The sequence below is a fragment of the Rhipicephalus microplus genome, unplaced genomic scaffold (genome assembly GCF_043290135.1).
Source record: "Rhipicephalus microplus isolate Deutch F79 unplaced genomic scaffold, USDA_Rmic scaffold_14, whole genome shotgun sequence".
In the NCBI taxonomy this organism is placed as follows: domain Eukaryota; kingdom Metazoa; phylum Arthropoda; class Arachnida; order Ixodida; family Ixodidae; genus Rhipicephalus; species Rhipicephalus microplus.
The window spans coordinates 40,164,414-40,236,502 of record NW_027464587.1 but is presented as its reverse complement, the minus strand read 5'-3'; positions in this window follow the sequence as shown (position 1 = coordinate 40,236,502).

The window sequence follows — 72,089 nt, the reverse complement described above, 5'->3', positions numbered from 1 at the left end:
CAACTTGAAACACCACAACTATATACTCCACAACTACAAACTCCACAACTAGAAACTTCAGTACTTGAAACACTACAACTAGATACTCCAAAACTACGAATTCCACAACAATAAACTCCAACACTAGAAACTCCGCAACTAGAAACTCCACAACTAGAAACTCCTCAACTAGAAACTCCACAACTTGAAACACCACAACTAGATTCTCTAGAAACTCCACAACTAGAAACTCCACAACTTGAAACTCCGCAACTACAAATTCCACAACTAGAAACTCCACAACTTGAAACACCACAACTAGATACTCCACAACTAGAAACTCCACAACTAGAAGCTCCACAACTAGAAATTCCGCAACTAGAAACTCCACAACTAGAGACTCCATAACTCTAAACTTCACAACTAGAAACTCCACAACCAGAAACTCCACAAATAGAAACTCCGCAACTAGAAATCCCACAACTAGAGACTCCACAACTAGAGACTTCACAATTAGAAACTCCGCAACTAGAAACTCCACAACTAGAATCTCCACAGCTAGAAACTCCACAACTTGAAACACCACAACTAGATACTCCACAACTACAAATTCCACAACAAGAAACTCCACAACTTGAAACCCAACAAATAGATACTCCACAACTATGGACTCCACAACTAGATACTCCAACACTAGAAACTCCACAACCAGAAACTCCGCAACTAAAAACTCCGCAACTAGAAACTCCACAGCTAAAAAAATCCACAGCTATAAGTTCCACAACTAGAAACTCCACAACTACTGACTCCGCAAACTGTAAACTCCACAACTAGACAATCTGCAACTAGGAACTCTACAACTTCAAAATCCACAACTAAAAACTCCACAACTTGAAACTCCACAACTAGATACTCCACAACTTGAAACTCCGCAACTAGAAACACCGCCACTACAATCTCCACAACTGGAAAACTGCAACTAGAAACTCTGCAACTAGAAACTCCGAGACTAGAAACTCCACAGCTAGAAACTCCACAACTACAAACTCCACAACTAGAGACTCCACAACTAGAAACTTCACAACTACGAACTCCACAACTACGAACCCCACAACTACAAACTCCACAACTTAAAATCAACAACTAGAAACTCCACAACTTTAGACTTCACAACTACAAACTCCACAACTAGAGACTCCACAACTAGGAACTCAACAACTAGAGACTCCACAACCAGAAACTCCACAGCTAGAAACTCCACAACTTGAGACATCGCATTTAGAGACTCGGCAACTAGAAACTCAACAACTAGAAACTCCACAACTAGAAACTCCACAACTAGAAAACCCACAACTTGAAACACCACAACTAGATACTCCACAACTACAAATTTCACAACTAGAAACTCCACAACTAAAAACTCCGCAACTATAAACTCCGAAAATAGAAACTCCACAGCTAGAAAGTCCGCAACTAGAAACTCCGCCACTGCAATCTTCACAACTGGAAAACTCTGCAACTAGAAACTCTGCAACTATAAACTCCGCAACTACAAACTCCACAACTAGAGACTCCACAACTAGAAACTCCACAACTATGAACTCCACAACTACGAACCCCATAACTACAAGCTCCACAACTAGAAACTCCACAACTAGAAACTCCACAATTTTAGACTTCGCAACTAGAAATCCACAACTAGAGACTCCACAACTAGGAACTCCACAACTAAAGTCTCCACAACCAGAAACTCCGCAACTAGAAACTCCACAACTAGAAACTTCACAGCTAGAAACTCCAAAACTTGAATTACCACAATTGATACCACACAAATACAAATTCCACAACTAGAAACTTCACAACTTGAAACTCCATAACTAGAAACTCCACTACTAGAAAACTCCACAACTAGAATCTCCACAGCTAGAAACTTCACTACTTGAAACACTACAACTACATACTCCAAAACTACGAATTCCACAACAATAAACTCCAACACTAGAAACTCCGCAACTAGAAACTCCACAACTAATACTCCTCAACTAGAAACTCCACAACTTGAAACACCACAACTAGATACTCCAGAAACTTCACAACTAGAAACTCCACAACTTGAAACTAGAAACTCTGCAACTACAAATTCCACAACTAGAAACTCCACAACTTGAAACCCAACAAATAGATACTCGACAACTACGGACTCCAAAACTAGAAACTCAAACACTAGAAACTCCACAACCAGAAATTCCGACCTAAAAACTCCGCAACTAGAAACTCCACAACTACAAACTCCACAACTAGAGACTCCACAACAAGAAACTCCACAACTAGAAACTCCACAACTTGAAACTGCACAACTAATAAACTCCACATTTAGAAAATCTGCAACTAGAAACTCCGCAGTTAGAAACTTCACTACTTGAAACACCACAACTAGATACTCCACAACTACAAATTCCACAACTAGAAACTCCACAGCTAGAAAGTCCGCAACTAGAATTTCTGCATTTAGAAACTCCACAACTAGAAACTGCACAGCTAGAAAATCTACCACTAGAAACTCCACAACTACAGACTCCACAACTACAGACTCCACAACTAGAAACTCCACAACAAGAAACTCCACAACCAGAAACTCCGCAACTAGAAACTCCGCAATTAGAAATCCCACAACTAGAGACTCCACAACTAGAGACTTCACAACTAGAAACTCCGCAACTAGAAACTCCACAACTAGAAACTCCACAACTAGAAACTCCACAACTTGCAACCCCGCAACTGGATACTCCACAACTACAAATTTCACAACTAGAAACTCCACAACTATAAACTCCGCAACTCTAAACTCCGCAACTAGAAACTCCACAGCTAGAAAGTCCGCAACTAGAAACTCTGCAACTAGAAACTCCGCAACTAGAAACTCCACAGCTAGAAAATCCTCCACTGGAAACTCCACAACTAGCAACGCCACAACTACAGACTCCGCAACTAGAAACTCCCAACTAGACACTCCGCAACTAGGAACTCTACAACTTCAAAATCCACAACTAGAAACTCCCCAACTTGAAACTCCGCAACTAGATACTCCACAACTACAAACTCCACAACTAGAAACTCCGCAACTAGAAACTCCGCCACTAGAAACTCCACAACTAATAAACTCCGCAACTAGAAAATCTGCAACTAGAAACTCCGCAACTAGAAACTCCACAGCTAGAAACTTCACTACTTGAAACACCACAACCAGATACTCCACAACTACGAATTCCACAACTAGAAACTCCACAGCTAGGAAGTCCGCAACTAGAAACTCTGCAAGTAGAAACTCCACAACTAGAAACTGCACACCTAGAAAATCCACCACTAAAAACTCCACAACTAGCTATTCCACAACTAAAGACTCCGGAACTAGAAAACTCCTCAACTAGAAACTCCCAACTAGACTTTCCGCAACAAGAAACTCCGCAACTAGAAACTCCACAACTTGAGACTTCGAAACTACAAACTCCACAACTAGAAACTCCACAACTAGAAACTCCACAACTAGAAACTCCGCAACAAGAAACTCCACAGCTAAAAAGTCCGCAACTAGAAACTCTGCAACTAGAAACTCCGCAACTAGAAATTCCACAGCTAGAAAATCCACCACTAGAAACTCCACAACTAGCAACTCCCAACTAGACACTCCGCAACTAGGAACTCTACAACTTCAAAATCCACAACTAGAAACTCCACAACTTGAAACTTCACAACTAGATACTCCACAACTACAAACTGCACAACTACAAACTCCACAACTTGAAACTCCGCAACTAGAAACTCCATAACTAGAAACTCCACTAATAGAAAACTCCGCAACTAGAAACTCTGCAACTAGAAACTCCGCAACTAGAAACTCCACAACTTGAGATTTTGCTACTAGAAACTCGGCGACTAGAAACTCAACCACTAGAAACTCCACAACTAGAAACTTCTCAACTAAAAACTCCAAAACTTGAAACACCACAACTAGATACTCCAAAACTACAAACTCCACAACTAGAAACTCCATAATTAGAAACTCCACAACTAGAAACTTCACAACTTGAAACTCCATAACTAGAAACTCCACTACTAGAAAACTCCACAACTAGAAACTCTGCAACTAGAAACTCCGCAACTAGAAACTCCACAGCTAGAAACTTCACTACTTGAAACACTACAACTAGATACTCCAAAACTACGAATTCCACAACAATAAACTCCAACACTAGAAACTCCGCAACTAGAAACTCCCAACTTGACACTTCGCAACTAGGAACTCTACAACTTCAAAATCCACAACTATAAACTCCACAACTTGAAACTCCACAACTAGATACTCCATAACTACAAACTCCACAACTACAAACTCCACAACTTGAAACTCCGCAACTAGAAACTCCATAACTAGAAACTCCACTACTAGAAAACTCCGCAACTAGAAACTCTGCAACTAGAAACTCCGCAACTAGAAACTCCACAGCTAGAAACTTCACTACTTGAAACACCACAGCTAGAAACTCCACAACTTGAGATTTTGCTACTAGAAACTCGGCAACTAGAAACTCAACCACTAGAAACTCCACAACTAGAAACTTCTCAACTAAAAACTCCACAACTTGAAACACCACAACTATATACTCCACAACTACAAACTCCACAACTAGAAACTTCAGTGCTTGAAACACTACAACTAGATACTCAAAAAATACGAATTCCACAACAATAAACTCCAACACTAGAAACTCCGCTACTAGAAACTCCACAACTAGAAACTCCTCAACTAGAAACTCCACAACTTGAAACACCACAACTAGATTCTCTAGAAACTCCACAACTAGAAACTCCACAACTTGAAACTCCGCAACTACAAATTCCACAACTAGAAACTCCACAACTTGAAACACCACAACTAGATACTCCACAACTAGAAACTCCACAACTAGAAGCTCCACAACTAGAAATTCCGCAACTAGAAACTCCACAACTAGAGACTCCATAACTCTAAACTTCACAACTAGAAACTCCACAACCAGAAACTCCACAAATAGAAACTCCGCAACTAGAAATCCCACAACTAGAGACTCCACAACTAGAGACTTCACAACTAGAAACTCCGCAACTAGAAACTCCACAACTAGAATCTCCACAGCTAGAAACTCCACAACTTGAAACACCACAACTAGATACTCCACAACTATGGACTCCACAACTAGATACTCCAACACTAGAAACTCCACAACCAGAAACTCCGCAACTAAAAACTCTGCAACTAGAAACTCCACAGCTAAAAAAATCCACAGCTATAAGTTCCACAACTAGAAACTCCACAACTACTGACTCCGCAAACTGTAAACTCCACAACTAGACAATCTGCAACTAGGAACTCTACAACTTCAAAATCCACAACTAAAAACTCCACAACTTGAAACTCCACAACTAGATACTCCACAACTTGAAACTCCGCAACTAGAAACACCGCCACTACAATCTCCACAACTGGAAAACTGCAACTAGAAACTCTGCAACTAGAAACTCCGAGACTAGAAACTCCACAGCTAGAAACTCCACAACTACAAACTCCACAACTAGAGACTCCACAACTAGAAACTTCACAACTACGAACTCCACAACTACGAACCCCACAACTACAAACTCCACAACTTAAAATCAACAACTAGAAACTCCACAACTTTAGACTTCACAACTACAAACTCCACAACTAGAGACTCCACAACTAGGAACTCAACAACTAGAGACTCCACAACCAGAAACTCCACAGCTAGAAACTCCACAACTTGAGACATCGCATTTAGAGACTCGGCAACTAGAAACTCAACAACTAGAAACTCCACAACTAGAAACTCCACAACTAGAAAACCCACAACTTGAAACACCACAACTAGATACTCCACAACTACAAATTTCACAACTAGAAACTCCACAACTAAAAACTCCGCAACTATAAACTCCGAAAATAGAAACTCCACAGCTAGAAAGTCCGCAACTAGAAACTCCGCCACTGCAATCTTCACAACTGGAAAACTCTGCAACTAGAAACTCTGCAACTATAAACTCCGCAACTACAAACTCCACAACTAGAGACTCCACAACTAGAAACTCCACAACTATGAACTCCACAACTACGAACCCCATAACTACAAGCTCCACAACTAGAAACTCCACAACTAGAAACTCCACAATTTTAGACTTCGCAACTAGAAATCCACAACTAGAGACTCCACAACTAGGAACTCCACAACTAAAGACTCCACAACCAGAAACTCCGCAACTAGAAACTCCACAACTAGAAACTTCACAGCTAGAAACTCCAAAACTTGAATTACCACAATTGATACCACACAAATACAAATTCTACAACTAGAAACTTCACAACTTGAAACTCCATAACTAGAAACTCCACTACTAGAAAACTCCACAACTAGAATCTCCACAGCTAGAAACTTCACTACTTGAAACACTACAACTACATACTCCAAAACTACGAATTCCACAACAATAAACTCCAACACTAGAAACTCCGCAACTAGAAACTCCACAACTAATACTCCTCAACTAGAAACTCCACAACTTGAAACACCACAACTAGATACTCCAGAAACTTCACAACTAGAAACTCCACAACTTGAAACTAGAAACTCTGCAACTACAAATTCCACAACTAGAAACTCCACAACTTGAAACCCAACAAATAGATACTCGACAACTACGGACTCCAAAACTAGAAACTCAAACACTAGAAACTCCACAACCAGAAATTCCGACCTAAAAACTCCGCAACTAGAAACTCCACAACTACAAACTCCACAACTAGAGACTCCACAACAAGAAACTCCACAACTAGAAACTCCACAACTTGAAACTGCACAACTAATAAACTCCGCATTTAGAAAATCTGCAACTAGAAACTCCGCAGTTAGAAACTTCACTACTTGAAACACCACAACTAGATACTCCACAACTACAAATTCCACAACTAGAAACTCCACAGCTAGAAAGTCCGCAACTAGAATTTCTGCATTTAGAAACTCCACAACTAGAAACTGCACAGCTAGAAAATCTACCACTAGAAACTCCACAACTACAGACTCCACAACTACAGACTCCACAACTAGAAACTCCACAACAAGAAACCCCACAACCAGAAACTCCGCAACTAGAAACTCCGCAATTAGAAATCCCACAACTAGAGACTCCACAACTAGAGACTTCACAACTAGAAACTCCGCAACTAGAAACTCCACAACTAGAAACTCCACAACTAGAAACTCCACAACTTGCAACCCCGCAACTGGATACTCCACAACTACAAATTTCACAACTAGAAACTCCACAACTATAAACTCCGCAACTCTAAACTCCGCAACTAGAAACTCCACAGCTAGAAAGTCCGCAACTAGAAACTCTGCAACTAGAAACTCCGCAACTAGAAACTCCACAGCTAGAAAATCCTCCACTGGAAACTACACAACTAGCAACGCCACAACTACAGACTCCGCAACTAGAAAACTCCGCAACTAGAAACTCCCAACTAGACACTCCGCAACTAGGAACTCTACAACTTCAAAATCCACAACTAGAAACTCCCCAACTTGAAACTCCGCAACTAGATACTCCACAACTACAAACTCTACAACTAGAAACTCCGCAACTAGAAACTCCGCCACTAGAAACTCCACAACTATTAAACTCCGCAACTAGAAAATCTGCAACTAGAAACTCCGCAACTAGAAACTCCACAGCTAGAAACTTCACTACTTGAAACACCACAACCAGATACTCCACAACTACGAATTCCACAACTAGAAACTCCACAGCTAGGAAGTCCGCAACTAGAAACTCTGCAAGTAGAAACTCCACAACTAGAAACTGCACACCTAGAAAATCCACCACTAAAAACTCCACAACTAGCTATTCCACAACTAAAGACTCCGGAACTAGAAAACTCCTCAACTAGAAACTCCCAACTAGACTTTCCGCAACAAGAAACTCCGCAACTAGAAACTCCACAACTTGAGACTTCGAAACTACAAACTCCACAACTAGAAACTCCACAACTAGAAACTCCACAACTAGAAACTCCGCAACAAGAAACTCCGCAGCTAAAAAGTCCGCAACTAGAAACTCTGCAACTAGAAACTCCGCAACTAGAAATTCCACAGCTAGAAAATCCACCACTAGAAACTCCACAACTAGCAACTCCCAACTAGACACTCCGCAACTAGGAACTCTACAACTTCAAAATCCACAACTAGAAACTCCACAACTTGAAACTTCACAACTAGAAACTCCATAACTAGAAACTCCACTAATAGAAAACTCCGCAACTAGAAACTCTGCAACTAGAAACTCCGCAACTAGAAACTCCACAACTTGAGATTTTGCTACTAGAAACTCGGCGACTAGAAACTCAACCACTAGAAACTCCACAACTAGAAACTTCTCAACTAAAAACTCCAAAACTTGAAACACCACAACTAGATACTCCAAAACTACAAACTCCACAACTAGAAACTCCACAATTAGAAACTCCACAACTAGAAACTTCACAACTTGAAACTCCATAACTAGAAACTCCACTACTAGAAAACCCCACAACTAGAAACTCTGCTACTAGAAACTCCGCAACTAGAAACTCCACAGCTAGAAACTTCACTACTTGAAACACTACAACTAGATACTCCAAAACTACGAATTCCACAACAATAAACTCCAACACTAGAAACTCCGCAACTAGAAACTCCCAACTTGACACTTCGCAACTAGGAACTCTACAACTTCAAAATCCACAACTATAAACTCCACAACTTGAAACTCCACAACTAGATACTCCATAACTACAAACTCCACAACTACAAACTCCACAACTTGAAACTCCGCAACTAGAAACTCCATAACTAGAAACTCCACTACTAGAAAACTCCGCAACTAGAAACTCTGCAACTAGAAACTCCGCAACTAGAAACTCCACAGCTAGAAACTTCACTACTTGATATACCACAGCTAGAAACTCCACAACTTGAGATTTCGCTACTAGAAACTCGGCAACTAGAAACTCAACCACTAGAAACTCCACAACTAGAAACTTCTCAACTAAAAACTCCACAACTTGAAACACCACAACTATATACTCCACAACTACAAACTCCACAACTAGAAACTTCAGTACTTGAAACACTACAACTAGATACTCCAAAACTACGAATTCCACAACAATAAACTCCAACACTAGAAACTCCGCAACTAGAAACTCCACAACTAGAAACTCCTCAACTAGAAACTCCACAACTTGAAACACCACAACTAGATTCTCTAGAAACTCCACAACTAGAAACTCCACAACTTGAAACTCCGCAACTACAAATTCCACAACTAGAAACTCCACAACTTGAAACACCACAACTAGATACTCCACAACTAGAAACTCCACAACTAGAAGCTCCACAACTAGAAATTCCGCAACTAGAAACTCCACAACTAGAGACTCCATAACTCTAAACTTCACAACTAGAAACTCCACAACCAGAAACTCCACAAATAGAAACTCCGCAACTAGAAATCCCACAACTAGAGACTCCACAACTAGAGACTTCACAACTAGAAACTCCGCAACTAGAAACTCCACAACTAGAATCTCCACAGCTAGAAACTCCACAACTTGAAACACCACAACTAGATGCTCCACAACTACAAATTCCACAACAAAAAACTCCACAACTTGAAAGCCAACAAATAGATACTCCACAACTATGGACTCCACAACTAGATACTCCAACACTAGAAACTCCACAACCAGAAACTCCGCAACTAAAAACTCCGCAACTAGAAACTCCACAGCTAAAAAAATCCACAGCTATAAGTTCCACAACTAGAAACTCCACAACTACTGACTCCGCAAACTGTAAACTCCACAACTAGACAATCTGCAACTAGGAACTCTACAACTTCAAAATCCACAACTAAAAACTCCACAACTTGAAACTCCACAACTAGAAACTCCGCACCTAGAAACTCTACAGCTAGAAACTCCACAACTTGAGACTTTACAACTAGAAACTCGGCAACTAGAAACCCAACAACTAGAAACTCCACAACTAGAAACTCCACACCTAGAAAATCCACCACTAAAAACTCCACAACTAGCTATTCCACAACTAAAGACTCCGGAACTAGAAAACTCCGCAACTAGAAACTCCCAACTAGACTTTCCGCAACAAGAAACTCCGCAACTAGAAACTCCACAACTTGAGACTTCGAAACTACAAACTCCACAACTAGAAACTCCACAACTAGAAACTCCACAACTAGAAACTCCACAACTAGAAACTCCGCAACAAGAAACTCCACAGCTAAAAAGTCCGCAACTAGAAACTCTGCAACTAGAAACTCCGCAACTAGAAATTCCACAGCTAGAAAATCCACCACTAGAAACTCCACAACTAGCAACTCCCAACTAGACACTCCGCAACTAGGAACTCTACAACTTCAAAATCCACAACTAGAAACTCCACAACTTGAAACTTCACAACTAGCTACTCCACAACTACAAACTCCACAACTACAAACTCCACAACTTGAAACTCCGCAACTAGAAACTCCATAACTAGAAACTCCACTACTAGAAAACTCCGCAACTAGAAACTCTGCAACTAGAAACTCCGCAACTAGAAACTCCACAACTTGAGATTTTGCTACTAGAAACTCGGCGACTAGAAACTCAACCACTAGAAACTCCACAACTAGAAACTTCTCAACTAAAAACTCCAAAACTTGAAACACCACAACTAGATACTCCAAAACTACAAACTCCACAACTAGAAACTCCACAATTAGAAACTCCACAACTAGAAACTTCACAACTTGAAACTCCATAACAAGAAACTCCACTACTAGAAAACTCCACAACTAGAAACTCTGCAACTAGAAACTCCGCAACTAGAAACTCCACAGCTAGAAACTTCACTACTTGAAACACTACAACTAGATACTCCAAAACTACGAATTCCACAACAATAAACTCCAACACTAGAAACTCCGCAACTAGAAACTCCCAACTTGACACTTCGCAACTAGGAACTCTACAACTTCAAAATCCACAACTATAAACTGCACAACTTGAAACTCCACAACTAGATACTCCATAACTACAAACTCCACAACTACAAACTCCACAACTTGAAACTCCGCAACTAGAAACTCCATAACTAGAAACTCCACTACTAGAAAACTCCGCAACTAGAAACTCTGCAACTAGAAACTCCGCAACTAGAAACTCCACAGCTAGAAACTTCACTACTTGAAACACCACAGCTAGAAACTCCACAACTATATACTCCACAACTACAAATTCCACAACTAGAAACTTCAGTACTTGAAACACTACAACTAGATACTCCAAAACTACGAATTCCACAACAATAAACTCCAACACTAGAAACTCCGCAACTAGAAACTCCACAACTAGAAACTCCTCAACTAGAAACTCCACAACTTGAAACACCACAACTAGATTCTCTAGAAACTCCACAACTAGAAACTCCACAACTTGAAACTCCGCAACTACAAATTCCACAACTAGAAACTCCACAACTTGAAACACCACAACTAGATACTCCACAACTAGAAACTCCACAACTAGAAGCTCCACAACTAGAAATTCTGCAACTAGAAACTCCACAACTAGAGACTCCATAACTCTAAACTTTACAACTAGAAACTCCACAACCAGAAACTCCACAAATAGAAACTCCGCAACTAGAAATCCCACAACTAGAGACTCCACAACTAGAGACTTCACAACTAGAAACTCCGCAACTAGAAACTCCACAACTAGAATCTCCACAGCTAGAAACTCCACAACTTGAAACACCACAACTAGATACTCCACAACTACAAATTCCACAACAAGAAACTCCACAACTTGAAACCCAACAAATAGATACTCCACAACTATGGACTCCACAACTAGATACTCCAACACTAGAAACTCCACAACCAGAAACTCCGCAACTAAAAACTCCGCGACTAGAAACTCCACAGCTAAAAAAATCCACAGCTATAAGTTCCACAACTAGAAACTCCACAACTACTGACTCCGCAAACTGTAAACTCCACAACTAGACAATCTGCAACTAGGAACTCTACAACTTCAAAATCCACAACTAAAAACTCCACAACTTGAAACTCCACAACTAGATACTCCACAACTTGAAACTCCGCAACTAGAAACACCGCCACTACAATCTCCACAACTGGAAAACTGCAACTAGAAACTCTGCAACTAGAAACTCCGAGACTAGAAACTCCACAGCTAGAAACTCCACAACTACAAACTCCACAACTAGAGACTCCACAACTAGAAACTTCACAACTACGAACTCCACAACTACGAACCCCACAACTACAAACTCCACAACTTGAAACTAAACAACTAGAAACTCCACAACTTTAGACTTCACAACTACAAACTCCACAACAAGAGACTCCACAACTAGGAACTCAACAACTAGAGACTCCACAACCAGAAACTCCACAGCTAGAAACTCCACAACTTGAGACTTCGCATTTAGAGACTCGGCAACTAGAAACTCAACAACTAGAAACTCCACAACTAGAAACTCCACAACTAGAAAACCCACAACTTGAAACACCACAACTAGATACTCCACAACTACAAATTTCACAACTAGAAACTCCACAACTAAAAACTCCGCAACTATAAACTCCGAAAATAGAAACTCCACAGCTAGAAAGTCCGCAACTAGAAACTCCGCCACTGCAATCTTCACAACTGGAAAACTCTGCAACTAGAAATTCTGCAATTATAAACTCCGCAACTACAAACTCCACAACTAGAGACTCCACAACTAGAAACTCCACAACTATGAACTCCACAACTACGAACTCCATAACTACAAGCTCCACAACTAGAAACTCCACAATTTTAGACTTCGCAACTAGAAATCCACAACTAGAGACTCCACAACTAGGAACTCCACAACTAAAGACTCCACAACTAGACACTCCGCAACTAGAAACTCCGCAACTATAAACTCCACAGCTAGAAACTCCACAACTTGAGACTTTGCAACTAGAAACTCGGCAACTAGAAACCGAACAACTAGAAACTCCACAACTAGAAGCTCCACAACTTGAAACACAACAAATAGATACTCCACAACTACGAATTCTACAACTAAAAACTCCACAATTAGAAACTCCGCAACTAGAAACTCCGCACCTAGAAACTCTACAGCTAGAAACTCCACAACTTGAGACTTTACAACTAGAAACTCGGCAACTAGAAACCCAACAACTAGAAACTCCACAACTAGAACCTCCACAACTTGAAACTCCACAACTTGAAACACAACTAATAGATACTCCACAACTACAAATTCCACAACTAGAAACTCCACAACTAGAAACTCCATCACTAGAAACTCCACAACCAGAAACTCGGCAAGAAGAAATTCCACAACTAGAAACTCCACAACTTGAAACTTCGCAACTAAAAACTCCACAACTAGAAACTCCACAGCTAGAAAATCCACCACTGGAAACTCCACAACTAGCAACTCCACAACTACAGACTCCGCCACTAGAAAACTCCACAACTAGAAACACTTAACCAGACACACTGCAACTAGGAACTCTACAACTTCAAAATCCACAATAGAACTCCACAACTTGAAACTCCACAACTAGATACTCCACAACTAGAAACTCCATCACTAGAAACTCCACAACTACAGACTCCACAACTAGAAAACTCCACAACTAGAAACTCCACAACTACAGACTCCACAACTAGAAAACTCCACAACTAGAAACTCCACAACTTGAAACTCCGCAACTAGAAACTCCGCCACTACAATCTTCACAACTGGAAAACTCCGCAACTAGAAACTCTGCAACTAGAAACTCCGCAACTAGAAACTCCAGAGCTAGAAGCTCCACAACTACAAACTCCACAACTAGAAACTCCACAACTACGAGTACCACAACTACGAACCCCACAACTACAAACTCAACAACTAGAAATTCCACAACTAGAAACTCAACAACTTTAGACTTCGCAACTAGAAACTCCTCAACTAGAGACTCCACAACTACGAACTCCGCAACTAGAAACTCCGCAAATAGAAACTCCACAACTTGAAACTTCGCAACTAAAAACTCCACAACTAGAAACTCCACAACTAGAGACTCCACAACTAGAAACTCCACAGCTAGAAAATCCACCACTGTAAACTCCACAACTAGCAACTCCACAACTACAGACTCCGCCACTAGAAAACTCCACAACTAGAAACACTTAACCAGACACACTGCAACTAGGAACTCTACAACTTCAAAATCCACAATAGAACTCCACAACTTGAAACTCCACAACTAGATACTCCACAACTAGAAACTCCATCACTAGAAACTCCACAACTACAGACTCCACAACTAGAAAACTCCACAACTAGAAACTCCACAACTACAGACTCCACAACTAGAAAACTCCACAACTAGAAACTCCACAACTTGAAACTCCGCAACTACAAACTCCGCCACTACAATCTCCACAACTGGAAAACTCTGCAACTAGAAACTCTGCAACTAGAAACTCCGCAACTAGAAACTCCAGAGCTAGAAGCTCCACAACTACAAACTCCACAACTAGAAACTCCACAACTACGAGTACCACAACTACGAACCCCACAACTACAAACTCAACAACTAGAAATTCCACAACTAGAAACTCAACAACTTTAGACTTCGCAACTAGAAACTCCTCAACTAGAGACTCCACAACTACGAACTCCGCAACTAGAAACTCCACAGCTAGAAACTCCACAGCTAGAAACTCCACAACTACAAACTCCACAACTAGAGACTCCACAACTAGAAAGTCCGCAACTAGAAACTGTGCAACTAGAAACTCCGCAACTAGAAACTCCACAGCTAGAAAATTCACCACTAGAAACTCCACAACTAGCAACTCCACAACTACAGACTCCGCAATAAGAAAACTCTGCAACTAGAAACTCCCAACTTGACACTCCGCAACTAGGAACTCTACAACTTCAAAATCCACAACTAGAAACTCCACAACTTGAAACTCCACAACTAGATACTCCACAACTACAAACTCAACAACTACATACTCCACAACTTGAAACTCCGCAACTAGAAACTCCATAACCAGAAACTCCACTACTAGAAAACTCCGCAACTAGAAACTCTGCAACTAGAAACTCCGCAACTAGAAACTCCACAGCTAGAAACTTCACTACTTGAAACACCACAACTAGATACTTCAAAACTACGAATTCCACAACTAGAAACTCCGCAACTAGAAACTCCACAGCTAGAAACTCCACAGCTAGAAACTCCACAACTAGAAACTCCACAACTTTAGACTTCGCAACTAGAAACTCCACAACTAAAGACTCCACAACTATAGACTCCACAACCAGTAACTCCACAGCTAGAAACTCCACAACTTGAGACTTCGCATTTAGAGACTCGGCAACTAGAAACTCAACAACTAGAAACTCCACAACTAGAAACTCTACAACTTGAAACTCCACAACTAGAAACTCCACAACTTGAAACACCACAACTAGATACTCCACAACTACAAATTTCACTACTAGAAACTCCACAACTAAAACTCCGCAACTATAAACTCCGCCACTAGAATCTCCACAGCTAGAAAGTCCGCAACTAAATACACTGCAACTAGAAACTCCGCAACTAGACACCCATCAACTAGGAACTCTACAACTTCAAAATCCACTACTAGAAACTCCCCAACTTGAAACTCCACAACAAGATACTCTACAACTACAAACTCCGCAACTAGAAACTCCGCAACTAGAAACTCCACAGCTAGAAACTTCACTACTTGAAACACCACAACTAGATACTCCACAACTACGAATTCCACAACTAGAAACTCCACAGCTAGAAAGTCCACAACTAGAAACTCTGCAACAAGAAACTCCACAACTAGAAACTGCACAGATAGAAAATCCACCACTAGAAACTCCACAACTAGCAACTCCACAACTACAGACTCCGCAACTAGAAAACTGCGCAACTAGAAACTCCTACTTAGACTTTCCGCCACAAGAAACTACGCAACTAGAAACTCAACAACTTGAGACACTTCGCAACTAGAAACTCCACAACTAGAAACTCCACAACTAGAAACTCCACAACTAGAAACTCCAAAACTAGAAACTCCACAACAAGAAACTCCGCAACAAAAACTCCACAGCTAGAAAGTCCGCAACTAGAAACTCAGAAACTAGAAACTCCGCAACTAGAAACTCCACAGCTAGAACATCCACCACTAGAAACTCTACAACTAGCAACTCCACAACTACATACTCCGCAACTAGAAAACTCTGCAACTAGAAACTCCCAACCAGACACTCTGCAACTAGAAACTCTACAACTCCAAAATCCACAACTAGAAACTCCACAACTTGAAACTCCACAACTAGATACTCCACAACTAGAAACTCAACAACTAAAAACTCCATCACTAGAAACTCCACAACAAGAAACTTGGCAAGAAGAAACTCCGCAACTAGAAACTCCACAACTTGAAACTTCGCAACTAGAAACTCCACAACTAGAAACTCCACAACTTGAGACTTTGCAACTAGAAACTCGGCAACTAGAAACTGAACAACTAGAAACTCCACAACTAGAAACTCCACAACTTGAAACACAACAAATAGATACTCCACAACTACGAATTCCACAACTAGAAACTCCACAATTAGAAACTCCGCAACTAGAAACTCCGCACCTAGAAACTCTACAGCTAGAAACTCCACAACTTGAGACTTTACAACTAGAAACTCGGCAACTAGAAACCCAACAACTAGAAACTCCACAACTAGAAACTCCACACCTAGAAAATCCACCACTAAAAACTCCACAACTAGCTATTCCACAACTAAAGACTCCGGAACTAGAAAACTCCGCAACTAGAAACTCCCAACTAGACTTTCCGCAACAAGAAACTCCGCAACTAGAAACTCCACAACTTGAGACTTCGAAACTACAAACTCCACAACTAGAAACTCCACAACTAGAAACTCCACAACTAGAAACTCCACAACTAGAAACTCCGCAACAAGAAACTCCACAGCTAAAAAGTCCGCAACTAGAAACTCTGCAACTAGAAACTCCGCAACTAGAAATTCCACAGCTAGAAATTCCACAACTTGAAACTTCACAACTAGATACTCCACAACTACAAACTCCACAACTACAAACTCCACAACTTGAAACTCCGCAACTAGAAACTCCATAACTAGAAACTCCACTACTAGAAAACTCCGCAAATAGAAACTCTGCAACTAGAAACTCCGCAACTACAAACTCCACAACTTGAGATTTTGCTACTAGAAACTCGGCGACTAGAAACTCAACCACTAGAAACTCCACAACTAGAAACTTCTCAACTAAAAACTCCAAAACTTGAAACACCACAACTAGATACTCCAAAACTACAAACTCCACAACTAGAAACTCCACAATTAGAAACTCCACAACTAGAAACTTCACAACTTGAAACTCCATAACTAGAAACTCCACTACTAGAAAACTCCACAACTAGAAACTCTGCAACTAGAAACTCCGCAACTAGAAACTCCACAGCTAGAAACTTCACTACTTGAAACACTACAACTAGATACTCCAAAACTACGAATTCCACAACAATAAACTCCAACACTAGAAACTCCGCAACTAGAAACTCCCAACTTGACACTTCGCAACTAGGAACTCTACAACTTCAAAATCCACAACTATAAACTCCACAACTTGAAACTCCACAACTAGATACTCCATAACTACAAACTCCACAACTACAAACTCCACAACTTGAAACTCCGCAACTAGAAACTCCATAACTAGAAACTCCACTACTAGAAAACTCCGCAACTAGAAACTCTGCAACTAGAAACTCCGCAACTAGAAACTCCACAGCTAGAAACTTCACTACTTGAAACACCACAGCTAGAAACTCCACAACTTGAGATTTTGCTACTAGAAACTCGGCAACTAGAAACTCAACCACTAGAAACTCCACAACTAGAAACTTCTCAACTAAAAACTCCACAACTTGAAACACCACAACTATATACTCCACAACTACAAACTCCACAACTAGAAACTTCAGTGCTTGAAACACTACAACTAGATACTCAAAAAATACGAATTCCACAACAATAAACTCCAACACTAGAAACTCCGCTACTAGAAACTCCACAACTAGAAACTCCTCAACTAGAAACTCCACAACTTCAAACACCACAACTAGATTCTCTAGAAACTCCACAACTAGAAACTCCACAACTTGAAACTCCGCAACTACAAATTCCACAACTAGAAACTCCACAACTTGAAACACCACAACTAGATACTCCACAACTAGAAACTCCACAACTAGAAGCTCCACAACTAGAAATTCCGCAACTAGAAACTCCACAACTAGAGACTCCATAACTCTAAACTTCACAACTAGAAACTCCACAACCAGAAACTCCACAAATAGGAACTCCGCAACTAGAAATCCCACAACTAGAGACTACACAACTAGAGACTTCACAACTAGAAACTCCGCAACTAGAAACTCCACAACTAGAATCTCCACAGCTAGAAACTCCACAACTTGAAACACCACAACTAGATACTCCACAACTATGGACTCCACAACTAGATACTCCAACACTAGAAACTCCACAACCAGAAACTCCGCAACTAAAAACTCCGCAACTAGAAACTCCACAGCTAAAAAAATCCACAGCTATAAGTTCCACAACTAGAAACTCCACAACTACTGACTCCGCAAACTGTAAACTCCACAACTAGACAATCTGCAACTAGGAACTCTACAACTTCAAAATCCACAACTAAAAACTCCACAACTTGAAACTCCACAACTAGATACTCCACAACTTGAAACTCCGCAACTAGAAACACCGCCACTACAATCTCCACAACTGGAAAACTGCAACTAGAAACTCTGCAACTAGAAACTCCGAGACTAGAAACTCCACAGCTAGAAACTCCACAACTACAAACTCCACAACTAGAGACTCCACAACTAGAAACTTCACAACTACGAACTCCACAACTACGAACCCCACAACTACAAACTCCACAACTTGAAACTAAACAACTAGAAACTCCACAACTTTAGACTTCACAACTACAAACTCCACAACTAGAGACTCCACAACTAGGAACTCAACAACTAGAGACTCCACAACCAGAAACTCCACAGCTAGAAACTCCACAACTTGAGACTTCGCATTTAGAGACTCGGCAACTAGAAACTCAACAACTAGAAACTCCACAACTAGAAACTCCACAACTAGAAAACCCACAACTTGAAACACCACAACTAGATACTCCACAACTACAAATTTCACAACTAGAAACTCCACAACTAAAAACGCCGCAACTATAAACTCCGAAAATAGAAACTCCACAGCTAGAAAGTCCGCAACTAGAAACTCCGCCACTGCAATCTTCACAACTGGAAAACTCTGCAACTAGAAACTCTGCAACTATAAACTCCGCAACTACAAACTCCACAACTAGAGACTCCACAACTAGAAACTCCACAACTATGAACTCCACAACTACGAACCCCATAACTACAAGCTCCACAACTAGAAACTCCACAACTAGAAACTCCACAATTTTAGACTTCGCAACTAGAAATCCACAACTAGAGACTCCACAACTAGGAACTCCACAACTAAAGACTCCACAACCAGAAACTCCGCAACTAGAAACTCCACAACTAGAAACTTCACAGCTAGAAACTCCAAAACTTGAATTACCACAATTGATACCACACAAATACAAATTCCACAACTAGAAACTTCACAACTTGAAACTCCATAACTAGAAACTCCACTACTAGAAAACTCCACAACTAGAATCTCCACAGCTAGAAACTTCACTACTTGAAACACTACAACTACATACTCCAAAACTACGAATTCCACAACAATAAACTCCAACACTAGAAACTCCGCAACTAGAAACTCCACAACTAATACTCCTCAACTAGAAACTCCACAACTTGAAACACCACAACTAGATACTCCAGAAACTTCACAACTAGAAACTCCACAACTTGAAACTAGAAACTCTGCAACTACAAATTCCACAACTAGAAACTCCACAACTTGAAACCCAACAAATAGATACTCGACAACTACGGACTCCAAAACTAGAAACTCAAACACTAGAAACTCCACAACCAGAAATTCCGACCTAAAAACTCCGCAACTAGAAACTCCACAACTACAAACTCCACAACTAGAGACTCCACAACAAGAAACTCCACAACTAGAAACTCCACAACTTGAAACTGCACAACTAATAAACTCCGCATTTAGAAAATCTGCAACTAGAAACTCCACAGTTAGAAACTTCACTACTTGAAACACCACAACTAGATACTCCACAACTACAAATTCCACAACTAGAAACTCCACAGCTAGAAAGTCCGCAACTAGAATTTCTGCATTTAGAAACTCCACAACTAGAAACTGCACAGCTAGAAAATCTACCACTAGAAACTCCACAACTACAGACTCCACAACTACAGACTCCACAACTAGAAACTCCACAACAAGAAACTCCACAACCAGAAACTCCGCAACTAGAAACTCCGCAATTAGAAGTCCCACAACTAGAGACTCCACAACTAGAGACTTCACAACTAGAAACTCCGCAACTAGAAACTCCACAACCAGAAACTCCACAACTAGAAACTCCACAACTTGCAACCCCGCAACTGGATACTCCACAACTACAAATTTCACAACTAGAAACTTCACAACTATAAACTCCGCAACTCTAAACTCCGCAACTAGAAACTCCACAGCTAGAAAGTCCGCAACTAGAAACTCTGCAACTAGAAACTCCGCAACTAGAAACTCCACAGCTAGAAAATCCTCCACTGGAAACTCCACAACTAGCAACGCCACAACTACAGACTCCGCAACTAGAAAACTCCGCAACTAGAAACTCCCAACTAGACACTCCGCAACTAGGAACTCTACAACTTCAAAATCCACAACTAGAAACTCCCCAACTTGAAACTCCGCAACTAGATACTCCACAACTACAAACTCCACAACTAGAAACTCCGCAACTAGAAACTCCGCCACTAGAAACTCCACAACTATTAAACTCCGCAACTAGAAAATCTGCAACTAGAAACTCCGCAACTAGAAACTCCACAGCTAGAAACTTCACTACTTGAAACACCACAACCAGATACTCCACAACTACGAATTCCACAGCTAGGAAGTCCGCAACTAGAAACTCTGCAAGTAGAAACTCCACAACTAGAATTTGCACACCTAGAAAATCCACCACTAAAAACTCCACAACTAGCTATTCCACAACTAAAGACTCCGGAACTAGAAAACTCCGCAACTAGAAACTCCCAACTAGACTTTCCGCAACAAGAAACTCCGCAACTAGAAACTCCACAACTTGAGACTTCGAAACTACAAACTCCACAACTAGAAACTCCACAACTAGAAACTCCACAACTAGAAACTCCGCAACTAGAAACTCCACAGCTAAAAAGTCCGCAACTAGAAACTCTGCAACTAGAAACTCCGCAACTAGAAATTCCACAGCTAGAAAATCCACCACTAGAAACTCCACAACTAGCAACTCCCAACTAGACACTCCGCAACTAGGAACTCTACAACTTCAAAATCCACAACTAGAAACTCCACAACTTGAAACTCCACAACTAGATACTCCACAACTACAAACTCCACAACTACAAACTCCACAACTTGAAACTCCGCATCTAGAAACTCCATAACTAGAAACTCCACTACTAGAAAACTCCGCAACTAGAAACTCTGCAACTAGAAACTCCGCAACTAGAAACTCCACAACTTGGATTTTGCTACTAGAAACTCGGCGACTAGAAACTCAACCACTAGAAACTCCACAATTAGAAACTCCACAACTAGAAAACCCACAACTTGAAACACCACAACTAGATACTCCACAACTACAAATTTCACAACTAGAAACTCCACAACTAAAAACTCCGCAACTATAAACTCCGAAAATAGAAACTCCACAGCTAGAAAGTCCGCAACTAGAAACTCCGCCACTGCAATCTTCACAACTGGAAAACTCTGCAACTAGAAACTCTGCAACTATAAACTCCGCAACTACAAACTCCACAACTAGAGACTCCACAACTAGAAACTCCACAACTATGAACTCCACAACTACGAACCCCATAACTACAAGCTCCACAACTAGAAACTCCACAACTAGAAACTCCACAATTTTAGACTTCGCAACTAGAGATCCACAACTAGAGACTCCACAACTAGGAACTCCACAACTAAAGACTCCACAACCAGAAACTCCGCAACTAGAAACTCCACAACTGGAAACTTCACAGCTAGAAACTCCAAACCTTGAATTACCACAATTGATACCACACAACTACAAATTCCACAACTAGAAACTTCACAACTTGAAACTCCATAACTAGAAACTCCACTACTAGAAAACTCCACAACTAGAATCTCCACAGCTAGAAACTTCACTACTTGAAACACTACAACTACATACTCCAAAACTACGAATTCCACAACAAAAACTCCAACACTAGAAACTCCGCAACTAGAAACTCCACAACTAATACTCCTCAACTAGAAACTCCACAACTTGAAACACCACAACTAGATACTCCAGAAACTTCACAACTAGAAACTCCACAACTTGAAACTAGAAACTCTGCAACTACAAATTCCAGAACTAGAAACTCCACAACTTGAAACCCAACAAATAGATACTCGACAACTACGGACTCCAAAACTAGAAACTCCAACACTAGACACTCCACAACCAGAAATTCCGACCTAAAAACTCCGCAACCAGAAACTCCACAACTACAAACTCCACAACTAGAGACTCCACAACAAGAAACTCCACAACTAGAAACTCCGCAACCAGAAACTGCACAACTAATAAACTCCGCATTTAGAAAATCTGCAACTAGAAACTCCACAGTTAGAAACTTCACTACTTGAAACACCACAACTAGATACTCCACAACTACAAATTCCACAACTAGAAACTCCACAGCTAGAAAGTCCGCAACTAGAATTTCTGCATTTAGAAACTCCACAACTAGAAACTGCACAGCTAGAAAATCTACCACTAGAAACTCCGCAACTAGAAACTCCGCAATTAGAAATCCCACAACTAGAGACTCCACAACTAGAGACTTCACAACTAGAAACTCCGCAACTAGAAACTCCACAACTAGAAACTCCACAACTAGAAACTCCACAACTTGCAACCCCGCAACTGGATACTCCACAACTACAAATTTCACAACTAGAAACTCCACAACCATAAACTCCGCAACTCTAAACTCCGCAACTAGAAACTCCACAGCTAGAAAGTCCGCAACTAGAAACTCTGCAACTAGAAACTCCGCAACTAGAAACTACACAGCTAGAAAATCCACCACTGGAAACTCCACAACTAGCAACGCCACAACTACAGACTCCGCAACTAGAAAACTCCGCAACTAGAAACTCCCAACTAGACACTCCGCAACTAGGAACTCTACAACTTCAAAATCCACAACAAGAAACTCCCCAACTTGAAACTCCGCAACTAGATACTCCACAACTACAAACTCCACAACTAGAAACTCCGCAACTAGAAACTCCGCCACTAGAAACTCCACAACTATTAAACTCCGCAACTAGAAAATCTGCAACTAGAAACTCCGCAACTAGAAACTCCACAGCTAGAAACTTCACTACTTGAAACACCACAACCAGATACTCCACAACTACGAATTCCACAGCTAGGAAGTCCGCAACTAGAAACTCTGCAAGTAGAAACTCCACAACTAGAAACTGCACACCTAGAAAATCCACCACTAAAAACTCCACAACTAGCTATTCCACAACTAAAGACTCCGGAACTAGAAAACTCCGCAACTAGAAACTCCCAACTAGACTTTCCGCAACAAGAAACTCCGCAACTAGAAACTCCACAACTTGAGACTTCGAAACTACAAACTCCACAACTAGAAACTCCACAACTAGAAACTCCACAACTAGAAACTCCGCAACTAGAAACTCCACAGCTAAAAAGTCCGCAACTAGAAACTCTGCAACTAGAAACTCCGCAACTAGAAATTCCACAGCTAGAAAATCCACCACTAGAAACTCCACAACTAGCAACTCCCAACTAGACACTCCGCAACTAGGAACTCTACAACTTCAAAATCCACAACTAGAAACTCCACAACTTGAAACTCCACAACTAGATACTCCACAACTACAAACTCCACAACTACAAACTCCACAACTTGAAACTCCGCATCTAGAAACTCCATAACTAGAAACTCCACTACTAGAAAACTCCGCAACTAGAAACTCTGCAACTAGAAACTCCGCAACTAGAAACTCCACAACTTGGATTTTGCTACTAGAAACTCGGCGACTAGAAACTCAACCACTAGAAACTCCACAATTAGAAACTCCACAACTAGAAAACCCACAACTTGAAACACCACAACTAGATACTCCACAACTACAAATTTCACAACTAGAAACTCCACAACTAAAAACTCCGCAACTATAAACTCCGAAAATAGAAACTCCACAGCTAGAAAGTCCGCAACTAGAAACTCCGCCACTGCAATCTTCACAACTGGAAAACTCTGCAACTAGAAACTCTGCAACTATAAACTCCGCAACTACAAACTCCACAACTAGAGACTCCACAACTAGAAACTCCACAACTATGAACTCCACAACTACGAACCCCATAACTACAAGCTCCACAACTAGAAACTCCACAACTAGAAACTCCACAATTTTAGACTTCGCAACTAGAAATCCACAACTAGAGACTCCACAACTAGGAACTCCACAACTAAAGACTCCACAACCAGAAACTCCGCAACTAGAAACTCCACAACTGGAAACTTCACAGCTAGAAACTCCAAACCTTGAATTACCACAATTGATACCACACAACTACAAATTCCACAACTAGAAACTTCACAACTTGAAACTCCATAACTAGAAACTCCACTACTAGAAAACTCCACAACTAGAATCTCCACAGCTAGAAACTTCACTACTTGAAACACTACAACTACATACTCCAAAACTACGAATTCCACAACAAAAACTCCAACACTAGAAACTCCGCAACTAGAAACTCCACAACTAATACTCCTCAACTAGAAACTCCACAACTTGAAACACCACAACTAGATACTCCAGAAACTTCACAACTAGAAACTCCACAACTTGAAACTAGAAACTCTGCAACTACAAATTCCAGAACTAGAAACTCCACAACTTGAAACCCAACAAATAGATACTCGACAACTACGGACTCCAAAACTAGAAACTCCAACACTAGACACTCCACAACCAGAAATTCCGACCTAAAAACTCCGCAACCAGAAACTCCACAACTACAAACTCCACAACTAGAGACTCCACAACAAGAAACTCCACAACTAGAAACTCCGCAACCAGAAACTGCACAACTAATAAACTCCGCATTTAGAAAATCTGCAACTAGAAACTCCACAGTTAGAAACTTCACTACTTGAAACACCACAACTAGATACTCCACAACTACAAATTCCACAACTAGAAACTCCACAGCTAGAAAGTCCGCAACTAGAATTTCTGCATTTAGAAACTCCACAACTAGAAACTGCACAGCTAGAAAATCTACCACTAGAAACTCCGCAACTAGAAACTCCGCAATTAGAAATCCCACAACTAGAGACTCCACAACTAGAGACTTCACAACTAGAAACTCCGCAACTAGAAACTCCACAACTAGAAACTCCACAACTAGAAACTCCACAACTTGCAACCCCGCAACTGGATACTCCACAACTACAAATTTCACAACTAGAAACTCCACAACCATAAACTCCGCAACTCTAAACTCCGCAACTAGAAACTCCACAGCTAGAAAGTCCGCAACTAGAAACTCTGCAACTAGAAACTCCGCAACTAGAAACTACACAGCTAGAAAATCCACCACTGGAAACTCCACAACTAGCAACGCCACAACTACAGACTCCGCAACTAGAAAACTCCGCAACTAGAAACTCCCAACTAGACACTCCGCAACTAGGAACTCTACAACTTCAAAATCCACAACAAGAAACTCCCCAACTTGAAACTCCGCAACTAGATACTCCACAACTACAAACTCCACAACTAGAAACTCCGCAACTAGAAACTCCGCCACTAGAAACTCCACAACTATTAAACTCCGCAACTAGAAAATCTGCAACTAGAAACTCCGCAACTAGAAACTCCACAGCTAGAAACTTCACTACTTGAAACACCACAGCCAGATACTCCACAACTACGAATTCCACAACTAGAAACTCCACAGCTAGGAAGTCCGCAACTAGAAACTCTGCAAGTAGAAACTCCACAACTAGAAACTGCACACCTAGAAAATCCACCACTAAAAACTCCACAACTAGCTATTCCACAACTAAAGACTCCGGAACTAGAAAACTCCGCAACTAGAAACTCCCAACTAGACTTTCCGCAACAAGAAACTCCGCAACTAGAAACTCCACAACTTGAGACTTCGAAACTACAAACTCCACAACTAGAAACTCCACAACTAGAAACTCCACAACTAGAAACTCCGCAACTAGAAACTCCACAGCTAAAAAGTCCGCAACTAGAAACTCTGCAACTAGAAACTCCGCAACTAGAAATTCCACAGCTAGAAAATCCACCACTAGAAACTCCACAACTAGCAACTCCCAACTAGACACTCCGAAACTAGGAACTCTACAACTTCAAAATCCACAACTAGAAACTCCACAACTTGAAACTCCACAACTAGATACTCCACAACTACAAAAACCACAACTACAAACTCCACAACTTGAAACTCCGCATCTAGAAACTCCATAACTAGAAACTCCACTACTAGAAAACTCCGCAACTAGAAACTCTGCAACTAGAAACTCCGCAACTAGAAACTCCACAACTTGAGATTTTGCTACTAGAAACTCGGCGACTAGAAACTCAACCACTAGAAACTCCACAACTAGAAACTTCTCAACTAAAAACTCCAAAACTTGAAACACCACAACTAGATACTCCAAAACTACAAACTCCACAACTAGAAACTCCACAATTAGAAACTCCACAACTAGAAACTTCACAGCTTGAAACTCCATAACTAGAAACTCCACTACTAGAAAACTCCACAACTAGAAACTCTGCAACTAGAAACTCCGCAACTAGAAACTCCACAGCTAGAAACTTCACTACTTGAAACACTACAACTAGATACTCCAAAACTACGAATTCCACAACAATAAACTCCAACCATGAAACTCCGCAACTAGAAACTCCCAACTTGACACTTCGCAACTAGGAACTCTACAACTTCAAAATCCACAACTATAAACTCCACAACTTGAAACTCCACAACTAGATACTCCATAACTACAAACTCCACAACTACAAACTCCACAACTTGAAACTCCGCAACTAGAAACTCCATAACTAGAAACTCCACTACTAGAAAACTCCGCAACTAGAAACTCTGCAACTAGAAACTCCGCAACTAGAAACTCCACAGCTAGAAACTTCACTACTTGAAACACCACAGCTAGAAACTCCACAACTTGAGATTTTGCTACTAGAAACTCGGCAACTAGAAACTCAACCACTAGAAACTCCACAACTAGAAACTTCTCAACTAAAAACTCCACAACTTGAAACACCACAACTATATACTCCGCAACTACAAACTCCACAACTAGAAACTCTGCAACTAGAAACTCCGCAACTAGAAACTCCACAGCTAGAAACTTCAGTACTTGAAACACTACAACTAGATACTCCAAAACTACGAATTCCACAACAATAAACTCCAACACTAGAAACTCCGCAACTAGAAACTCCACAACTAGAAACTCCTCAACTAGAAACTCCACAACTTGAAACACCACAACTAGATTCTCTAGAAACTCCACAACTAGAAACTCCACAACTTGAAACTCCACAACTTCAAATTCCACAACTAGAAACTCCACAACTTGAAACACCACAACTAGATACTCCACAACTAGAAACTCCACAACTAGAAGCTCCACAACTAGAAATTCCGCAACTAGAAACTCGACAACTAGAGACTCCATAACTCTAAACTTCACAACTAGAAACTCCACAACCAGAAACTCCACAAATAGAAACTCCGCAACTAGAAATCCCACAACTAGAGACTCCACGACTAGAGACTTCACAACTAGAAACTCCGCAAATAGAAACTCCACAACTAGAATCTCCACAGCCAGAAACTCCACAACTTGAAACACCACAACTAGATACTCCACAACTACAAATTCCACAACAAGAAACTCCACAACTTGAAACCCAACAAATAGATACTCCACAACTATGGACTCCACAACTAGATACTCCAACACTAGAAACTCCACAACCAGAAACTCCGCAACAAAAAACTCCGCAACTAGAAACTCCACAGCTAAAAAAATCCACAGCTATAAGTTCCACAACTAGAAACTCCACAACTACTGACTCCGCAAACTGTAAACTCCACAACTAGACAATCTGCAACTAGGAACTCTACAACTTCAAAATCCACAACTAAAAACTCCACAACTTGAAACTCCACAACTAGATACTCCACAACTTGAAACTGCGCAACTAGATACACCGCCACTACAATCTCCACAACTGGAAAACTGCAACTAGAAACTCTGCAACTAGAAACTCCGCAACTAGAAACTCCACAGCTAGAAACTCCACAACTACAAACTCCACAACTAGAGACTCCACAACTAGAAACTTCACAACTACGAACTCCACAACTACGAACCCCACAACTACAAACTCCACAACTAGAAACTAAACAACAGGAAACTCCACAACTTTAGACTTCACAACTACAAACTCCACAACTAGAGACTCCACAACTAGGAACTCAACAACTAGAGACTCCACAACCAGAAACTCCACAGCTAGAAACTCCACAAATTGAGACTTCGCATTTAGAGACTCGGCAACTAGAAACTCAACAACTAGAAACTCCAAAACTTGAAACTCCACAACTAGAAAACCCACAACTTGAAACACCACAACTAGATACTCCACAACTACAAATTTCACAACTAGAAACTCCACAACTAAAAACTCCGCAACTATAAACTCCGAAAATAGAAACTCCACAGCTAGAAAGTCCGCAACTAGAAACTCCGCCACTGCAATCTTCACAACTGAAAAACTCTGCAACTAGAAACACTGCAACTATAAACTCCGCAACTACAGACTCCACAACTAGAGACTCCACAACTAGAAACTCCACAACTATGAACTCCACAACTACGAACCCCATAACTACAAGCTCCACAACTAGAAACTCCACAACTAGAAACTCCACAATTTTAGACTTCGCAACTAGAAATCCACAACTAGAGACTCCACAACTAGGAACTCCACAACTAAAGACTCCACAACCAGAAACTCCGCAACTAGAAACTTCACAGCTAGAAACTCCAAAACTTGAATTACCACAATTGATACCACACAACTACAAATTCCACAACTAGAAACTTCACAACTTGAAACTCCATAACTAGAAACTCCACTACTAGAAAACTCCACAACTAGAATCTCCACAGCTAGAAACTTCACTACTTGAAACACTACAACTACATACTCCAAAACTACGAATTCCACAACAATAAACTCCAACACTAGAAACTCCGCAACTAGAAACTTCACAACTAATACTCCTCAACTAGAAACTCCACAACTTGAAACACCACAACTAGATACTCCAGAAACTTCACAACTAGAAACTCCACAACTTCAAACTAGAAACTCCGCAACTACAAATTCCACAACTAGAAACTCCACAACTTGAAACCCAACAAATAGATACTCGACAACTACGGACTCCAAAACTAGAAACTCCAACACTAGAAACTCCACAACCAGAAATTCCGACCTAAAAACTCCGCAACTAGAAACTCCACAACTACAAACTCCACAACTAGAGACTCCACAACAAGAAACTCCACAACTAGAAACTCCACAACTTGAAACTGCACAACTAATAAACTCCGCATTTAGAAAATCTGCAACTAGAAACTCCACAGTTAGAAACTTCACTACTTGAAACACCACAACTAGATACTCCACAACTACAAATTCCACAACTAGAAACTCCACAGCTAGAAAGTCCGCAACTAGAATTTCTGCAACTAGAAACTCCACAACTAGAAACTGCACAGCTAGAAAATCTACCACTAGAAACTCCACAACTACAGGCTCCACAACTACAGACTCCACAACTAGAAACTCCACAACAAGAAACTCCACAACCAGAAACTCCACAACTAGAAACTCCGCAATTAGAAATCCCACAACTAGAGACTCCACAACTAGAGACTTCACAACTAGAAACTCCGAAACTAGAAACTCCACAACTAGAAACTCCACAACTAGAAACTCCACAACTTGCAACCCCGCAACTGGATACTCCACAACTACAAATTTCACAACTAGAAACTCCACAACTATAAACTCCGCAACTCTAAACTCCGCAACTAGAAACTCCACAGCTAGAAAGTCCGCAACTAGAAACTCTGCAACTAGAAACTCCGCAACTAGAAACTCCACAGCTAGAAAATCCACCACTGGAAACTCCACAACTAGCAACGCCACAACTACAGACTGCGCAACTAGAAAACTCCGCAACTAGAAACTCCCAACTAGACACTCCGCAACTAGGAACTCTACAACTTCAAAATCCACAACTAGAAACTCCCCAACTTGAAACTCCGCAACTAGATACTCCACAACTACAAACTCCACAACTAGAAACTCCGCAACTAGAAACTCCGCCACTAGAAACTCCACAACTATTAAACTCCGCAACTAGAAAATCTGCAACTAGAAACTCCGCAACTAGAAACTCCACAGCTAGAAACTTCACTACTTGAAACACCACAACCAGATACTCCACAACTACGAATTCCACAACTAGAAACTCCACAGCTAGGAAGTCCGCAACTAGAAACTCTGCAAGTAGAAACTCCACAACTAGAAACTGCACACCGAGAAAATCCACCACTAACTCCACAACTAGCTATTCCACAACTAAAGACTCCGGAACTAGAAAACTCCGCAACTAGAAACTCCCAACTAGACTTTCCGCAACAAGAAACTCCGCAACTAGAAACTCCACAACTTGAGACTTCGAAACTACAAACTCCACAACTAGAAACTCCACAACTAGAAACTCCACAACTAGAAACTCCGCAACTAGAAACTCCACAGCTAAAAAGTCCGCAACTAGAAACTCTGCAACTAGAAACTCCGCAACTAGAAATTCCACAGCTAGAAAATCCACCACTAGAAACTCCACAACTAGCAACTCCCAACTAGACACTCCGCAACTAGGAACTCTACAACTTCAAAATCCACAACTAGAAACTCCACAACTTGAAACTCCACAACTAGATACTCCACAACTACAAACTCCACAACTACAAACTCCACAACTTGAAACTCCGCAACTAGACACTCCATAACTAGAAACTCCACTACTAGAAAACTCTGCAACTAGAAACTCTGCAACTAGAAACTCCGCAACTAGAAACTCCACAACTTGAGATTTTGCTACTAGAAACTCGGCGACTAGAAACTCAACCACTAGAAACTCCACAACTAGAAACTTCTCAACTAAAAACTCGAAAACTTGAAACACCACAACTAGATACTCCAAAACTACAAACTCCACAACTAGAAACTCCACAATTAGAAACTCCACAACTAGAAACTTCACAACTAGAAACTCCACAACCAGAAACTCCACAAATAGAAACTCCGCAACTAGAAATTCCACAACTAGAGACTCCACGACTAGAGACTTCACAACTAGAAACTCCGCAACTAGAAACTCCACAACTAGAATCTCCACAGCTAGAAACTCCACAACTTGAAACACCACAACTAGATACTCCACAACTACAAATTCCACAACAAGAAACTCCACAACTTGAAACCCAACAAATAGATACTCCACAACTATGGACTCCACAACTAGATACTCCAACACTAGAAACTCCACAACCAGAAACTCCGCAACTAAAAACTCCGCAACTAGAAACTCCACAGCTAAAAAAATCCACAGCTATAAGTTCCACAACTAGAAACTCCACAACTACTGACTCCGCAAACTGTAAACTCCACAACTAGACAATTTGCAACTAGGAACTCTACAACTTCAAAATCCACAACTAAAAACTCCACAACTTGAAACTCCACAACTAGATACTCCACAACTTGAAACTCCGCAACTAGAAACACCGCCACTACAATCTCCACAACTGGAAAACTGCAGCTAGAAACTCTGCAACTAGAAACTCCGCAACTAGAAACTCCACAGCTAGAAACTCCACAACTACAAACTCCACAACTAGAGACTCCACAACTAGAAACTTCACAACTACGAACTCCACAACTACGAACCCCACAACTACAAACTCCACAACTAGAAACTAAACAACTAGAAACTCCACAACTTTAGACTTCACAACTAGAAATCCACAACTAGAGACTCCACAACTAGGAACTCCACAACTAAAGACTCCACAACCAGAAACTCCGCAACTAGAAACTCCACAACTAGAAACTTCACAGCTAGAAACTCCAAAACTTGAATTACCACAATTGATACCACACAACTACAAATTCCACAACTAGAAACTTCACAACTTGAAACTCCATAACTAGAAACTCCACTACTAGAAAACTCCACAACTAGAATTTCCACAGCTAGAAACTTCACTACTTGAAACACTACAACTACATACTCCAAAACTACGAATTCCACAACAATAAACTCCAACACTAGAAACTCCGCAACTAGAAACTCCACAACTAATACTCCTCAACTAGAAACTCCACAACTTGAAACACCACAACTAGATACTCCAGAAACTTCACAACTAGAAACTCCACAACTTGAAACTAGAAACTCCGCAACTACAAATTCCACAACTAGAAACTCCACAACTTGAAACCCAACAAATAGATACTCGACAACTACGGACTCCAAAACTAGAAACTCCAACACTAGAAACTCCACAACCAGAAATTCCGACCTAAAAACTCCGAAACTAGAAACTCCACAACTACAAACTCCACAACTAGAGACTCCACAACAAGAAACTCCACAACTAGAAACTCCACAACTTGAAACTGCACAACTAATAAACTCCGCATTTAGAAAATCTGCAACTAGAAACTCCACAGTTAGAAACTTCACTACTTGAAACACCACAACTAGATACTCCACAACTACAAATTCCACAACTAGAAACTCCACAGCTAGAAAGTCCGAAACTAGAATTTCTGCAACTAGAAACTCCACAACTAGAAACTGCACAGCTAGAAAATCTACCACTAGAAACTCCACAACTACAGACTCCACAACTACAGACTCCACAACTAGAAACTCCACAACAAGAAACTCCACAACCAGAAACTCCGCAACTAGAAACTCCGCAATTAGAAATCCCACAACTAGAGACTCCACAACTAGAGACTTCACAACTAGAAACTCCGAAACTAGAAACTCCACAACTAGAAACTCCACAACTAGAAACTCCACAACTTGCAACCCCGCAACTGGATACTCCACAACTACAAATTTCACAACTAGAAACTCCACAACTATAAACTCCGCAACTCTAAACTCCGCAACTAGAAACTCCACAGCTAGAAAGTCCGCAACTAGAAACTCTGCAACTAGAAACTCCGCAACTAGAAACTCCACAGCTAGAAACTTCACAGCTAGAAACTCCAAAACTTGAATTACCACAATTGATACCACACAAATACAAATTCCACAACTAGAAACTTCACAACTTGAAACTCCATAACTAGAAACTCCACTACTAGAAAACTCCACAACTAGAATCTCCACAGCTAGAAACTTCACTACTTGAAACACTACAACTACATACTCCAAAACTACGAATTCCACAACAATAAACTCCAACACTAGAAACTCCGCAACTAGAAACTCCACAACTAATACTCCTCAACTAGAAACTCCACAACTTGAAACACCACAACTAGATACTCCAGAAACTTCACAACTAGAAACTCCACAACTTGAAACTAGAAACTCTGCAACTACAAATTCCACAACTAGAAACTCCACAACTTGAAACCCAACAAATAGATACTCGACAACTACGGACTCCAAAACTAGAAACTCAAACACTAGAAACTCCACAACCAGAAATTCCGACCTAAAAACTCCGCAACTAGAAACTCCACAACTACAAACTCCACAACTAGAGACTCCACAACAAGAAACTCCACAACTAGAAACTCCACAACTTGAAACTGCACAACTAATAAACTCCGCATTTAGAAAATCTGCAACTAGAAACTCCACAGTTAGAAACTTCACTACTTGAAACACCACAACTAGATACTCCACAACTACAAATTCCACAACTAGAAACTCCACAGCTAGAAAGTCCGCAACTAGAATTTCTGCATTTAGAAACTCCACAACTAGAAACTGCACAGCTAGAAAATCTACCACTAGAAACTCCACAACTACAGACTCCACAACTACAGACTCCACAACTAGAAACTCCACAACAAGAAACTCCACAACCAGAAACTCCGCAACTAGAAACTCCGCAATTAGAAATCCCACAACTAGAGACTCCACAACTAGAGACTTCACAACTAGAAACTCCGCAACTAGAAACTCCACAACTAGAAACTCCACAACTAGAAACTCCACAACTTGCAACCCCGCAACAGGATACTCCACAACTACAAATTTCACAACTAGAAACTTCACAACTATAAACTCCGCAACTCTAAACTCCGCAACTAGAAACTCCACAGCTAGAAAGTCCGCAACTAGAAACTCTGCAACTAGAAACTCCGCAACTAGAAACTCCACAGCTAGAAAATCCTCCACTGGAAACTCCACAACTAGCAACGCCACAACTACAGACTCCGCAACTAGAAAACTCCGCAACTAGAAACTCCCAACTAGACACTCCGCAACTAGGAACTCTACAACTTCAAAATCCACAACTAGAAACTCCCCAACTTGAAACTCCGCAACTAGATACTCCACAACTACAAACTCCACAACTAGAAACTCCGCAACTAGAAACTCCGCCACTAGAAACTCCACAACTATTAAACTCCGCAACTAGAAAATCTGCAACTAGAAACTCCGCAACTAGAAACTCCACAGCTAGAAACTTCACTACTTGAAACACCACAACCAGATACTCCACAACTACGAATTCCACAGCTAGGAAGTCCGCAACTAGAAACTCTGCAAGTAGAAACTCCACAACTAGAATTTGCACACCTAGAAAATCCACCACTAAAAACTCCACAACTAGCTATTCCACAACTAAAGACTCCGGAACTAGAAAACTCCGCAACTAGAAACTCCCAACTAGACTTTCCGCAACAAGAAACTCCGCAACTAGAAACTCCACAACTTGAGACTTCGAAACTACAAACTCCACAACTAGAAACTCCACAACTAGAAACTCCACAACTAGAAACTCCGCAACTAGAAACTCCACAGCTAAAAAGTCCGCAACTAGAAACTCTGCAACTAGAAACTCCGCAACTAGAAATTCCACAGCTAGAAAATCCACCACTAGAAACTCCACAACTAGCAACTCCCAACTAGACACTCCGCAACTAGGAACTCTACAACTTCAAAATCCACAACTAGAAACTCCACAACTTGAAACTCCACAACTAGATACTCCACAACTACAAACTCCACAACTACAAACTCCACAACTTGAAACTCCGCATCTAGAAACTCCATAACTAGAAACTCCACTACTAGAAAACTCCGCAACTAGAAACTCTGCAACTAGAAACTCCGCAACTAGAAACTCCACAACTTGGATTTTGCTACTAGAAACTCGGCGACTAGAAACTCAACCACTAGAAACTCCACAATTAGAAACTCCACAACTAGAAAACCCACAACTTGAAACACCACAACTAGATACTCCACAACTACAAATTTCACAACTAGAAACTCCACAACTAAAAACTCCGCAACTATAAACTCCGAAAATAGAAACTCCACAGCTAGAAAGTCCGCAACTAGAAACTCCGCCACTGCAATCTTCACAACTGGAAAACTCTGCAACTAGAAACTCTGCAACTATAAACTCCGCAACTACAAACTCCACAACTAGAGACTCCACAACTAGAAACTCCACAACTATGAACTCCACAACTACGAACCCCATAACTACAAGCTCCACAACTAGAAACTCCACAACTAGAAACTCCACAATTTTAGACTTCGCAACTAGAAATCCACAACTAGAGACTCCACAACTAGGAACTCCACAACTAAAGACTCCACAACCAGAAACTCCGCAACTAGAAACTCCACAACTGGAAACTTCACAGCTAGAAACTCCAAACCTTGAATTACCACAATTGATACCACACAACTACAAATTCCACAACTAGAAACTTCACAACTTGAAACTCCATAACTAGAAACTCCACTACTAGAAAACTCCACAACTAGAATCTCCACAGCTAGAAACTTCACTACTTGAAACACTACAACTACATACTCCAAAACTACGAATTCCACAACAATAAACTCCAACACTAGAAACTCCGCAACTAGAAACTCCACAACTAATACTCCTCAACTAGAAACTCCACAACTTGAAACACCACAACTAGATACTCCAGAAACTTCACAACTAGAAACTCCACAACTTGAAACTAGAAACTCTGCAACTACAAATTCCAGAACTAGAAACTCCACAACTTGAAACCCAACAAATAGATACTCGACAACTACGGACTCCAAAACTAGAAACTCCAACACTAGAAACTCCACAACCAGAAATTCCGACCTAAAAACTCCGCAACCAGAAACTCCACAACTACAAACTCCACAACTAGAGACTCCACAACAAGAAACTCCACAACTAGAAACTCCGCAACCAGAAACTGCACAACTAATAAACTCCGCATTTAGAAAATCTGCAACTAGAAACTCCACAGTTAGAAACTTCACTACTTGAAACACCACAACTAGATACTCCACAACTACAAATTCCACAACTAGAAACTCCACAGCTAGAAAGTCCGCAACTAGAATTTCTGCATTTAGAAACTCCACAACTAGAAACTGCACAGCTAGAAAATCTACCACTAGAAACTCCGCAACTAGAAACTCCGCAATTAGAAATCCCACAACTAGAGACTCCACAACTAGAGACTTCACAACTAGAAACTCCGCAACTAGAAACTCCACAACTAGAAACTCCACAACTAGAAACTCCACAACTTGCAACCCCGCAACTGGATACTCCACAACTACAAATTTCACAACTAGAAACTCCACAACCATAAACTCCGCAACTCTAAACTCCGCAACTAGAAACTCCACAGCTAGAAAGTCCGCAACTAGAAACTCTGCAACTAGAAACTCCGCAACTAGAAACTCCACAGCTAGAAAATCCACCACTGGAAACTCCACAACTAGCAACGCCACAACTACAGACTCCGCAACTAGAAAACTCCGCAACTAGAAACTCCCAACTAGACACTCCGCAACTAGGAACTCTACAACTTCAAAATCCACAACAAGAAACTCCCCAACTTGAAACTCCGCAACTAGATACTCCACAACTACAAACTCCACAACTAGAAACTCCGCAACTAGAAACTCCGCCACTAGAAACTCCACAACTATTAAACTCCGCAACTAGAAAATCTGCAACTAGAAACTCCGCAACTAGAAACTCCACAGCTAGAAACTTCACTACTTGAAACACCACAACCAGATACTCCACAACTACGAATTCCACAACTAGAAACTCCACAGCTAGGAAGTCCGCAACTAGAAACTCTGCAAGTAGAAACTCCACAACTAGAAACTGCACACCTAGAAAATCCACCACTAAAAACTCCACAACTAGCTATTCCACAACTAAAGACTCCGGAACTAGAAAACTCCGCAACTAGAAACTCCCAACTAGACTTTCCGCAACAAGAAACTCCGCAACTAGAAACTCCACAACTTGAGACTTCGAAACTACAAACTCCACAACTAGAAACTCCACAACTAGAAACTCCACAACTAGAAACTCCGCAACTAGAAACTCCACAGCTAAAAAGTCCGCAACTAGAAACTCTGCAACTAGAAACTCCGCAACTAGAAATTCCACAGCTAGAAAATCCACCACTAGAAACTCCACGACTAGCAACTCCCAACTAGACACTCCAAAACTAGGAACTCTACAACTTCAAAATCCACAACTAGAAACTCCACAACTTGAAACTCCACAACTAGATACTCCACAACTACAAAAACCACAACTACAAACTCCACAACTTGAAACTCCGCATCTAGAAACTCCATAACTAGAAACTCCACTACTAGAAAACTCCGCAACTAGAAACTCTGCAACTAGAAACTCCGCAACTAGAAACTCCACAACTTGAGATTTTGCTACTAGAAACTCGGCGACTAGAAACTCAACCACTAGAAACTCCACAACTAGAAACTTCTCAACTAAAAACTCCAAAACTTGAAACACCACAACTAGATACTCCAAAACTACAAACTCCACAACTAGAAACTCCACAATTAGAAACTCCACAACTAGAAACTTCACAGCTTGAAACTCCATAACTAGAAACTCCACTACTAGAAAACTCCACAACTAGAAACTCTGCAACTAGAAACTCCGCAACTAGAAACTCCACAGCTAGAAACTTCACTACTTGAAACACTACAACTAGATACTCCAAAACTACGAATTCCACAACAATAAACTCCAACCATGAAACTCCGCAACTAGAAACTCCCAACTTGACACTTCGCAACTAGGAACTCTACAACTTCAAAATCCACAACTATAAACTCCACAACTTGAAACTCCACAACTAGATACTCCATAACTACAAACTCCACAACTACAAACTCCACAACTTGAAACTCCGCAACTAGAAACTCCATAACTAGAAACTCCACTACTAGAAAACTCCGCAACTAGAAACTCTGCAACTAGAAACTCCGCAACTAGAAACTCCACAGCTAGAAACTTCACTACTTGAAACACCACAGCTAGAAACTCCACAACTTGAGATTTTGCTACTAGAAACTCGGCAACTAGAAACTCAACCACTAGAAACTCCACAACTAGAAACTTCTCAACTAAAAACTCCACAACTTGAAACACCACAACTATATACTCCGCAACTACAAACTCCACAACTAGAAACTCTGCAACTAGAAACTCCGCAACTAGAAACTCCACAGCTAGAAACTTCAGTACTTGAAACACTACAACTAGATACTCCAAAACTACGAATTCCACAACAATAAACTCCAACACTAGAAACTCCGCAACTAGAAACTCCACAACTAGAAACTCCTCAACTAGAAACTCCACAACTTGAAACACCACAACTAGATTCTCTAGAAACTCCACAACTAGAAACTCCACAACTTGAAACTCCGCAACTTCAAATTCCACAACTAGAAACTCCACAACTTGAAACACCACAACTAGATACTCCACAACTAGAAACTCCACAACTAGAAGCTCCACAACTAGAAATTCCGCAACTAGAAACTCGACAACTAGAGACTCCATAACTCTAAACTTCACAACTAGAAACTCCACAACCAGAAACTCCACAAATAGAAACTCCGCAACTAGAAATCCCACAACTAGAGACTCCACGACTAGAGACTTCACAACTAGAAACTCCGCAACTAGAAACTCCACAACTAGAATCTCCACAGCCAGAAACTCCACAACTTGAAACACCACAACTAGATACTCCACAACTACAAATTCCACAACAAGAAACTCCACAACTTGAAACCCAACAAATAGATACTCCACAACTATGGACTCCACAACTAGATACTCCAACACTAGAAACTCCACAACCAGAAACTCCGCAACAAAAAACTCCGCAACTAGAAACTCCACAGCTAAAAAAATCCACAGCTATAAGTTCCACAACTAGAAACTCCACAACTACTGACTCCGCAAACTGTAAACTCCACAACTAGACAATCTGCAACTAGGAACTCTACAACTTCAAAATCCACAACTAAAAACTCCACAACTTGAAACTCCACAACTAGATACTCCACAACTTGAAACTGCGCAACTAGATACACCGCCACTACAATCTCCACAACTGGAAAACTGCAACTAGAAACTCTGCAACTAGAAACTCCGCAACTAGAAACTCCACAGCTAGAAACTCCACAACTACAAACTCCACAACTAGAGACTCCACAACTAGAAACTTCACAACTACGAACTCCACAACTACGAACCCCACAACTACAAACTCCACAACTAGAAACTAAACAACTAGAAACTCCACAACTTTAGACTTCACAACTACAAACTTCACAACTAGAGACTCCACAACTAGGAACTCAACAACTAGAGACTCCACAACCAGAAACTCCACAGCTAGAAACTCCACAACTTGAGACTTCGCATTTAGAGACTCGGCAACTAGAAACTCAACAACTAGAAACTCCAAAACTTGAAACTCCACAACTAGAAAACCCACAACTTGAAACACCACAACTAGATACTCCACAACTACAAATTTCACAACTAGAAACTCCACAACTAAAAACTCCGCAACTATAAACTCCGAAAATAGAAACTCCACAGCTAGAAAGTCCGCAACTAGAAACTCCGCCACTGCAATCTTCACAACTGAAAAACTCTGCAACTAGAAACACTGCAACTATAAACTCCGCAACTACAGACTCCACAACTAGAGACTCCACAACTAGAAACTCCACAACTATGAACTCCACAACTACGAACCCCATAACTACAAGCTCCACAACTAGAAACTCCACAACTAGAAACTCCACAATTTTAGACTTCGCAACTAGAAATCCACAACTAGAGACTCCACAACTAGGAACTCCACAACTAAAGACTCCACAACCAGAAACTCCGCAACTAGAAACTCCACAACTAGAAACTTCACAGCTAGAAACTCCAAAACTTGAATTACCACAATTGATACCACACAACTACAAATTCCACAACTAGAAACTTCACAACTTGAAACTCCATAACTAGAAACTCCACTACTAGAAAACTCCACAACTAGAATCTCCACAGCTAGAAACTTCACTACTTGAAACACTACAACTACATACTCCAAAACTACGAATTCCACAACAATAAACTCCAACACTAGAAACTCCGCAACTAGAAACTTCACAACTAATACTCCTCAACTAGAAACTCCACAACTTGAAACACCACAACTAGATACTCCAGAAACTTCACAACTAGAAACTCCACAACTTCAAACTAGAAACTCCGCAACTACAAATTCCACAACTAGAAACTCCACAACTTGAAACCCAACAAATAGATACTCGACAACTACGGACTCCAAAACTAGAAACTCCAACACTAGAAACTCCACAACCAGAAATTCCGACCTAAAAACTCCGCAACTAGAAACTCCACAACTACAAACTCCACAACTAGAGACTCCACAACAAGAAACTCCACAACTAGAAACTCCACAACTTGAAACTGCACAACTAATAAACTCCGCATTTAGAAAATCTGCAACTAGAAACTCCACAGTTAGAAACTTCACTACTTGAAACACCACAACTAGATACTCCACAACTACAAATTCCACAACTAGAAACTCCACAGCTAGAAAGTCCGCAACTAGAATTTCTGCAACTAGAATCTCCACAACTAGAAACTGCACAGCTAGAAAATCTACCACTAGAAACTCCACAACTACAGGCTCCACAACTACAGACTCCACAACTAGAAACTCCACAACAAGAAACTCCACAACCAGAAACTCCACAACTAGAAACTCCGCAATTAGAAATCCCACAACTAGAGACTCCACAACTAGAGACTTCACAACTAGAAACTCCGAAACTAGAAACTCCACAACTAGAAACTCCACAACTAGAAACTCCACAACTTGCAACCCCGCAACTGGATACTCCACAACTACAAATTTCACAACTAGAAACTCCACAACTATAAACTCCGCAACTCTAAACTCCGCAACTAGAAACTCCACAGCTAGAAAGTCCGAAACTAGAAACTCTGCAACTAGAAACTCCGCAACTAGAAACTCCACAGCTAGAAAATCCACCACTGGAAACTCCACAACTAGCAACGCCACAACTACAGACTGCGCAACTAGAAAACTCCGCAACTAGAAACTCCCAACTAGACACTCCGCAACTAGGAACTCTACAACTTCAAAATCCACAACTAGAAACTCCCCAACTTGAAACTCCGCAACTAGATACTCCACAACTACAAACTCCACAACTAGAAACTCCGCAACTAGAAACTCCGCCACTAGAAACTCCACAACTATTAAACTCCGCAACTAGAAAATCTGCAACTAGAAACTCCGCAACTAGAAACTCCACAGCTAGAAACTTCACTACTTGAAACACCACAACCAGATACTCCACAACTACGAATTCCACAACTAGAAACTCCACAGCTAGGAAGTCCGCAACTAGAAACTCTGCAAGTAGAAACTCCACAACTAGAAACTGCACACCGAGAAAATCCACCACTAAAAACTCCACAACTAGCTATTCCACAACTAAAGACTCCGGAACTAGAAAACTCCGCAACTAGAAACTCCCAACTAGACTTTCCGCAACAAGAAACTCCGCAACTAGAAACTCCACAACTTGAGACTTCGAAACTACAAACTCCACAACTAGAAACTCCACAACTACAAACTCCACAACTAGAAACTCCACAACTAGAATCTCCGCAACTAGAAACTCCACAGCTAAAAAGTCCGCAACTAGAAACTCTGCAACTAGAAACTCCGCAACTAGAAATTCCACAGCTAGAAAATCCACCACTAGAAACTCCACAACTAGCAACTCCCAACTAGACACTCCGCAACTAGGAACTCTACAACTTCAAAATCCACAACTAGAAACTCCACAACTTGAAACTCCACAACTAGATACTCCACAACTACAAACTCCACAACTACAAACTCCACAACTTGAAACTCCGCAACTAGACACTCCATAACTAGAAACTCCACTACTAGAAAACTCTGCAACTAGAAACTCTGCAACTAGAAACTCCGCAACTAGAAACTCCACAACTTGAGATTTTGCTACTAGAAACTCGGCGACTAGAAACTCAACCACTAGAAACTCCACAACTAGAAACTTCTCAACTAAAAACTCGAAAACTTGAAACACCACAACTAGATACTCCAAAACTACAAACTCCACAACTACAAACTCCACAACTAGAAACTCCACAATTAGAAACTCCACAACTAGAAACTTCACAACTAGAAACTCCACAACCAGAAACTCCACAAATAGAAACTCCGCAACTAGAAATTCCACAACTAGAGACTCCACGACTAGAGACTTCACAACTAGAAACTCCGCAACTAGAAACTCCACAACTAGAATCTCCACAGCTAGAAACTCCACAACTTGAAACACCACAACTAGATACTCCACAACTACAAATTCCACAACAAGAAACTCCACAACTTGAAACCCAACAAATAGATACTCCACAACTATGGACTCCACAACTAGATACTCCAACACTAGAAACTCCACAACCAGAAACTCCGCAACTAAAAACTCCGCAACTAGAAACTCCACAGCTAAAAAAATCCACAGCTATAAGTTCCACAACTAGAAACTCCACAACTACTGACTCCGCAAACTGTAAACTCCACAACTAGACAATTTGCAACTAGGAACTCTACAACTTCAAAATCCACAACTAAAAACTCCACAACTTGAAACTCCACAACTAGATACTCCACAACTTGAAACTCCGCAACTAGAAACACCGCCACTACAATCTCCACAACTGGAAAACTGCAACTAGAAACTCTGCAACTAGAAACTCCGCAACTAGAAACTCCACAGCTAGAAACTCCACAACTACAAACTCCACAACTAGAGACTCCACAACTAGAAACTTCACAACTACGAACTCCACAACTACGAACCCCACAACTACAAACTCCACAACTAGAAACTAAACAACTAGAAACTCCACAACTTTAGACTTCACAACTAGAAATCCACAACTAGAGACTCCACAACTAGGAACTCCACAACTAAAGACTCCACAACCAGAAACTCCGCAACTAGAAACTCCACAACTAGAAACTTCACAGCTAGAAACTCCAAAACTTGAATTACCACAATTGATACCACACAACTACAAATTCCACAACTAGAAACTTCACAACTTGAAACTCCATAACTAGAAACTCCACTACTAGAAAACTCCACAACTAGAATCTCCACAGCTAGAAACTTCACTACTTGAAACACTACAACTACATACTCCAAAACTACGAATTCCACAACAATAAACTCCAACACTAGAAACTCCGCAACTAGAAACTCCACAACTAATACTCCTCAACTAGAAACTCCACAACTTGAAACACCACAACTAGATACTCCAGAAACTTCACAACTAGAAACTCCGCAACTTGAAACTAGAAACTCCGCAACTACAAATTCCACAACTAGAAACTCCACAACTTGAAACCCAACAAATAGATACTCGACAACTACGGACTCCAAAACTAGAAACTCCAACACTAGAAACTCCACAACCAGAAATTCCGACCTAAAAACTCCGAAACTAGAAACTCCACAACTACAAACTCCACAACTAGAGACTCCACAACAAGAAACTCCACAACTAGAAACTCCACAACTTGAAACTGCACAACTAATAAACTCCGCATTTAGAAAATCTGCAACTAGAAACTCCACAGTTAGAAACTTCACTACTTGAAACACCACAACTAGATACTCCACAACTACAAATTCCACAACTAGAAACTCCACAGCTAGAAAGTCCGCAACTAGAATTTCTGCAACTAGAAACTCCACAACTAGAAACTGCACAGCTAGAAAATCTACCACTAGAAACTCCACAACTACAGACTCCACAACTACAGACTCCACAACTAGAAACTCCACAACAAGAAACTCCACAACCAGAAACTCCGCAACTAGAAACTCCGCAATTAGAAATCCCACAACTAGAGACTCCACAACTAGAGACTTCACAACTAGAAACTCCGAAACTAGAAACTCCACAACTAGAAACTCCACAACTAGAAACTCCACAACTTGCAACCCCGCAACTGGATACTCCACAACTACAAATTTCACAACTAGAAACTCCACAACTATAAACTCCGCAACTCTAAACTCCGCAACTAGAAACTCCACAGCTAGAAAGTCCGCAACTAGAAACTCTGCAACTAGAAACTCCGCAACTAGAAACTCCACAGCTAGAAAATCCACCACTGGAAACTCCACAACTGGCAACGCCACAACTACAGACTGCGCAACTAGAAAACTCCGCAACTAGAAACTCCTAACTAGACACTCCGCAACTAGGAACTCTACAACTTCAAAATCCACAACTAGAAACTCCCCAACTTGAAACTCCGCAACTAGATACTCCACAACTACAAACTCCACAACTAGAAACTCCGCAACTAGAAACTCCGCCACTAGAAACTCCACAACTATTAAACTCCGCAACTAGAAAATCTGCAACTAGAAACTCCACAGCTAGAAACTTCACTACTTGAAACACCACAACCAGATACTCCACAACTACGAATTCCACAACTAGAAACTCCACAGCTAGGAAGTCCGCAACTAGAAACTCTGCAAGTAGAAACTCCACAACTAGAAACTGCACACCTATAAAATCCACCACTAAAAACTCCACAACTAGCTATTCCACAACTAAAGACTCCGAAACTAGAAAACTCCGCAACTAGAAACTCCCAACTAGACTTTCCGCAACAAGAAACTCCGCAACTAGAAACTCCACAACTTGAGACTTCGAAACTACAAACTCCACAACTAGAAACTCCACAACTAGAAACTCCACAACTAGAAACTCCGCAACTAGAAACTCCACAGCTAAAAAGTCCGCAACTAGAAACTCTGCAACTAGAAACTCCGCAACTAGAAATTCCACAGCTAGAAAATCCACCACTAGAAACTCCACAACTAGCAACTCCCAACTAGACACTCCGCAACTAGGAACTCTACAACTTCAAAATCCACAACTAGAAACTCCACAACTTGAAACTCCACAACTAGATACTCCACAACTACAAACTCCACAACTACAAACTCCACAACTTGAAACTGCGCAACTAGACACTCCATAACTAGAAACTCCACTACTAGAAAACTCCGCAACTAGAAACTCTGCAACTAGAAACTCCGCAACTAGAAACTCCACAACTTGAGATTTTGCTACTAGAAACTCGGCGACTAGAAACTCAACCACTAGAAACTCCACAACTAGAAACTTCTCAACTAAAACTCGAAAACTTGAAACACCACAACTAGATACTCCAAAACTACAAACTCCACAACTAGAAACTCCACAATTAGAAACTCCACAACTAGAAACTCCACAACCAGAAACTCCACAAATAGAAACTCCGCAACTAGAAATTCCACAACTAGAGACTCCACGACTAGAGACTTCACAACTAGAAACTCCGCAACTAGAAACTCCACAACTAGAATCTCCACAGCTAGAAACTCCACAACTTGAAACACCACAACTAGATACTCCACAACTACAAATTCCACAACAAGAAACTCCACAACTTGAAACCCAACAAATAGATGCTCCACAACTATGGACTCCACAACTAGATACTCCAACACTAGAAACTCCACAACCAGACACTCCGCAACTAAAAACTCCGCAACTAGAAACTCCACAGCTAAAAAAATCCACAGCTATAAGTTCCACAACTAGAAACTCCACAACTACTGACTCCGCAAACTGTAAACTCCACAACTAGACAATTTGCAACTAGGAACTCTACAACTTCAAAATCCACAACTAAAAACTCCACAACTTGAAACTCCACAACTAGATACTCCACAACTTGAAACTCCGCAACTAGAAACACCGCCACTACAATCTCCACAACTGGAAAACTGCAACTAGAAACTCTGCAACTAGAAACTCCGCAGCTAGAAACTCCACAGCTAGAAACTCCACAACTACAAACTCCACAACTAGAGACTCCACAACTAGAAACTTCACAACTACGAACTCCACAACTACGAACCCCACAACTACAAACTCCACAACTAGAAACTAAACAACTAGAAACTCCACAACTTTAGACTTCACAACTACAAACTCCACAACTAGAGACTCCACAACTAGGAACTCAACAACTAGAGACTCCACAACCAGAAACTCCACATCTAGAAACTCCACAACTTGAGACTTCGCATTTAGAGACTCGGCAACTAGAAACTCAACAACTAGAAACTCCACAACTAGAAACTCCACAACTAGAAAACCCACAACTTGAAACACCACAACTAGATACTCCACAACTACAAATTTCACAACTAGAAACTCCACAACTAAAAACTCCGCAACTATAAACTCCGAAAATAGAAACTCCACAGCTAGAAAGTCCGCAACTAGAAACTCCGCCACTGCAATCTTCACAACTGGAAAACTCTGCAACTAGAAACTCTGCAACTATAAACTCCGCAACTACAAACTCCACAACTAGAGACTCCACAACTAGAAACTCCACAACTATGAACTCCACAACTACGAACCCCATAACTACAAGCTCCACAACTAGAAACTCCACAACTAGAAACTCCACAATTTTAGACTTCGCAACTAGAAATCCACAACTAGAGACTCCACAACTAGGAACTCCACAACTAAAGACTCCACAACCAGAAACTCCGCAACTAGAAACTCCACAACTGGAAACTTCACAGCTAGAAACTCCAAACCTTGAATTACCACAATTGATACCACACAACTACAAATTCCACAACTAGAAACTTCACAACTTGAAACTCCATAACTAGAAACTCCACTACTAGAAAACTCCACAACTAGAATCTCCACAGCTAGAAACTTCACTACTTGAAACACTACAACTACATACTCCAAAACTACGAATTCCACAACAATAAACTCCAACACTAGAAACTCCGCAACTAGAAACTCCACAACTAATACTCCTCAACTAGAAACTCCACAACTTGAAACACCACAACTAGATACTCCAGAAACTTCACAACTAGAAACTCCACAACTTGAAACTAGAAACTCTGCAACTACAAATTCCAGAACTAGAAACTCCACAACTTGAAACCCAACAAATAGATACTCGACAACTACGGACTCCAAAACTAGAAACTCCAACACAAGAAACTCCACAACCAGAAATTCCGACCTAAAAACTCCGCAACCAGAAACTCCACAACTACAAACTCCACAACTAGAGACTCCACAACAAGAAACTCCACAACTAGAAACTCCGCAACCAGAAACTGCACAACTAATAAACTCCGCATTTAGAAAATCTGCAACTAGAAACTCCACAGTTAGAAACTTCACTACTTGAAACACCACAACTAGATACTCCACAACTACAAATTCCACAACTAGAAACTCCACAGCTAGAAAGTCCGCAACTAGAATTTCTGCATTTAGAAACTCCACAACTAGAAACTGCACAGCTAGAAAATCTACCACTAGAAACTCCGCAACTAGAAACTCCGCAATTAGAAATCCCACAACTAGAGACTCCACAACTAGAGACTTCACAACTAGAAACTCCGCAACTAGAAACTCCACAACTAGAAACTCCACAACTAGAAACTCCACAACTTGCAACCCCGCAACTGGATACTCCACAACTACAAATTTCACAACTAGAAACTCCACAACCATAAACTCCGCAACTCTAAACTCCGCAACTAGAAACTCCACAGCTAGAAAGTCCGCAACTAGAAACTCTGCAACTAGAAACTCCGCAACTAGAAACTCCACAGCTAGAAAATCCACCACTGGAAACTCCACAACTAGCAACGCCACAACTACAGACTCCGCAACTAGAAAACTCCGCAACTAGAAACTCCCAACTAGACACTCCGCAACTAGGAACTCTACAACTTCAAAATCCACAACAAGAAACTCCCCAACTTGAAACTCCGCAACTAGATACTCCACAACTACAAACTCCACAACTAGAAACTCCGCAACTAGAAACTCCGCCACTAGAAACTCCACAACTATTAAACTCCGCAACTAGAAAATCTGCAACTAGAAACTCCGCAACTAGAAACTCCACAGCTAGAAACTTCACTACTTGAAACACCACAACCAGATACTCCACAACTACGAATTCCACAACTAGAAACTCCACAGCTAGGAAGTCCGCAACTAGAAACTCTGCAAGTAGAAACTCCACAACTAGAAACTGCACACCTAGAAAATCCACCACTAAAAACTCCACAACTAGCTATTCCACAACTAAAGACTCCGGAACTAGAAAACTCCGCAACTAGAAACTCCCAACTAGACTTTCCGCAACAAGAAACTCCGCAACTAGAAACTCCACAACTTGAGACTTCGAAACTACAAACTCCACAACTAGAAACTCCACAACTAGAAACTCCACAACTAGAAACTCCGCAACTAGAAACTCCACAGCTAAAAAGTCCGCAACTAGAAACTCTGCAACTAGAAACTCCGCAACTAGAAATTCCACAGCTAGAAAATCCACCACTAGAAACTCCACAACTAGCAACTCCCAACTAGACACTCCGAAACTAGGAACTCTACAACTTCAAAATCCACAACTAGAAACTCCACAACTTGAAACTCCACAACTAGATACTCCACAACTACAAAAACCACAACTACAAACTCCACAACTTGAAACTCCGCATCTAGAAACTCCATAACTAGAAACTCCACTACTAGAAAACTCCGCAACTAGAAACTCTGCAACTAGAAACTCCGCAACTAGAAACTCCACAACTTGAGATTTTGCTACTAGAAACTCGGCGACTAGAAACTCAACCACTAGAAACTCCACAACTAGAAACTTCTCAACTAAAAACTCCAAAACTTGAAACACCACAACTAGATACTCCAAAACTACAAACTCCACAACTAGAAACTCCACAATTAGAAACTCCACAACTAGAAACTTCACAGCTTGAAACTCCATAACTAGAAACTCCACTACTAGAAAACTCCACAACTAGAAACTCTGCAACTAGAAACTCCGCAACTAGAAACTCCACAGCTAGAAACTTCACTACTTGAAACACTACAACTAGATACTCCAAAACTACGAATTCCACAACAATAAACTCCAACCATGAAACTCCGCAACTAGAAACTCCCAACTTGACACTTCGCAAATAGGAACTCTACAACTTCAAAATCCACAACTATAAACTCCACAACTTGAAACTCCACAACTAGATACTCCATAACTACAAACTCCACAACTACCAACTCCACAACTTGAAACTCCGCAACTAGAAACTCCATAACTAGAAACTCCACTACTAGAAAACTCCGCAACTAGAAACTCTGCAACTAGAAACTCCGCAACTAGAAACTCCACAGCTAGAAACTTCACTACTTGAAACACCACAGCTAGAAACTCCACAACTTGAGATTTTGCTACTAGAAACTCGGCAACTAGAAACTCAACCACTAGAAACTCCACAACTAGAAACTTCTCAACTAAAAACTCCACAACTTGAAACACCACAACTATATACTCCGCAACTACAAACTCCACAACTAGAAACTCTGCAACTAGAAACTCCGCAACTAGAAACTCCACAGCTAGAAACTTCAGTACTTGAAACACTACAACTAGATACTCCAAAACTACGAATTCCACAACAATAAACTCCAACACTAGAAACTCCGCAACTAGAAACTCCACAACTAGAAACTCCTCAACTAGAAACTCCACAACTTGAAACACCACAACTAGATTCTCTAGAAACTCCACAACTAGAAACTCCACAACTTGAAACTCCGCAACTTCAAATTCCACAACTAGAAACTCCACAACTTGAAACACCACAACTAGATACTCCACAACTAGAAACTCCACAACTAGAAGCTCCACAACTAGAAATTCCGCAACTAGAAACTCGACAACTAGAGACTCCATAACTCTAAACTTCACAACTAGAAACTCCACAACCAGAAACTCCACAAATAGAAACTCCGCAACTAGAAATCCCACAACTAGAGACTCCACGACTAGAGACTTCACAACTAGAAACTCCGCAACTAGAAACTCCACAACTAGAATCTCCACAGCCAGAAACTCCACAACTTGAAACACCACAACTAGATACTCCAAAACTACAAATTCCACAACAAGAAACTCCACAACTTGAAACCCAACAAATAGATACTCCACAACTATGGACTCCACAACTAGATACTCCAACACTAGAAACTCCACAACCAGAAACTCCGCAACAAAAAACTCCGCAACTAGAAACTCCACAGCTAAAAAAATCCACAGCTATAAGTTCCACAACTAGAAACTCCACAACTACTGACTCCGCAAACTGTAAACTCCACAACTAGACAATCTGCAACTAGGAACTCTACAACTTCAAAATCCACAACTAAAAACTCCACAACTTGAAACTCCACAACTAGATACTCCACAACTTGAAACTGCGCAACTAGATACACCGCCACTACAATCTCCACAACTGGAAAACTGCAACTAGAAACTCTGCAACTAGAAACTCCGCAACTAGAAACTCCACAGCTAGAAACTCCACAACTACAAACTCCACAACTAGAGACTCCACAACTAGAAACTTCACAACTACGAACTCCACAACTACGAACCCCACAACTACAAACTCCACAACTAGAAACTAAACAACTAGAAACTCCACAACTTTAGACTTCACAACTACAAACTCCACAACTAGAGACTCCACAACTAGGAACTCAACAACTAGAGACTCCACAACCAGAAACTCCACAGCTAGAAACTCCACAACTTGAGACTTCGCATTTAGAGACTCGGCAACTAGAAACTCAACAACTAGAAACTCCAAAACTTGAAACTCCACAACTAGAAAACCCACAACTTGAAACACCACAACTAGATACTCCACAACTACAAATTTCACAACTAGAAACTCCACAACTAAAAACTCCGCAACTATAAACTCCGAAAATAGAAACTCCACAGCTAGAAAGTCCGCAACTAGAAACTCCGCCACTGCAATCTTCACAACTGAAAAACTCTGCAACTAGAAACACTGCAACTATAAACTCCGCAACTACAGACTCCACAACTAGAGACTCCACAACTAGAAACTCCACAACTATGAACTCCACAACTACGAACCCCATAACTACAAGCTCCACAACTAGAAACTCCACAACTAGAAACTCCACAATTTTAGACTTCGCAACTAGAAATCCACAACTAGAGACTCCACAACTAGGAACTCCACAACTAAAGACTCCACAACCAGAAACTCCGCAACTAGAAACTCCACAACTAGAAACTTCACAGCTAGAAACTCCAAAACTTGAATTACCACAATTGATACCACACAACTACAAATTCCACAACTAGAAACTTCACAACTTGAAACTCCATAACTAGAAACTCCACTACTAGAAAACTCCACAACTAGAATCTCCACAGCTAGAAACTTCACTACTTGAAACACTACAACTACATACTCCAAAACTACGAATTCCACAACAATAAACTCCAACACTAGAAACTCCGCAACTAGAAACTTCACAACTAATACTCCTCAACTAGAAACTCCACAACTTGAAACACCACAACTAGATACTCCAGAAACTTCACAACTAGAAACTCCACAACTTCAAACTAGAAACTCCGCAACTACAAATTCCACAACTAGAAACTCCACAACTTGAAACCCAACAAATAGATACTCGACAACTACGGACTCCAAAACTAGAAACTCCAACACTAGAAACTCCACAACCAGAAATTCCGACCTAAAAACTCCGCAACTAGAAACTCCACAACTACAAACTCCACAACTAGAGACTCCACAACAAGAAACTCCACAACTAGAAACTCCACAACTTGAAACTGCACAACTAATAAACTCCGCATTTAGAAAATCTGCAACTAGAAACTCCACAGTTAGAAACTTCACTACTTGAAACACCACAACTAGATACTCCACAACTACAAATTCCACAACTAGAAACTCCACAGCTAGAAAGTCCGCAACTAGAATTTCTGCAACTAGAAACTCCACAACTAGAAACTGCACAGCTAGAAAATCTACCACTAGAAACTCCACAACTACAGGCTCCACAACTACAGACTCCACAACTAGAAACTCCACAACAAGAAACTCCACAACCAGAAACTCCACAACTAGAAACTCCGCAATTAGAAATCCCACAACTAGAGACTCCACAACTAGAGACTTCACAACTAGAAACTCCGAAACTAGAAACTCCACAACTAGAAACTCCACAACTAGAAACTCCACAACTTGCAACCCCGCAACTGGATACTCCACAACTACAAATTTCACAACTAGAAACTCCACAACTATAAACTCCGCAACTCTAAACTCCGCAACTAGAAACTCCACAGCTAGAAAGTCCGCAACTAGAAACTCTGCAACTAGAAACTCCGCAACTAGAAACTCCACAGCTAGAAAATCCACCACTGGAAACTCCACAACTAGCAACGCCACAACTACAGACTGCGCAACTAGAAAACTCCGCAACTAGAAACTCCCAACTAGACACTCCGCAACTAGGAACTCTACAACTTCAAAATCCACAACTAGAAACTCCCCAACTTGAAACTCCGCAACTAGATACTCCACAACTACAAACTCCACAACTAGAAACTCCGCAACTAGAAACTCCGCCACTAGAAACTCCACAACTATTAAACTCCGCAACTAGAAAATCTGCAACTAGAAACTCCGCAACTAGAAACTCCACAGCTAGAAACTTCACTACTTGAAACACCACAACCAGATACTCCACAACTACGAATTCCACAACTAGAAACTCCACAGCTAGGAAGTCCGCAACTAGAAACTCTGCAAGTAGAAACTCCACAACTAGAAACTGCACACCGAGAAAATCCACCACTAAAAACTCCACAACTAGCTATTCCACAACTAAAGACTCCGGAACTAGAAAACTCCTCAACTAGAAACTCCCAACTAGACTTTCCGCAACAAGAAACTCCGCAACTAGAAACTCCACAACTTGAGACTTCGAAACTACAAACTCCACAACTAGAAACTCCACAACTAGAAACTCCACAACTAGAAACTCCACAACTAGAAACTCCGCAACTAGAAACTCCACAGCTAAAAAGTCCGCAACTAGAAACTCTGCAACTAGAAACTCCGCAACTAGAAATTCCACAGTTAGAAAATCCACCACTAGAAACTCCACAACTAGCAACTCCCAACTAGACACTCCGCAACTAGGAACTCTACAACTTCAAAATCCACAACTAGAAACTCCACAACTTGAAACTCCACAACTAGATACTCCACAACTACAAACTCCACAACTACAAACTCCACAACTTGAAACTCCGCAACTAGACACTCCATAACTAGAAACTCCACTACTAGAAAACTCTGCAACTAGAAACTCTGCAACTAGAAACTCCGCAACTAGAAACTCCACAACTTGAAATTTTGCTACTAGAAACTCGGCGACTAGAAACTCAACCACTAGAAACTCCACAACTAGAAACTTCTCAACTAAAAACTCGAAAACTTGAAACACCACAACTAGATACTCCAAAACTACAAACTCCACAACTAGAAACTCCACAATTAGAAACTCCACAACTAGAAACTTCACAACTAGAAACTCCACAACCAGAAACTCCACAAATAGAAACTCCGCAACTAGAAATTCCACAACTAGAGACTCCACGACTAGAGACTTCACAACTAGAAACTCCGCAACTAGAAACTCCACAACTAGAATCTCCACAGCTAGAAACTCCACAACTTGAAACACCACAACTAGATACTCCACAACTACAAATTCCACAACAAGAAACTCCACAACTTGAAACCCAACAAATAGATACTCCACAACTATGGACTCCACAACTAGATACTCCAACACTAGAAACTCCACAACCAGAAACTCCGCAACTAAAAACTCCGCAACTAGAAACTCCACAGCTAAAAAAATCCACAGCTATAAGTTCCACAACTAGAAACTCCACAACTACTGACTCCGCAAACTGTAAACTCCACAACTATACAATTTGCAACTAGGAACTCTACAACTTCAAAATCCACAACTAAAAACTCCACAACTTGAAACTCCACAACTAGATACTCCACAACTTGAAACTCCGCAACTAGAAACACCGCCACTACAATCTCCACAACTGGAAAACTGCAACTAGAAACTCTGCAACTAGAAACTCCGCAACTAGAAACTCCACAGCTAGAAACTCCACAACTACAAACTCCACAACTAGAGACTCCACAACTAGAAACTTCACAACTACGAACTCCACAACTACGAACCCCACAACTACAAACTCCACAACTAGAAACTAAACAACTAGAAACTCCACAACTTTAGACTTCACAACTAGAAATCCACAACTAGAGACTCCACAACTAGGAACTCCACAACTAAAGACTCCACAACCAGAAACTCCGCAACTAGAAACTCCACAACTAGAAACTTCACAGCTAGAAACTCCAAAACTTGAATTACCACAATTGATACCACACAACTACAAATTCCACAACTAGAAACTTCACAACTTGAAACTCCATAACTAGAAACTCCACTACTAGAAAACTCCACAACTAGAATCTCCACAGCTAGAAACTTCACTACTTGAAACACTACAACTACATACTCCAAAACTACGAATTCCACAACAATAAACTCCAACACTAGAAACTCTGCAACTAGAAACTCCACAACTAATACTCCTCAACTAGAAACTCCACAACTTGAAACACCACAACTAGATACTCCAGAAACTTCACAACTAGAAACTCCGCAACTTGAAACTAGAAACTCCGCAACTACAAATTCCACAACTAGAAACTCCACAACTTGAAACCCAACAAATAGATACTCGACAACTACGGACTCCAAAACTAGAAACTCCAACACTAGAAACTCCACAACCAGAAATTCCGACCTAAAAACTCCGAAACTAGAAACTCCACAACTACAAACTCCACAACTAGAGACTCCACAACAAGAAACTCCACAACTAGAAACTCCACAACTTGAAACTGCACAACTAATAAACTCCGCATTTAGAAAATCTGCAACTAGAAACTCCACAGTTAGAAACTTCACTACTTGAAACACCACAACTAGATACTCCACAACTACAAATTCCACAACTAGAAACTCCACAGCTAGAAAGTCCGCAACTAGAATTTCTGCAACTAGAAACTCCACAACTAGAAACTGCACAGCTAGAAAATCTACCACTAGAAACTCCACAACTACAGACTCCACAACTACAGACTCCACAACTAGAAACTCCACAACAAGAAACTCCACAACCAGAAACTCCGCAACTAGAAACTCCGCAATTAGAAATCCCACAACTAGAGACTCCACAACTAGAGACTTCACAACTAGAAACTCCGAAACTAGAAACTCCACAACTAGAAACTCCACAACTAGAAACTCCACAACTTGCAACCCCGCAACTGGATACTCCACAACTACAAATTTCACAACTAGAAACTCCACAACTATAAACTCCGCAACTCTAAACTCCGCAACTAGAAACTCCACAGCTAGAAAGTCCGCAACTAGAAACTCTGCAACTAGAAACTCCGCAACTAGAAACTCCACAGCTAGAAAATCCACCACTGGAAACTCCACAACTGGCAACGCCACAACTACAGACTGCGCAACTAGAAAACTCCGCAACTAGAAACTCCTAACTAGACACTCCGCAACTAGGAACTCTACAACTTCAAAATCCACAACTAGAAACTCCCCAACTTGAAACTCCGCAACTAGATACTCCACAACTACAAACTCCACAACTAGAAACTCCGCAACTAGAAACTCCGCCACTAGAAACTCCACAACTATTAAACTCCGCAACTAGAAAATCTGCAACTAGAAACTCCACAGCTAGAAACTTCACTACTTGAAACACCACAACCAGATACTCCACAACTACGAATTCCACAACTAGAAACTCCACAGCTAGGAAGTCCGCAACTAGAAACTCTGCAAGTAGAAACTCCACAACTAGAAACTGCACACCTATAAAATCCACCACTAAAAACTCCACAACTAGCTATTCCACAACTAAAGACTCCGAAACTAGAAAACTCCGCAACTAGAAACTCCCAACTAGACTTTCCGCAACAAGAAACTCCGCAACTAGAAACTCCACAACTTGAGACTTCGAAACTACAAACTCCACAACTAGAAACTCCACAACTAGAAACTCCACAACTAGAAACTCCGCAACTAGAAACTCCACAGCTAAAAAGTCCGCAACTAGAAACTCTGCAACTAGAAACTCCGCAACTAGAAATTCCACAGCTAGAAAATCCACCACTAGAAACTCCACAACTAGCAACTCCCAACTAGACACTCCGCAACTAGGAACTCTACAACTTCAAAATCCACAACTAGAAACTCCACAACTTGAAACTCCACAACTAGATACTCCACAACTACAAACTCCACAACTACAAACTCCACAACTTGAAACTGCGCAACTAGACACTCCATAACTAGAAACTCCACTACTAGAAAACTCCGCAACTAGAAACTCTGCAACTAGAAACTCCGCAACTAGAAACTCCACAACTTGAGATTTTGCTACTAGAAACTCGGCGACTAGAAACTCAACCACTAGAAACTCCACAACTAGAAACTTCTCAACTAAAACTCGAAAACTTGAAACACCACAACTAGATACTCCAAAACTACAAACTCCACAACTAGAAACTCCACAATTAGAAACTCCACAACTAGAAACTCCACAACCAGAAACTCCACAAATAGAAACTCCGCAACTAGAAATTCCACAACTAGAGACTCCACGACTAGAGACTTCACAACTAGAAACTCCGCAACTAGAAACTCCACAACTAGAATCTCCACAGCTAGAAACTCCACAACTTGAAACACCACAACTAGATACTCCACAACTACAAATTCCACAACAAGAAACTCCACAACTTGAAACCCAACAAATAGATGCTCCACAACTATGGACTCCACAACTAGATACTCCAACACTAGAAACTCCACAACCAGACACTCCGCAACTAAAAACTCCGCAACTAGAAACTCCACAGCTAAAAAAATCCACAGCTATAAGTTCCACAACTAGAAACTCCACAACTACTGACTCCGCAAACTGTAAACTCCACAACTAGACAATTTGCAACTAGGAACTCTACAACTTCAAAATCCACAACTAAAAACTCCACAACTTGAAACTCCACAACTAGATACTCCACAACTTGAAACTCCGCAACTAGAAACACCGCCACTACAATCTCCACAACTGGAAAACTGCAACTAGAAACTCTGCAACTAGAAACTCCGCAGCTAGAAACTCCACAGCTAGAAACTCCACAACTACAAACTCCACAACTAGAGACTCCACAACTAGAAACTTCACAACTACGAACTCCACAACTACGAACCCCACAACTACAAACTCCACAACTAGAAACTAAACAACTAGAAACTCCACAACTTTAGACTTCACAACTACAAACTCCACAACTAGAGACTCCACAACTAGGAACTCAACAACTAGAGACTCCACAACCAGAAACTCCACATCTAGAAACTCCACAACTTGAGACTTCGCATTTAGAGACTCGGCAACTAGAAACTCAACAACTAGAAACTTCACAACTAGAAACTCCAAGCTAGAAAACCCACAACTTGAAACACCACAACTAGATACTCCACAACTACAAATTTCACAACTAGAAACTCCACAACTAAAAACTCCGCAACTATAAACTCCGAAAATAGAAACTCCACAGCTAGAAAGTCCGCAACTAGAAACTCCGCCACTGCAATCTTCACAACTGGAAAACTCTGCAACTAGAAACTCTGCAACTATAAACTCCGCAACTACAAACTCCACAACTAGAGACTCCACAACTAGAAACTCCACAACTATGAACTCCACAACTACGAACCCCATAACTACAAGCTCCACAACTAGAAACTCCACAACTAGAAACTCCACAATTTAAGACTTCGCAACTAGAAATCCACAACTAGAGACTCCACAACTAGGAACTCCACAACTAAAGACTCAACAACCAGAAACTCCGCAACTAGAAACTCCACAACTAGAAACTTCACAGCTAGAAACTCCAAAACTTGAATTACCACAATTGATACCACACAACTACAAATTCCACAACTAGAAACTTCACAACTTGAAACTCCATAACTAGAAACTCCACTACTAGAAAACTCCACAACTAGAATCTCCACAGCTAGAAACTTCACTACTTGAAACACTACAACTACATACTCCAAAACTACGAATTCCACAACAATAAACTCCAACACTAGAAACTCCGCAACTAGAAACTCCACAACTAATACTCCTCAACTAGAAACTCCACAACTTGATACACCACAACTAGATACTCCAGAAACTTCACAACTAGAAACTCCACAACTTGAAACTAGAAACTCCGCAACTACAAATTCCACAACTAGAAACTCCACAACTTGAAACCCAACAAATAGATACTCGACAACTACGGACTCCAAAACTAGAAACTCCAACACTAGAAACTCCACAACCAGAAATTCCGACCTAAAAACTCCGAAACTAGAAACTCCACAACTACAAACTCCACAACTATAGACTCCGCAACAAGAAACTCCACAACTAGAAACTCCACAACTTGAAACTGCACAACTAATAAACTCCACATTTAGAAAATCTGCAACTAGAAACTCCACAGTTAGAAACTTCACTACTTGAAACACCACAACTAGATACACCACAACTACAAATTCCACAACTAGAAACTCCACAGCTAGAAAGTCCGCAACTAGAATTTCTGCAACTAGAAACTCCACAACTAGAAACTGCACAGCTAGAAAATCTACCACTAGAAACTCCACAACTACAGACTCCACAACTACAGACTCCACAACTAGAAACTCCACAACAAGAAACTCCACAACCAGAAACTCCGCAACTAGAAACTCCGCAATTAGAAATCCCACAACTACAGACTCCACAACTAGAGACTTCACAACTAGAAACTCCGAAACTAGAAACTCCACAACTAGAAACTCCACAACTAGAAACTCCACAACTTGCAACCCCGCAACTGGATACTCCACAACTACAAATTTCACAACTAGAAACTCCACAACTATAAACTCCGCAACTCTAAACTCCGCAACTAGAAACTCCACAGCTAGAAAGTCCGCAACTAGAAACTCTGCAACTAGAAACTCCGCAACTAGAAACTCCACAGCTAGAAAATCCACCACTGGAAACTCCACAACTAGCAACGCCACAACTACAGACTGCGCAACTAGAAAACTCCGCAACTAGAAACTCCTAACTAGACACTCCGCAACTAGGAACTCTACAACTTCAAAATCCACAACTAGAAACTCCCCAACTTGAAACTCCGCAACTAGATACTTCACAACTACAAACTCCACAACTAGAAAATCCGCAACTAGAAACTCCGCCACTAGAAACTCCACAACTATTAAACTCCGCAACTAGAAAATCTGCAACTAGAAACTCCGCAACTAGAAACTCCACAGCTAGAAACTTCACTACTTGAAACACCACAACCAGATACTCCACAACTACGAATTCCACAACTAGAAACTCCACAGCTAGGAAGTCCGCAACTAGAAACTCTGCAAGTAGAAACTCCACAACTAGAAACTGCACACCTATAAAATCCACCACTAAAAACTCCACAACTAGCTATTCCACAACTAAAGACTCCGAAACTAGAAAACTCCGCAACTAGAAACTCCCAACTAGACTTTCCGCAACAAGAAACTCCGCAACTAGAAACTCCACAACTTGAGACTTCGAAACTACAAACTCCACAACTAGAAACTCCACAACTAGAAACTCCACAACTAGAAACTCCGCAACTAGAAACTCCACAGCTAAAAAGTCCGCAACTAGAAACTCTGCAACTAGAAACTCCGCAACTAGAAATTCCACAGCTAGAAAATCCACCACTAGAAACTCCACAACTAGCAACTCCCAACTAGACACTCCGCAACTAGGAACTCTACAACTTCAAAATCCACAACTAGAAACTCCACAACTTGAAACTCCACAACTAGATACTCCACAACTACAAACTCCACAACTACAAACTCCACAACTTGAAACTCCGCAACTAGACACTCCATAACTAGAAACTCCACTACTAGAAAACTCTGCAACTAGAAACTCTGCAACTAGAAACTCCGCAACTAGAAACTCCACAACTTGAGATTTTGCTACTAGAAACTCGGCGACTAGAAACTCAACCACTAGAAACTCCACAACTAGAAACTTCTCAACTAAAAACTCGAAAACTTGAAACACCACAACTAGATACTCCAAAACTACAAACTCCACAACTAGAAACTCCACAATTAGAAACTCCACAACTAGAAACTTCACAACTAGAAACTCCACAACCAGAAACTCCACAAATAGAAACTCCGCAACTAGAAATTCCACAACTAGAGACTCCACGACTAGAGACTTCACAACTAGAAACTCCGCAACTAGAAACTCCACAACTAGAATCTCCACAGCTAGAAACTCCACAACTTGAAACACCACAACTAGATACTCCACAACTACAAATTCCACAACAAGAAACTCCACAACTTGAAACCCAACAAATAGATACTCCACAACTATGGACTCCACAACTAGATACTCCAACACTAGAAACTCCACAACCAGAAACTCCGCAACTAAAAACTCCGCAACTAGAAACTCCACAGCTAAAAAAATCCACAGCTATAAGTTCCACAACTAGAAACTCCACAACTACTGACTCCGAAAACTGTAAACTCCACAACTAGACAATTTGCAACTAGGAACTCTACAACTTCAAAATCCACAACTAAAAACTCCACAACTTGAAACTCCACAACTAGATACTCCACAACTTGAAACTCCGCAACTAGAAACACCGCCACTACAATCTCCACAACTGGAAAACTGCAACTAGAAACTCTGCAACTAGAAACTCCGCAACTAGAAACTCCACAGCTAGAAACTCCACAACTACAAACTCCACAACTAGAGACTCCACAACTAGAAACTTCACAACTACGAACTCCACAACTACGAACCCCACAACTACAAACTCCACAACTAGAAACTAAACAACTAGAAACTCCACAACTTTAGACTTCACAACTAGAAATCCACAACTAGAGACTCCACAACTAGGAACTCCACAACTAAAGACTCCACAACCAGAAACTCCGCAACTAGAAACTCCACAACTAGAAACTTCACAGCTAGAAACTCCAAAACTTGAATTACCACAATTGATACCACACAACTACAAATTCCACAACTAGAAACTTCACAACTTGAAACTCCATAACTAGAAACTCCACTACTAGAAAACTCCACAACTAGAATCTCCACAGCTAGAAACTTCACTACTTGAAACACTACAACTACATACTCCAAAACTACGAATTCCACAACAATAAACTCCAACACTAGAAACTCCGCAACTAGAAACTCCACAACTAATACTCCTCAACTAGAAACTCCACAACTTGAAACACCACAACTAGATACTCCAGAAACTTCACAACTAGAAACTCCGCAACTTGAAACTAGAAACTCCGCAACTACAAATTCCACAACTAGAAACTCCACAACTTGAAACCCAACAAATAGATACTCGACAACTACGGACTCCAAAACTAGAAACTCCAACACTAGAAACTCCACAACCAGAAATTCCGACCTAAAAACTCCGAAACTAGAAACTCCACAACTACAAACTCCACAACTAGAGACTCCACAACAAGAAACTCCACAACTAGAAACTCCACAACTTGAAACTGCACAACTAATAAACTCCGCATTTAGAAAATCTGCAACTAGAAACTCCACAGTTAGAAACTTCACTACTTGAAACACCACAACTAGATACTCCACAACTACAAATTCCACAACTAGAAACTCCACAGCTAGAAAGTCCGCAACTAGAATTTCTGCAACTAGAAACTCCACAACTAGAAACTGCACAGCTAGAAAATCTACCACTAGAAACTCCACAACTACAGACTCCACAACTACAGACTCCACAACTAGAAACTCCACAACAAGAAACTCCACAACCAGAAACTCCGCAACTAGAAACTCCGCAATTAGAAATCCCACAACTAGAGACTCCACAACTAGAGACTTCACAACTAGAAACTCCGAAACTAGAAACTCCACAACTAGAAACTCCACAACTAGAAACTCCACAACTTGCAACCCCGCAACTGGATACTCCACAACTACAAATTTCACAACTAGAAACTCCACAACTATAAACTCCGCAACTCTAAACTCCGCAACTAGAAACTCCACAGCTAGAAAGTCCGCAACTAGAAACTCTGCAACTAGAAACTCCGCAACTAGAAACTCCACAGCTAGAAAATCCACCACTGGAAACTCCACAACTGGCAACGCCACAACTACAGACTGCGCAACTAGAAAACTCCGCAACTAGAAACTCCTAACTAGACACTCCGCAACTAGGAACTCTACAACTTCAAAATCCACAACTAGAAACTCCCCAACTTGAAACTCCGCAACTAGATACTCCACAACTACAAACTCCACAACTAGAAACTCCGCAACTAGAAACTCCGCCACTAGAAACTCCACAACTATTAAACTCCGCAACTAGAAAATCTGCAACTAGAAACTCCACAGCTAGAAACTTCACTACTTGAAACACCACAACCAGATACTCCACAACTACGAATTCCACAACTAGAAACTCCACAGCTAGGAAGTCCGCAACTAGAAACTCTGCAAGTAGAAACTCCACAACTAGAAACTGCACACCTATAAAATCCACCACTAAAAACTCCACAACTAGCTATTCCACAACTAAAGACTCCGAAACTAGAAAACTCCGCAACTAGAAACTCCCAACTAGACTTTCCGCAACAAGAAACTCCGCAACTAGAAACTCCACAACTTGAGACTTCGAAACTACAAACTCCACAACTAGAAACTCCACAACTAGAAACTCCACAACTAGAAACTCCGCAACTAGAAACTCCACAGCTAAAAAGTCCGCAACTAGAAACTCTGCAACTAGAAACTCCGCAACTAGAAATTCCACAGCTAGAAAATCCACCACTAGAAACTCCACAACTAGCAACTCCCAACTAGACACTCCGCAACTAGGAACTCTACAACTTCAAAATCCACAACTAGAAACTCCACAACTTGAAACTCCACAACTAGATACTCCACAACTACAAACTCCACAACTACAAACTCCACAACTTGAAACTGCGCAACTAGACACTCCATAACTAGAAACTCCACTACTAGAAAACTCCGCAACTAGAAACTCTGCAACTAGAAACTCCGCAACTAGAAACTCCACAACTTGAGATTTTGCTACTAGAAACTCGGCGACTAGAAACTCAACCACTAGAAACTCCACAACTAGAAACTTCTCAACTAAAACTCGAAAACTTGAAACACCACAACTAGATACTCCAAAACTACAAACTCCACAACTAGAAACTCCACAATTAGAAACTCCACAACTAGAAACTCCACAACCAGAAACTCCACAAATAGAAACTCCGCAACTAGAAATTCCACAACTAGAGACTCCACGACTAGAGACTTCACAACTAGAAACTCCGCAACTAGAAACTCCACAACTAGAATCTCCACAGCTAGAAACTCCACAACTTGAAACACCACAACTAGATACTCCACAACTACAAATTCCACAACAAGAAACTCCACAACTTGAAACCCAACAAATAGATGCTCCACAACTATGGACTCCACAACTAGATACTCCAACACTAGAAACTCCACAACCAGACACTCCGCAACTAAAAACTCCGCAACTAGAAACTCCACAGCTAAAAAAATCCACAGCTATAAGTTCCACAACTAGAAACTCCACAACTACTGACTCCGCAAACTGTAAACTCCACAACTAGACAATTTGCAACTAGGAACTCTACAACTTCAAAATCCACAACTAAAAACTCCACAACTTGAAACTCCACAACTAGATACTCCACAACTTGAAACTCCGCAACTAGAAACACCGCCACTACAATCTCCACAACTGGAAAACTGCAACTAGAAACTCTGCAACTAGAAACTCCGCAGCTAGAAACTCCACAGCTAGAAACTCCACAACTACAAACTCCACAACTAGAGACTCCACAACTAGAAACTTCACAACTACGAACTCCACAACTACGAACCCCACAACTACAAACTCCACAACTAGAAACTAAACAACTAGAAACTCCACAACTTTAGACTTCACAACTACAAACTCCACAACTAGAGACTCCACAACTAGGAACTCAACAACTAGAGACTCCACAACCAGAAACTCCACATCTAGAAACTCCACAACTTGAGACTTCGCATTTAGAGACTCGGCAACTAGAAACTCAACAACTAGAAACTCCACAACTAGAAACTCCACAACTAGAAAACCCACAACTTGAAACACCACAACTAGATACTCCACAACTACAAATTTCACAACTAGAAACTCCACAACTAAAAACTCCGCAACTATAAACTCCGAAAATAGAAACTCCACAGCTAGAAAGTCCGCAACTAGAAACTCCGCCACTGCAATATTCACAACTGGAAAACTCTGCAACTAGAAACTCTGCAACTAGAAACTCTGCAACTATAAACTCCGCAACTACAAACTCCACAACTAGAGACTCCACAACTAGAAACTCCACAACTATGAACTCCACAACTACGAACCCCATAAGTACAAGCTCCACAACTAGAAACTCCACAACTAGAAACTCCACAATTTAAGACTTCGCAACTAGAAATCCACAACTAGAGACTCCACAACTAGGAACTCCACAACTAAAGACTCAACAACCAGAAACTCCGCAACTAGAAACTCCACAACTAGAAACTTCACAGCTAGAAACTCCAAAACTTGAATTACCACAATTGATACCACACAACTACAAATTCCACAACTAGAAACTTCACAACTTGAAACTCCATAACTAGAAACTCCACTACTAGAAAACTCCACAACTAGAATCTCCACAGCTAGAAACTTCACTACTTGAAACACTACAACTACATACTCCAAAACTACGAATTCCACAACAATAAACTCCAACACTAGAAACTCCGCAACTAGAAACTCCACAACTAATACTCCTCAACTAGAAACTCCACAACTTGATACACCACAACTAGATACTCCAGAAACTTCACAACTAGAAACTCCACAACTTGAAACTAGAAACTCCGCAACTACAAATTCCACAACTAGAAACTCCACAACTTGAAACCCAACAAATAGATACTCGACAACTACGGACTCCAAAACTAGAAACTCCAACACTAGAAACTCCACAACCAGAAATTCCGACCTAAAAACTCCGAAACTAGAAACTCCACAACTACAAACTCCACAACTATAGACTCCGCAACAAGAAACTCCACAACTAGAAACTCCACAACTTGAAACTGCACAACTAATAAACTCCACATTTAGAAAATCTGCAACTAGAAACTCCACAGTTAGAAACTTCACTACTTGAAACACCACAACTAGATACACCACAACTACAAATTCCACAACTAGAAACTCCACAGCTAGAAAGTCCGCAACTAGAATTTCTGCAACTAGAAACTCCACAACTAGAAACTGCACAGCTAGAAAATCTACCACTAGAAACTCCACAACTACAGACTCCACAACTACAGACTCCACAACTAGAAACTCCACAACAAGAAACTCCACAACCAGAAACTCCGCAACTAGAAACTCCGCAATTAGAAATCCCACAACTAGAGACTCCACAACTAGAGACTTCACAACTAGAAACTCCGAAACTAGAAACTCCACAACTAGAAACTCCACAACTAGAAACTCCACAACTTGCAACCCCGCAACTGGATACTCCACAACTACAAATTTCACAACTAGAAACTCCACAACTATAAACTCCGCAACTCTAAACTCCGCAACTAGAAACTCCACAGCTAGAAAGTCCGCAACTAGAAACTCTGCAACTAGAAACTCCGCAACTAGAAACTCCACAGCTAGAAAATCCACCACTGGAAACTCCACAACTAGCAACGCCACAACTACAGACTGCGCAACTAGAAAACTCCGCAACTAGAAACTCCTAACTAGACACTCCGCAACTAGGAACTCTACAACTTCAAAATCCACAACTAGAAACTCCCCAACTTGAAACTCCGCAACTAGATACTTCACAACTACAAACTCCACAACTAGAAACTCCGCAACTAGAAACTCCGCCACTAGAAACTCCACAACTATTAAACTCCGCAACTAGAAAATCTGCAACTAGAAACTCCGCAACTAGAAACTCCACAGCTAGAAACTTCACTACTTGAAACACCACAACCAGATACTCCACAACTACGAATTCCACAACTAGAAACTCCACAGCTAGGAAGTCCGCAACTAGAAACTCTGCAAGTAGAAACTCCACAACTAGAAACTGCACACCTATAAAATCCACCACTAAAAACTCCACAACTAGCTATTCCAAAACTAAAGACTCCGAAACTAGAAAACTCCGCAACTAGAAACTCCCAACTAGACTTTCCGCAACAAGAAACTCCGCAACTAGAAACTCCACAACTTGAGACTTCGAAACTACAAACTCCACAACTAGAAACTCCACAACTAGAAACTCCACAACTAGAAACTCCGCAACTAGAAACTCCACAGCTAAAAAGTCCGCAACTAGAAACTCTGCAACTAGAAACTCCGCAACTAGAAATTCCACAGCTAGAAAATCCACCACTAGAAACTCCACAACTAGCAACTCCCAACTAGACACTCCGCAACTAGGAACTCTACAACTTCAAAATCCACAACTAGAAACTCCACAACTTGAAACTCCACAACTAGATACTCCACAACTACAAACTCCACAACTACAAACTCCACAACTTGAAACTGCGCAACTAGACACTCCATAACTAGAAACTCCACTACTAGAAAACTCCGCAACTAGAAACTCTGCAACTAGAAACTCCGCAACTAGAAACTCCACAACTTGAGATTTTGCTACTAGAAACTCGGCGACTAGAAACTCAACCACTAGAAACTCCACAACTAGAAACTTCTCAACTAAAAACTCGAAAACTTGAAACACCACAACTAGATACTCCAAAACTACAAACTCCACAACTAGAAACTCCACAATTAGAAACTCCACAACTAGAAACTTCACAACTTGAAACTCCATAACTAGAAACTCCACTACTAGAAAACTCCACAACTACAAACTCTGCAACTAGAAACTCCGCAACTAGAAACTCCACAGCTAGAAACTTCACTACTTGAAACACTACAACTAGTTACTCCAAAACTACGAATTCCACAACAATAAACTCCAACACTAGAAACTCCGCAACTAGAAACTCCCAACTTGACACTTCGCAACTAGGAACTCTAAAACTTCAAAATCCACAACTATAAACTCCACAACTTGAATCTCCACAACTAGATACTCCATAACTACAAACTCCACAACTACAAACTCCACAACTTGAAACTCCGCAACTAGAAACTCCATAACTAGAAACTCCACTACTAGAAAACTCCGCAACTAGAAACTCTGCAACTAGAAACTCCGCAACTAGAAAATCCACAGCTAGAAACTTCACTACTTGAAAAACCACAACTAGATACTTCAAAACTACGAATTCCACAACTAGAAACTCCGCAACTAGAAACTCCGCAACTAGAAACTCCACAGCTAGAAACTCCACAACTTGAGATTTTGCTACTAGAAACTCGGCAACTAGAAACTCAACCACTAGAAACTCCACAACTAGAAACTTCTCAACTAAAAACTCCACAACTTGAAACACCACAACTAGATACTCCACAACTACAAACTCCACAACTAGAAACTCCACAACTAGAAACTCCACAACTTGAAACTCCATAACTAGAAACTCCACTACTAGAAAACTCCACAACTAGAAACTCTGCAACTAGAAACTCCGCAACTAGAAACTCCACAGCTAGAAACTTCACTACTTGAAACACTACAACTAGATACTCCAAAACTACGAATTCCACAACAATAAACTCCAACACTAGAAACTCCGCAACTAGAAACTCCCAACCAGACACTCCGCAACTAGGAACTCTACAACTTCAAAATCCACAACTAGAAACTCCCCAACTTGAAACACCACAACTAGATACTCCACAACTACAAACTCCACAACTAGAAACTCCGCAACTAGAAACTCCGCCACTAGAAACTCCACAACTATTAAACTCCGCAACTAGAAAATCTGCAACTAGAAACTCCGCAACTAGAAACTCCACAGCTAGAAACTTCACTACTTGAAACACCACAACCAGATACTCCACAACTACGAATTCCACAACTAGAAACTCCACAGCTAGGAAGTCCGCAACTAGAAACTCTGCAACTAGAAACTCCGCAAGTAGAAACTGCACAGCTAGAAAATCCACCACTAAAAACTCCACAACTAGCTACTCCACAACTAAAGACTCCGGAACTAGAGAACTCCGCAACTAGAAACTCCCAACTAGACTTTCCGCAACAAGAAACTCCGCAACTAGAAACTCCACAACTTGAGACTTCGAAACTACAAACTCCACAACTAGAAACTCCACAACTAGAAACTCCACAACTAGAAACTCCACAACTAGAAACTCCGCAACTAGAAATTCCACAGCTAGAAAGTCCGCAACTAGAAACTCTGCCACTAGAAACTCCGCAACTAGAAATTCCACAGCTAGAAAATCCACCACTAGAAACTCCACAACTAGCAACTCCCAACTAGACACTCCGCAACTACGAACTCTACAACTTCAAAATCCACAACTAGAAACTCCACAACTTGAAACTCCACAACTAGATACTCAACAACTACAAACTGGACAACTACAAACTCCACAGCTTGAAACTCCGCAACTAGAAACTCCATAACTAGAAACTCCACTACTAGAAAACTTCACAACTAGAAACTCTGCAACTAGAAACTCCGCAACTAGAAACTTCACAACTTGAGATTTCGCTACTAGAAACTCGGCAACTAGAAACTCAACCACTAGAAACTCCACAACTAGAAACTTCTCAACTAAAAACTCCACAACTTGAAACACCACAACTAGATACTCCACAACTACAAACTCCACAACTAGAAACTCCACAATTAGAAACTCCACAACTAGAAACTCCACAACTTGAAACTCCATAACTAGAAACTCCACTACTAGAAAACTCCACAACTAGAAACTCTGCAACTAGAAACTCCGCAACTAGAAACTACACAGCTAGAAACTTCACTACTTCAAACACTACAACTAGATACTCCAAAACTACGAATTCCACAACAATAAACTCCAACACTAGAAACTCCGCAACTTGAAACCCCCAACTTGACACTCCGCAACTAGGAACTGTACAACTTCAAAATCCACAACTAGAAACTCCACAACTTCAAACTCCACAACTAGATACTCAATAACTACAAACTCCACAACTTGAATCTCCGCAGATAGAAACTTCATAACTAGAAACTCCACTTCTAGAAAACTCCGCAACTAGAAACTCTGCAACTAGAACCTCCGCAACTAGAAACTCCACAGCTAGAAACTTCACTACTTGAAACACCACAAGTAGATACTTCAAAACTACGAATTCCACAACTAGAAACTCCACAGCTAGAAACTCCACAACTTGAGATTTTGCTACTAGAAACTCAACCACTAGAAACTCCACAACTAGAAACTTCTCAACTGAAAACTCCACAACTTGAAACACCACAACTATATACTCCACAACTACAAACTCCACAACTAGAAACTCTGCAACTAGAAACTCCGCAACCAGAAACTCCACAGCTAGAAACTTTACTACTTGAAACACTACAACTAGATACTCCAAAACTACGAACTCCACAACAATAAACTCCAACGCTAGAAACTCCGCAACTAGAAACTCCACAACTAGAAACTCCTCAACTAGGAACTCCACAACTTGAAACACCACAACTAGATTCTCTAGAAACTCCACAACTAGAAACTCCACAACTTGAAACTCCGCAACTACAAATTCCACAACTAGAAACTCCACAACTTGAAACACCACAACTAGATACTCCACAACTAGAAACTCCACAACTAGAAGCTCGAAAACTAGAAATTCCGCAACTAGAAACTCCACAACTAGAAACTGCACAGCTAGAAAATCTACCACTGGAAACTCCACAACTACAGACTCCACAACTACAGACTCCACAACTAGAAACTCCACAACTAGAAACTCCACAACCAGAAACTCCGCAACTAGAAATCCCACAACTAGAGACTCCACAACTTCAGACTTCACAACTAGAAACTCCGCAACTAGAAACTCCGCAACTAGAAACTCCACAGCTAGAAAGTCCGCAACTAGAAACTCTGCAACTAGAAACTCCGCAACCAGGAACTCCACAGCTAGAAAATCCATCACTAGAAACTCCACAACTAGCAACACCACAACTACAGACTCCGCAACTAGAAACTCCGCAACTAGAAATCCCACAACTAGAGACTCCACAACTAGAGACTTCACAACTAGAAACTGCGCAACTAGAAACTCCACAACTAGAAACTCCACAACTTGAAACTCAACAAATAGATACTCCACAACCATGGACTCCACAACTAGAAACTCT